General features: G+C 45.3%; 3 protein-coding genes across 10 annotated transcripts; 2 read left to right on the forward strand and 1 right to left on the reverse strand.

Annotated features, from left to right (window-relative positions):
- The first annotated feature begins 19,890 nt into the window (after nt 1-19,890).
- FAM210B (family with sequence similarity 210 member B) lies at nt 19,891-27,857 on the forward strand. 2 transcript variants are annotated; one of them, XM_080685294.1, is made up of 4 exons: nt 19,891-20,162; nt 25,175-25,350; nt 25,556-25,723; nt 27,295-27,857. In XM_080685294.1, the coding sequence occupies exons 1-4, from the start codon at nt 19,977-19,979 to the stop codon at nt 27,374-27,376; spliced, it is 612 nt and encodes a 203-aa protein (XP_080541420.1). In that variant the 5' UTR covers nt 19,891-19,976; the 3' UTR covers nt 27,377-27,857. The 2 variants fall into 2 exon arrangements, with proteins under 2 accessions (XP_080541420.1, XP_080541421.1); XM_080685295.1 differs by lacking the exon at nt 27,295-27,857 and having other exon boundaries at nt 19,895-20,162; nt 25,556-25,920.
- Nucleotides 27,858-29,863: 2,006 nt separating this feature from the next.
- AURKA (aurora kinase A) lies at nt 29,864-44,920 on the reverse strand. 4 transcript variants are annotated; one of them, XM_080685299.1, is made up of 9 exons: nt 43,881-44,072; nt 40,850-40,896; nt 39,758-40,037; nt 38,325-38,379; nt 36,881-37,072; nt 35,875-36,013; nt 33,332-33,480; nt 30,869-31,043; nt 29,864-30,723 (listed from the first exon to the last, which is right to left on the reverse strand). In XM_080685299.1, exons 1-9 carry the CDS (start codon nt 43,915-43,917, stop codon nt 30,538-30,540), a joined length of 1,260 nt encoding a protein of 419 aa, XP_080541425.1. In that variant the 5' UTR covers nt 43,918-44,072; the 3' UTR covers nt 29,864-30,537. The 4 variants fall into 4 exon arrangements, with proteins under 4 accessions (XP_080541425.1, XP_080541422.1, XP_080541423.1 ...); XM_080685296.1 differs by lacking the exon at nt 43,881-44,072 and adding an exon at nt 44,092-44,920 and having other exon boundaries at nt 29,870-30,723; XM_080685297.1 differs by lacking the exon at nt 43,881-44,072 and adding an exon at nt 44,092-44,920 and having other exon boundaries at nt 30,079-30,723; nt 33,332-33,435.
- On the forward strand, nt 44,090-56,970 carry CSTF1 (cleavage stimulation factor subunit 1). Of its 4 annotated transcripts, none has more exons than XM_080685301.1 (6): nt 44,090-44,264; nt 45,894-46,094; nt 47,448-47,725; nt 47,875-48,072; nt 48,584-48,974; nt 54,796-56,970. In XM_080685301.1, exons 2-6 carry the CDS (start codon nt 45,926-45,928, stop codon nt 55,053-55,055), a joined length of 1,296 nt encoding a protein of 431 aa, XP_080541427.1. In that variant the 5' UTR covers nt 44,090-44,264; nt 45,894-45,925; the 3' UTR covers nt 55,056-56,970. The 4 variants fall into 4 exon arrangements, 3 of the variants coding, with proteins under 3 accessions (XP_080541427.1, XP_080541426.1, XP_080541428.1); XR_013961482.1 differs by lacking the exons at nt 44,090-44,264; nt 54,796-56,970 and adding exons at nt 44,360-44,434; nt 51,466-51,479 and having other exon boundaries at nt 48,584-49,111; XM_080685300.1 differs by lacking the exon at nt 44,090-44,264 and adding an exon at nt 44,360-44,434.
- Nucleotides 56,971-60,948: the final 3,978 nt, after the last annotated feature.

A 60,948-nucleotide genomic window follows, 5' to 3' on the forward strand; every position in this document is an offset into this window, starting at 1 on the left:
ATAAAATAGACCCCGAATAGCCACAACAATCCTGAGAAAGAAGAACAAAGTAGGTGGGATCTCAATACCAGATTTCAAGCTGTATTACAAAGCCACTGTTCTCAAAACTACCTGGTACTGGCACAAGAACAGATATATAGATCAATGGAATAAAACAGAGAACCCAGAAATCGACCCAAATCACTATGCTCTATTAATATTTGACAAAGGAGGCATGAACAGAATGGAGTCAAGACAGTCTCTTCAATAAATGGTGTTGGGAAAATTGGACAGATACATGCAAAAAAATGAAACGACCACCAACTTACACCATACACAAAAATAAACTCAAAATGGATACAGGACTTAAACATAAGACGGGAAACCATAAAAATAATAGAGGAGCCGAAACCGGTTTGGCTCAGTGGATAGAGCGTCGGCCTGCGGACTAAAGGGTCCCGGGTTCGATTCCGGTCAAGGGCATGTACCTTGGTTGCGGGCACATCCCCAGTGGGGGGTGTGCAGGAGTCAGCTGATCGATGTTTCTCTCTCATCGATGTTTCTAGCTTTCTATCCCTCTCCTTTCCTCTCTGTAAAATACCAATAAAATATATTAAAAAAAAAAAAAAAATAATAGAGGAATCCACAGGCAGCAAAATCTCAGACATATGCTGAAAGAACTTCTTCACTGATACTGCCCCTAGGGCAATGGAAGCCAAGGAGAAAATAAACAAATGGGACTACATCAAAATAAAAAGCTTTTGCACAGCAAAAGAAACCATCAACAAAACAAGAAGAAACCCCACTGTATGGGAGAACATATTTGCAAATGTTATCACTGACAAAGGTTTAATCTCTAACATCTACAGGCAGCTTATACAACTTAATAAAAGGACGATAAATGATAGAGGCTGTGGATTCCTCTAGTATTTTTATGGTTTCTCGTATGTTTAAGTCCTTTATTATTTTTATTATTTTTATTAAGGTATTATATGTGTACATATCTTACCATTGCCCCCTCCACGCCACTCCCATACATGCCCTCACCCCCCAATGTTCTGCATCCGTTGGTTACTCTTATATGCATGCATATAAGTCCTTCAGTTGATCTCTTATTTCCCCCACCTCTCCCTAACCTTCCCGCTGTAATTTGACAGTCTGTTTGATGCTTTACTGCCTCTGTATCTATTTTTTTGTTCATCAGTTTATAATGTTTTTTATTATCCACAAATGAGTGAGATTATGTCGTATTTTTCTTTCATTGACTGGCTTATTGAAAAATCTCTGACATATGCCAAAGCAATTTCTTCACTGATACTGCTCCTAGGGCAATGGAAACTAAAGAGAAAATAAACAAAAGGGACTACATCAAAATAAAAAGCTTTTGCACAGCAAAGGAGACCATCAATAAAACAACAAGAAAGCCCACTGCATGGGAGAACATATTTGCCAATGATATCAACGATAAGGGTTTAATCTCCAACATTTACAGGGAACTCATGCAGCTTAACAAAAAGAAGATAAACAACCCAATCAAAAAATGGGCAACTGATCTAAATAGACACTTTTCGAAAGGAGACAGAAGGAAGGCCAAGAGACATATGAAAACCTGCTTAAAGTCACTAATCATCAGAGAGATGCAAATCAAAACAACAATGCGGTACCATCTCACACCTGTCAGAATGGCTATCATCAACAAATCAACAAATGACAAGTGCTGGCGAGGATGCAGAGAAAAAAGAACCCTCGTGCACTGCTGGTGGGAATGCAGACTGGTGCAGCCACTGTGGAGAACAGTATTGGAGTTTCCTCAAAAAAATAAAAATGGAACTCCCATTTGACCCAGTGATCCCACTTCTAGGAATATATCCCAAGAAACTGGAAACACGAATCAGAAAGGATATATGCACCCCTATGTTCATAGCAGCACAATTCACCATAGCTAAGATTTGGAAACAGCCTAGGTGCCCATCAGCAGATGAGTGGATTAAAAAACTGTGGTACATCTACACCATGGAATACTACGCTGCAGTAAAAAAGAAGGAGTTCTTACCATTTGCAACAACATGGATGGAGATGGAGAGCATTATGCTAAGTGAAATAAGCCAGGCAGAGAAAGATAAATATCACATGATCTCACTCATTTGTGGAATATAATGAACAACATAAACTGATGAACAAAAATAGATCCAGAGACAGAGAAACATCAATCAGAACGTCAAACCTCAGGGAAGGTATGGGAGGATGGGGGTAAGGGGGAGAGATCAACCAAAGGACTTATATGCATGCATATAAGTCTAATCAGTGGATACAGACAACAGGGGGGTGGGGTCATGAATGGGAGGTGAGAGGTAATGGGGGAATAAGGACACATATGTAATACCTTAATTAATAAAAAAAATTTTTTAAAAATGTGGAAGCAGGACAGAGTGGCACAGTGGATGACTTGCAATCAGCTGAGTCCACAGGAGAGCTGGTGTGGACTCAAGTCAGCGCGGCTCTGATGGGAACAATGAACGCACTGAGCGTGTTGGAGATAGAGTCAATGAGACTTGAAAATGGATAGCACATGAAGGATGAGAAGAAAGGGGAAAGCAAAAGAATCTTCTAAGCCTTTGACTTCAGAAACCAGGCAGTGGAAGGTGGTTTTTACAGAGATAGAGAAGAGTATAAGAATAGTTTAAGCGTCGGCCTGCAAACTGAAGGGTCCCGGGTTCGATTCCGATCAAGGGCATGTACCCTGGTTGCGGGCACATCCCAGTAGGGGGTGTGCAGGAGGCAGCTGGTTGATGTTTCTCTCTCATCGATGTTTCTGGCTCTCTATCCCTTTCCCTTCCTCTCTGTAAAAAATCAATAAAGTATTTTTTAAGAAAAGAATAGTTTAAAACTGGGATGTAAATCAGAAGATCTGCACTAAAAATCAAGGGTGAGAGAGGAGAGGTAGAGAACAGGGTGGGGGAGTTTTATGAGTGTGCTTGTTTTCTTATGTGCTGACTAGTGTTGCTTTTGCCCATATTGAATTCCTCCCCACCGCCTCCCGTGGCATGTAGAAATACCTTCACTTGTTATCAATAGATTAATTCTTACTATGGGCTCTTGGGCCAGATGTCCTGGGTCCAAACTCAAATCCCACCTTCTATGAACCCTGAGTGCAGTTCTTCCTTGGGAAGCGATGGATAATTATAGTCTCTACCTTAGACTTGCAATAAATATTCAATGAGTAAACATTTTGTACACCTAGGGAATGACCATTAATAGGTACATTTTACCACCCCAACATTTTGAGGGTGAAAATGTTCTGAAATTAGATAGTGGTGATGCTTGTCCAATTTTCTGAATATACTAAAACCACTGAGTTGTACACTTTGTTCAAAGGGTGAATTTTATGATATATGAATTGTATCTCAAAAAAAAAAAAACATTTCAAACAGCACTTAGAACCATGCTTGGCTAAGTGCTAAGGAAGTGTTGATTAAATAAACTAAAGTAAATTACAAAAACAATGTTATTTTATATTTAAAACCCTTTCCTCTGCAAATCCTTCAGCCACCTGCCATGGGAGATTCCTCAGATTCCGCTCCACTCCCTAGGAGCCTCCACCCCACTCCTGCCCACATTTCCTCCTGTGCCCGCCCTCCTGGTTGCCCTTCCAGCTCCAAACATCTCTCTTCCTGGTACATAAAGAAATACCACTCCCCTGAGGCCCTTCGCTCTGATTCAGCACCATACTCATTTTTGTGTATCCAAACCAAGAATCACAGGCCTTCCATTTAAGAAGATTCCATCCTAATTAAAAGGTAATTGTGGTTTGTATTTCCCTTTTCTTATACAAGTTATTGTGGTAGAGATTATATATGTTGTGTGTGTGTGTTTTAAGAATGAAGGAAAACTGGGTCCATAAGCCACAGATTGCGGAAGCACAGATGGGTCTAAACATCTACTAACTTCTTTCTTCTTGGCCACCTTTCTTCACCCTCAATGGCAAACTTCAGGCGCATTTTGGCCAAAGACCTTTGCATTTACCTCTCCCTCTATACAGAATCCTCCTCCCGCAGGTGGCCATGTGACTCACTCCAAGACTGCCTCAAGCCTCTGCTTGAATGTCACCACCTGTGACACTCCCCATGTGCCCTGCCTGCCAAGGTCAGGTGGCACTCTCGCCCCTCCCGCCTTTTTCCCTCGTAGCGTGTATTCTGCTCTGCCACCACACACAGGACAGTGTTTATTGGGGGAGGGTCTCTCATGAATGTCAGCTCCCTCGAGACAGCACTTGAATAAATGAATGAACACAGGAATGAATGACCCAGGACGCTACTTTTCAGCAGGTGTTCTATACAAGAGGTCATGTTTTGCACAGCTGGTAGGTATTGCTATACATCAAGTGGTATCCAGGTGGATCTGTATTCTTCCCCTGATACCATGGAGACCTCTAAGAAGGCAATGTTCTGGAATAAAATTACAGGAGAAAATTAGTCACTGAACTCACAAGTATTCATGCTCCTATATAATAATTCACTGTGAAAGAAAAGGCATGGGAAGACACTATTGTCAGCACCCTTTCTTCTTTTATGTTTTTTGAAAATCTGGTGTCCTCTGTGCTGTCTTGTTTTTTTCCCCAACAGGCTGAGGGCTCCGCATGGGAAGGACCAGGGTGGTGGGGGCTTCGGGACAGGCTGAGTATCTGGGCAGGGGTGTGTTTCCCTGTGTTCTGTGAGCTGTTCTGGCAAATTATCAAACCCAAGTGGGGTGGAAGGCTAGGGGAACTCCTATTTATAGGCATTTGGCCAGAAGCCAAGGTGACAACCTGGACTTGTGATTGGCATGTGAAGTGGGGCTGGTCTTGTGGGACTGAGCCCTCCACTTGTGGGATCTGATGCTGACCCAGGTAGATGGTGCCGGACCTGAGCTGAACTGCAGGACGCCCGGCTGGTGTTGGAGAGCTGGTCACGGAGGTCTGTGTGAGCAGTGTGGGAGACATGGGAGAGTTTCTCTTACTCCCCCCAGGACTGCTTCAGCAGAAACTTGGGGCACTGGCCCAACAGCCAGGTTCTAACAAGCCCAGCAGGTGGTTCTGTGCAAGTTCAGGTTTGAGACCACTGTCCGCTTCCCCAGGGAAGTCCCTGGAATGTCTAACCCTCTTTCTCCTAGTCTGGCCTCCACGTCCTCCCCTGCAGAATCATTCCAGTGGGGCCTGTAGCACCAATTTCCAACTAACAAACCCCAATGTTCACTTGCCCAGTTTTAAGTAATATGCTTATACAATTATTCCTGAAGTTAGCCATGCATCGCCTGCCCACCACAGGAATTAGCTCAGAACATCCCCTCTCTATCTCTGTTTTTGATACTCATAGCTCTACTCAGTGACTCTCAACCTTCTATTTCTTGTTCCATCAACTTCCCACAGGATTCTTGAGCCCCTGCCTTTGTAAGTTGCTCACTAGCTCCCACATCCTTCTCTCCAGTCCCCTCTCCTGTCCACTTCACAGCATCTGTCCTCCCTCCTTCTCTCCAGTCCCCACTCCTGTCCACCTCACAGCATCTGTCCTCCCTCCTTCTCTCCAGTCCCCGCACCCGTCCACTTCACAGCCTCTGTCCTCCTCCTTCTCTCCAGTCCCCCCTCCCGTCCACCTCACAGCATCTGTCCTCCTCCTTCTCTCCAGTCCCCCCTCCCGTCCACTTCACAGCATCTGTCCTCCCTCCTTCTCTCCATTCCCCCCTCCCGTCCACCTCACAGCATCTGTCCTCCCTCCTTCTCTCCAGTCCCCGCACCCGTCCACTTCACAGCCTCTGTCCTCCTCCTTCTCTCCAGTCCCCCCTCCCGTCCACCTCACAGCATCTGTCCTCCCTCCTTCTCTCCAGTCCCCGCACCCGTCCACTTCACAGCCTCTGTCCTCCTCCTTCTCTCCAGTCCCCCCTCCCGTCCACCTCATAGCATCTGTCCTCTTCCTTCTCTCCAGTCCCCCCTCCCGTCCACTTCACAGCATCTGTCGTCCCTCTTTCTCTCTAATCCTCCCTCCCATCCACTTCACAGCCTCTGTCCTTTCTCCTTCTCTCCAGTCCCCCCACCCGTCCACTTCACAGCATCTGTCCTCCCTCCTTCTCTCCAGTCCCCCCTCCCATCCACCTCACAGCATCTGTCCTCCTCCTTCTCTCCAGTCCCCACTCCTGTCCACTTCACAGCCTCTGTCCTCCCTCCTTTTTTCCAGTCCCCCCGCCCGTCCACTTCACAGCATCTGTCCTCCCTCCTTCTCTCTAATCCTCCCTCCTGTTCACTTCACAGTATCTGGCTTGTATGTTTCTAAACCATTTTTATTTACAATTCCTTCTGAACTCTGAACTCTGAACTTACAATGTATTCCTTTCATGCTTGGTTGAATTACTTCTAAATGTAAAAAAAAAAAAATCAATGAACAGCATTTATATGCATGAGATTCTGTGTGTAAGGAGCACCACACAGGTCTTAGTCAGACCTCCATCTATACTAGTTACTATTATTTTTGTGACATGGTGAATATTGTTCATGTGACAGCCAGCCTCCAAACTGGTCCCCAATGATCCTTATTTCCTGGAATTCACATTTTGGGGTCACTTTCTCCCACCTCGAATAGGCTTGACCTCTTTGACCAAAAAGCTATTGCAGAAGTGTGTGGTTTCCAAATCTAGGTCACAAAGAACATCACAGCTTCTCCTTTGTCTCCTGGGATCACTTGGCCTGGAAAGCCAGGCACTGTAATGTGAGGACCTCAAGCTGCACTGTGGAGGGGAAGTGCCCGCAGCCAACACCAGTGGGCCTGCCATGAGATGGACCGCCTTGGAATGGACTGCTCAGCCCCAATCAAACCTTCAGATTACTGCGGCCCACATGTTGACTGCAACCTCATGAAAAATCCTGAGGCAGAGCCACCCAGTTATTTCGAATTCCTGACCCACAGTAACTGTGAGTGATAATAAATGTTTCCTGATGTGAATGAAAGGGTCCACATGCTGACCTGACAAGCTCAAGGAAGGCCTGCATGGTGGTCTTGCAAACTCAGAAACCTAAAGTAACCACAAAGGATGGTCTGAAATTAAACTTTAACTAAAAGCAGTTATGGTGGGTAGTTACATCCTAGGCCGGTATCTTCACTGATAAGGTCAACCTTTACCTTAACTGAGCCCATCTGTCTTTTTGCATCTATGATAACATACCCTTTGACAAGTCTGGGTAACTTGTAACTTCCCTTTTTCTGGACCCTTTGGGGCACAACCTAATGTGCCTGTGCGCCAGCACAGATACCACAAATTCCTTCATTATCATGTTAATTGTTCCTGCACCCATCTAAGCATGTGTCTACCATTTTACTTTTTATCCAATCCCAGGGGTTTCCTTGCTTTGCTTTCTCCCGCCTCTCTAGTCTATCACCAATGGATTTCATGTAACCCACCTACGTCCCTTTCCTTTGATTGCAATGTATAAATACAGATGTAACCCGCCATTCTCCGGAGCATTATCTCAATCCATTGAAGTTCTGCTTCCCGGCATATGTCGACTGTTTGGCTCAAATAAACTCACAAAAATTCCTTACAGGTTTCAATGTTTTTTTAAGTTAACACTGTTGTTTTGAGCCACTGATTGTCGGGATGATCAGCAATGCAGCAATGGGCAACTACCGCAGTTCACACAGTGTCACCTTCCTGCCTAAGGGCCAGTTCCAAGTGAAAGTATTCTGAGTCAGACACAGAGATGGGTGTCCCTCAGCAGGAGCTGGGCCTTTGATCCTGTGCTAAGACATGGTCTTAAATATCTGGAAAACTCTCTCCTGATCCTACTGGCAGAACTCAAAGCCGATTGTCTGTACATTCTAGGCTTCAGGTCAGCATCTCACTGAGACCTTTCAGACGTTGGCACATAGGGGACATCTTTCCGGAGCTCACCCTTGCCCCACATGCCTGCTCCCTCGCACGTCTAACGCGCTGCACAAAATCACCTACGTAGCTTGTTAACATTATAAAACCCCATGCCCCACCCCAAGGACTCCGAACCAGTGGCTTTTGCCTGGACCCAGGAATCTACTTTTTAAAGAAACCATCCCCCAGGAGATAACAAGTGCTGGCAAGGATATGGAGAAAAGGAACCTTTCTGCAGGGTTGGTGGGAATGCAAATTGGCACACCTCTGTGGAAACCAGTATGGTGGCTCCTCAAATAATTACAAAGTGCACTACCATGTGACCCAGCAATCCCTGGCTGGGTATACTAGTCTATCTGAAGGGATGGAAACCAGTATCTCGCAGGCATCCTCAAACTACGGCCCGCGGGCCACATCCGGCCCGCCGAGGACAATTTATCCAGCCTGCCGGGTGCCGCTGCCTGTCCTGCTTAGCAGCCAACTCGTCCCAGGCCTACAGTGCGCATAGGAATTTGTTCATAGTTGTTTTTTTTTAAACTATAGTCCGGCCCTCCAATGGTCTGAGGGACAGTGAACTGGCCTCCTGTTTAATAAGTTTGAGGACCCCAGCTCTAGAGTCTAAGGGATAGCTGCACTACCATTGCAGCATTTTCCACAAAAGCCAAGATATAGAAACAACTGAAGTGTCTGTAAACAGATGAATGCTAAAGATGTGGCATACATGCACGAGGAATGTTTACTACTCAGCCAATCCTGCCATTGGCAACAACATGGATGCCTTGCAGGCATTATGCTAAGTATGGTAGTCAGAAAACAAAAGACAATTATTATATGGCATCACTTACACATGGAATCTAAAAAACACTGAGTTTGTACAAACAGAGTAGAATGGTGGTTACCAGGGCTTGGGGTGGGAATGGGGAGATGATGCCAAAGGGTACAGACTTACAGGCAATGGGTCAATGAGTTCTGAGATCTAATGCCCGGCATAGTGGCTACAGTCAACAGCACTGCTATACTCTTCACAGTTGCTATGAGACCATCCTAAGTGTTCTCAACTCAAAAAAAATGATAACTATGTGACATGATACAGGTATTAGCTAATGCTACTGCATAATCCTCTTGTAATATATAAATGAAGCAAACCAATGCCTGTACACTTCAAACTCACATGTTACATGTCAATTATATCTCAATTTTTACAAAAGGAGTTGCCTCCTGCCCCACCCATGTAATCTGATGTAGGGGAGTCCCCGTCCACACTCAGAGAAAAAACATTCTGAATATTGGGGGTCTCCTCCCCACCGATCCATTAGGTGGAGTGATCACAGCTTCTGAAATGGAAATAATGTTGGAAGCATCTGCAAGCACAGATGAGCCTCGAGTCCGAAGGCAGAGGACGGCACACTGGGCTCCATTGTATAAAACATGCACCACCATATCCTTCCTGTCTCATAAAAGATCCACCAGTGAATAACTCGGAGAAAAATTCCCCTGAGAGAACCCGGGGCCACTCCTACCTCCCTGAGGCTTTCTATTCTCTTTCCCAATTTTGCAAATCTGAGGGAATTACATCTGTTTCATTATGTCAGACATTCAGAACCAAGATTGCTTTTAATGGCTCTTTAAATTCTCACAGACGATGCCTGCAAAACAACTTGGGAACCTTGAAAATGTGAAGTGCAAAAGAAGAGTAGCTCCATCTTGCTACCGCTTAGCTGATTCAAAATACCCGTTTCCTCGCCCTAGTCAATACCCATTGATTTCTAACCACTGAAGTTATTAAAACAAGCTGATGGGCAGAAGCTAACTCTCTGCTGGTGCCCAGCATCAGGGCTCTGTTCATTTCTGAAGCTTAAAGATTCTGCTTTTAACAGGACCAGAGAGAATCTGGAACAAAGAAACCCATAGATACAAAAGTTGAAGCTCCATACCCCAAGAGGAGATCCCAGGCAGATGAGTGCCAGCTGAGGGTAGCCACAAACCCTTCTCTGCATTAGCATTCACTTAGCATTTGTAAATTCACTAAAGTCTGCACTGCCAAGATTGCTGCAAGCGGCACACCAAGGTTTGTTTCTGCTCCACAGGCTCTGTGGCACCGTCTGGGAACTGGTGATCCCTGTGGCCAGGGAACTCAGAAATATTTGGTTCAACCTGTAAAGGTTTTAGTTGGTGGGTTTGTTGTTTTTGTTTGGTTGTTTGTTTTAATTCATTTCCAACATTTAACAATCAGGAGATTTTACATCTTTAAATGCAGATGGCCAGCTTGGATCAGTTAGCATTTTCTGTGCAACAACCATTTGTTGTCTCGTGATGCTGGGGTCCAGCAGTTTGGGCTGGTCAGCCAGGTGGCTCAGCTGGGCTGGGCTAGCTTAGCTGATCTCAACAGGGCTTGGTCACAGGTTTATGATCAGCTGCTGGACTAGATGGGGCTGGCTGCTCAAGGCTGGCCTCAGCTGGGATGCTTTGCCCTGCTCCCCTTGGTCTCCTCCTCCAGCAGGCTAGTTCTAAGAGCAAGAGCTGAACGCACAGGGCCCCTTGAGGCCTGGGCTCAAACACCCCATCACTTCCACTGCATGCTATTGCCAAAGCAAGTCACAGGCCAGCCCAGACTCCAGGGATGGAAAACAAACCCCGCCTCTGGGTGGGAGGCAGGAACTCAGCCACAGTGGCCACTTTGCACGCAGCTTATTTTAAGAAATCAGTAGATGTGTCCACGTTGGGCACATGATGTGCTAGAGCTAAAGGCAGCTGTCCCTTAGATGGATATGGCACTGCCCTCCCGCACCAGCCTTGCCCTGTCTCATTTCCTGATCCCAGAATGATGTGCACCCCGTACATCCCAAAGACCCGCCCCAGCCAGGAACACACCGGCTGTGCAGGGCCTGGACTCATCCTTCGCTTCTCAGGAAATAGCGCCTTTCCATTCACTGTTTCCTTCCCCCCAATAAATATCCCCTTTTCTGCTCAGAGAATCAATAAGGGGGTGTGTGAAGAGGGGTAAGGAGGGTGATTACTCAGCAGCTGGAAGACAGAAAAGGGGCAGCCCTGGAACCAGACCCACACAGTTTCCCTCATGGCTCCACCACTCCATCCACTAATCTCTCTTCGCCTGTTTCTCATCTGTAAATGGGCACCTGCTGTGTTTGCATACTTCTCCTTAGACATACTATGTCAGTTGAGCCATGCGTTTTGCATAAATATGGACCCATTTTGATGTAATAAAAAATTTAGGCAAAAATAAAAGAAAAAGAAGCAATAGCAACCCAAAAAGCCCTAGACGGTTTAGCTCAGTGGATAGCATGTCCGTCTGCTGACTAAAGAGTCCCAGGTTCGATTCTGGTGAAGGGCACATGCCCGGGTTGTGGGCTCCATCCCCAATAGGGGGCGTGCAGGAGGCAGCCAATCAATGATTCTCTGTCATCATTGTTTCTATCTCTCTTTCCCTTTCCCTTCCTCTCTGAAATCAATAAAAATATGTGTGTTTTTTTTTAATTTAAAAAAAAAAAAGCACTCAGTGAGTGGTTAAGATTATTTCCCTGTTCGGGCTTCACAAAAGGCAATTCGTGACTCAAGTGCAGAAGCGATTTGCTGAAAAGTCCAGAAACTGCATTGCCCCGGGACTGTCTCAGGTGCTTGTATTTTCAGATTGTAAAACTCGCCCCAAACAAGAGGCAGGCTCTGCCTCGGCTCTCCGTGGTGGAAGCCTTCCGAGGCCTGCAGCGCCACCTGCTGGGCGAGGGCACCTAGGACAGGGTTATCAGTGCGCAGGGCTGGACTGGTTGTTGAAGGTAAATCAGGCTGTCCCCGCAGGCATCACCCAGCTGCAGCCAGTGGACCGGTCCCCTATCGGCTGCCTCCAAGGCCGAGCTTCCCAACCCTTGACACCTTTGGGACCCAGATCGCCTTCGCGCACCAGGCGAAGTCCTCAACCACAGAGAGTGCCTCAGATGCTGACCAAGCGGCCTCTGTCCTCCCACGGGCTGGGGGCCCAGGAGCCCAGACCACTCTCCTGTAACCTCTCTAATGCCATCATCCGCAAAATGGGAATGATGATAATGCCAGCCCTGTGGGCTTGTTCTTAGTTCCATGGGAGGCACTCAGGGCCTGGCAACAAACTCTGCAATAAGGAGCAGCTACTCAGGGGGCGGAATCTCCTCTGAATGACACAACAGAACAACAAGGATAATAAACGGGCAGCAGGTGGGTTGCTGTCTGCCAGGCTCTATTCTAAGAGCCTTACTGGATCAACCTCCAGCATTCCCACAGTCAATAACATACCCCCACTTTACAGATAAGGAAATACACTTAGTGAGATTAAGGACGGTGGCCAAGGTCAGCTAGCAGCAAGTAGCAGGACTAACATTCAAATGCCAGCAGCCTGCGTCTAGAAGTAACAAAAAATATTCTTCCCGGATAGATATTGGGAGGTCAGATCTCTCCCCAGCCCACCTCCCACCCTTTTTCTTGGTAATCTATTAAAAGGGAAAACAGCGAATCAAATGGCTTTGTTTCCCCTGTGTGTGCGCGCGTGCACACACCCAGAATGCTTTCACTGCCTGCACAGTTCCTCATCCGCATGGGACCTGTGTATTTGTCTCCATCTTACCCAGAGAAACGCAGAAGCTGTGTTAGGCTAGTGAGTTCACATCTTGTTGTTCTGCTTGCAGCCTCTTCCCACTGGAAACTCTGTGTCTGCTCCTTTGCCTCCTCCAGGCAGCCTTTCTGCTCACCCAGCAGCAGCCACGACTCATGGTGCTGTCCTCATGTGGCTTTCTGTCCACTGCCCATCAGCCCATCAGCCCACCTGACTCTAAACTCCATGAGAGCAGGGACTGTGCGGAGCTGCCCACCATCTCACCCAGTGCCTGGCAGATCACAGATGCTCGAGAATACTTGAGGGAGGAAGAGAAGGGATGAGAAGACAGACATAGCCCTTGTGAGAGAACAACCAGTAATTGGGAATCCTATCTAATAAAAGAGAAACTTGCAAATTGACCATACCTCTGCTACACCCACAAGCCACGCCCACCAGCCAATCAGGAGTGAGTATGCAAATTAACCCAACAAATATGGCAGTGGCCATGGAGCTGGAGCAGGGATGGGCAAACTTTTTGACTCAAGGGCCACAATGGGTTCTTAAACTGGACCGGAGGGCCAGAACAAAAGCATGGATGGAGTGTTTGTGTGAACTAATATAAATTCAAAGTAAAGGAGCGGAGGGGAGAGCAAGAGAACCCTCCGCTCTTTCGGCTCCGTGGGCCGGATAGAACAGTCGAACGGGCCATAGTTTGCCCACAGCTGAGCTGGAGAGATCAGGAGGCTTGGGTTGCCCCCGGCAATGGAGGAAGCCAAGCTTCATGCCTGGCCTGGCCAGCCCTGGCCTCCGCTCAAGGCTACAAAGTTTCAATTATAGAAGATAAGTAAATCCCAGATATCAGGGCCTCCACTTGGGTTGCAGGGGTGGGTGTGAGTCCACTGAGGAAAGTGGTAGCTGGTTGGAGGATGGAGATGCTGATGTGGCATTTTGAGAATCTCTTCTCAACTGCCTTTGAGATAGAAATAAAATAGAATTTTATTTTTTTTGCCATGAGCAAATATTACTTATAATTTTAAAAAAATCAATTGAGCTTTTAAAAACTCCACAATTTCCAAAATATCTTCCCTGTGGAGGTTTTGCCTACAAACCACCACAGGCCCCTCACTCAGGCCACCCCACGCCCCAAGGGAATCCCCACCCTGATCTGGGACACCCTTCAGGGCAAATCAGCTGGCCCCCACCCATGCACCAGGCCTCTATCCTATCTAATAAAAGAGTAATATGCAAATTGACCATCACTCCAACACACAAGATGGCTGCCCCCATGTGGTCAAAGATGGCTGCCCCCATGTGGACACAAGATGGCTGCCACAAGATGGCCAGCAGGGGAGGGCAGTTGGGAGGGACCAGGCCTGCAAGGGAGGGCAGTTGGGGGAGATCAAGCCTGCAGGGGAGGGAAGTTAGGGGTGACCAGGCCGGCAGAGGAGGGAAGTTGGGGGTGACCCGGCCTGCAGGGAGGGAAGGGCAGTTGAGGGGGACCCAGGACTGCAGGGGGGGGGGCAGTTGGGGGGAGACCAGGCCTGCAGGGGAGGGCACTTAGGGGTGACCAGGCCTGCAGGGGAGGGCAGTTAGGGGTAACCAGACCTTCAGGGGAGCAGTTAGGCATCAATCAGGCTGGCAGGGGAGTGGTTAAGGGGTGATCAGGTGGCAGGCAGAAGTTGTTAGGGGAAATCAGGAAGGCAGGCAGGTGAGCAGTTGGGAGCCAGCAGTCCTGGATTGTGAGAGAGGGATCCCAGATTGGAGAGGGTGCAGGCTGGGCTGAGGGATACCCCCGCCCGTGCACAAATTTCATGCACCAGGCCTCTAGTCTATATATATATATAAGGCTAATATGCAAAGTGTCCCCTCAGGAGTTCAGTCGCTCTCTATGATGTGAGCTGACAACCAGGGGGTGGCATGGAACAAAGGAAAGCCCCGGCCGGCAGGCAGAAGGCCCCCATTGGTCCTGATCTCTGGCCAGGCCTAGGGACCCTACCCATGTATGAATTTCATGCACCAGACCTTTAGTATCATAATAATGACAGCTGTAGACCAATAACCAATAAAGGCCAGTTCTGAGCCAGAGGCTGTTCCATGTGTTAATACATTTAATCCTCACAATAATCCCATCATGGCCCTGGTATTACTCTTCCCACCTTGCTTATGCGGACACTGAGGCATAACCTGTCTGGTGTCTTTCAGGAAGCAAGTAGCACAGCTCAAGCTTGAACCTGGGCTTCCGTCCAAAGCTCATGCTCTCAACCTCCACCGAGAAGCCCCTAAATGTCCACAATCAGGGAGGGGGAACACCTTCTGGCACAGCCACCAGGAGAAGACAAAGCTGCCATTTAAAGAAAGATAAGGCTGCTCTACCAACATGGGCAGATGTCCTTGATGGTACCGGTATGTATGCGATAAAAGCAAATGGAGAACATGTTATAATCCCATTTTTTAGTTAAAAAAAAAAAAAGGTCAAATAAAGCAACAGCCAGATGTGACTGGTCACACATAGAAACATGCCCAGAAGGACCCGCAGAGCGCTGACAAGGCCACTGCTGCAGGGCTTCCCTGGGTCTCTTGCCCCGGGCGCTAGGCACACGAGTTCTTCCTGGACACCAGTTACTCTCCAGTCCTTGACTTCGCTCCCACGTGGCACTTACCTCCGCCCCACCTCAGGGGGATACAGAACTTATTTGTTTAATGCTGTCTCTGTAATGGTAAAGACACTCTGGAAAAGTTTAATTTTCCTTGGAGCAAAAAGGGAAAAGACACCGCCCTCCCCTTTTCATGCTGCATTTCCTTTAGAAAATTTGTCACCCTTCTTCAAAGTGAAGTAATCCTGCTGGTTTTCACAACAAAGAACTGTGTTTAGTAAGAGACTGAGAACCACCTCTTTGAAATGTAAACATGAAGACAGATTATCCCCAATCCCTTGTCTAGGGGAGGCTTCCGGTGACCAGCTCCCTGTTACAATCACATGCTTGTAGGAGAGATGAGAAGTTTATTATTCCTGTGGATAAAGACACTTAGAAAACACCGATGGCCGCCCCAATGACCAGGAGATTCAGGATGAACTGTGTATGGCAAATGGCACCTCCAAGTCCTCTGACCTGAGAATGAGTCATTGTTTATCTTGAGAACGTGGATGTAATGGATTGCCACCTGCTCAGCTTTATAAAAGGGTGAGATTTCCTTCTGTCTTCACCATATGCATCGCATTTTGGCTTAATGTTTATTCAATAATAAAACTGCTTTATCTCCTTTTGTGGAAAGGTTTTATAAGTTGGCAGATTTTTTTTTATCCTATCTAATAAAGAGGGAATATGCTAATTGACCCTCATGCCGTCACAAAGTTGAGGGTCAACTTTGCTAATTGACTACCACACCCTCAAAGATGGCATCACCCACAGCCAATAAGGAGGGAATATGCTGATTACTGCCACACCCTCAAAGATGGCGGCACCCCCAGCCACAAGATGGGGGTGCCCAGTCCCCTCAGCCCGGCTGGGGCGGCAGGCATGGCATGGCCGGGCCTGCCCCCAGGTGGATCCAGCTGCTCCATGTGCCTGCCTCTGGAGTCCCCCAGTCCCCTCAGCCCCCCAGCCGCCCAGGGCCGGCCTGAGACACAGGCAAGCCTCGGATGGTGGCTGCCCAGCCAACGCCCAAGGTGCAGGCAAGCCTCAGATGATGGCTGCCCAGCCTCCCAGCGCTGCCCGAGGCTCAGGTAACCAGGGCCGGCTGAGGCTTGTGCTGCCAGCAGTGGCAGCAGCAGAGGTGTGATGGGAGCATAGTCTTCCCCTGATTGCCAGGTCGCCTCCCGCCCCTGACAGCTCCCAGACTGTGAGAGGGGGCAGGCCAGGCTGAGGGACCTCCCCCCACTCCAGTGCATGAATTTTCATGCACCAGGCCTCTAGTATAATTATATTTCCCCAAAATATCTTCCCTAGTAGTGCATAAGCTCCATGTAGACTTTTTGTTTTCCTAGTTCAGAGCTGTGTGCCTGGCACTGAGTAGGTGTTCCAAACGTGTTTATTGAATGAATAAATGGCCTTACTGGTTGTGTCATTTGAATTTTATTTTTTTGCAATGAGCAATTATTACTTATAATTTTAAAAAAATCAATTGAGCTTTTAAAAACTCCACAATTGCTAACAGTACAGGCAGGCACTGGTTTGCTTTACCGATATTGATTTTATTTCCTGTGAATCCTGTTTCTCAGACATGCATCAGCAGTCTTTACATCATTATCATACTACTTGAGACATTATCATTAGCTACCATTTCAGACATCATAAAAAAGAGAGGACTTCAGACATCATAGTCCCAGCTAATCCAGATCCTTCCTAAGTATTGAGAAGTTTCTATCTCAAAGGCAGTTGAGAAGAGATTCTCAAAATGCCACATCAGCATCTGCATCCTCCAACCAGCTACCACTTTCCTCAGTGGACGCAATAAAGCCCACATCACTTCTCAGAATGAATAATGAATTTGTGCTCACTACGACTAGATTTCTGGAGGGTACTGTATGTACCAAGCCCTATGACAACTAGGTTCATGATTCCTCTTAATCTTCACAGCAACCCCATGAGGTGGGTACTGTTATTATTCCCATTTTACAGATAATAAAACTGAGGTTCAGAGATGTTGAATGACTTGCCCAGTCACACAATTAATGCACAGTAAAGTGGGGACACAGCCCCAGGCAATCCATAAAATGCCATTAGTCCCTAAGCATTGGACCAATTTTCCACCTCATTTGTGGAAAGAAGAGAAAACCCAACAAGGCAGGAACCCAGGGCAGGAGGAATCAGAATTCCTCTAATAACTCTGAGCTCCTGCCATGTGCCAGGCACTAGGTTAAGCACCCTAAAGATGTTAACCAATTTAAGCCTCACAGCAAACAAAGGGGTTTACTATTACTGTCCCACATCAGCGGCAGTAACAGGGCTGTGTGTGAAGTGTAGGAAGGTGAAGTGACTTGCCAAGGGGCCACAATTAGTAAGTGGCTGAGTCAGAATCAAATCCAGGTTGTTCTGTCACCATGGCCCATGTTCTTTCTCAACGTGATGCAGAAAGAAGAGATAATGATCCAAAATCAGTCCCAGTTCAAACAGGGACAAAGATCCCATGGGGTGGGCCAGTAGGAAAAAGGGGTCACTCTGAAGTGAGTGGCAGAAGCTACCATAGGTGACATTCAGATGGCGAGGGTTCTTTTGTGTTCGTCATCTCCAAGACCAGGGCGGGACCCTGGCCTGTGTTTCTCCTGTCTCTCTTTGTGCCTAGCACAACACCAAGCATGACACTGATGCTGCACGAATAGTTGCCAAGCAAATTAGCTAATGCACGTGTCTCCTTTTACAAGAGACTATAGCTCCCTCCTTCACGGTTTCCAATTCAGCGGTGGTCTAAGAGGCTTGCATGATGCCCCACAAGCCATTTTTATGGAGATGGAGGAAAGGGGTGGGGGGAGTGAAGCCTCTGGGGCACTGACTCCGTGCCTGTGGTGCACTCACAGGATTGCTTTTCATTCTTTCAGGAAGCCAGAGAGGCGGGTGCTGTTATCCCCATATTATAGAAGAGAAAGCCGAGGCTCAGGGAGGTTACACAGCTAATTGTCGCAAGCTCCAGAACTCAACTCTGACCTGTTTGCCTCCAAAGACCCTGCATCACAGAGTGAGAAGCATCAGTAGGTGCTGCGTGATGGAAGCAAACCACATACATGTAGTCGGTACCCATAAGCACATGTTGAATGAGCCAGTAACTGAGTGGATGAGACAGTTTCAAGGAAAGGGTTACCAACACCATCTGTTGCTGCAAGATGCCACGAACGATGGGAACTGGAAAAGAAAAAAAAAGGCTGGTGGATTTGGCAATTAAGTTCAAGTTATAATAGTAAAAATGGGGGGGGGGGAAACACCTACATATCCATTATAGTCTATATTAGTCAGCTCAGACAGCCATAACAAAAGATCATAAATTTGTGTGGCTTAAACAACAGAAATGTATTTTTCTCACAGTTCTGAAGGCTGGAATTTGGGGTCAGGGTACCAGCATAACATCATCCCATACACCAGAAAGTGGTGGATCAATTGCCGGTCAGGGCACATGCCCAGGTTGCAGATTCAATACCAGTCCAGTGAGTGCAGAAAACAATGGAACAATATTTCTCTCTCACATCAATGTTTCTCTCTCCCTTCTTCTCTCTAAGAACAATAAAAATGAACGATAAATGAATAAATAATGTTCTATTAGTATGGTTTTAACAGGAAAGACATTAGTGATCTATGAAGTGAAAAATTCATTATAATGCATATGTACAGCATGACCCCATTTAAAAAAAATTTATTGATTTCAGAGGAAGGGAGAGGGAGAGAGAGATAGAAACATCAATGGTGAGACTCATTGATCAGCTGCTTCCTGCACGCCCCCTACTGGGTATCGAGCCCAAAACCTGACTGGGTATCATATTGTGACCTCCTGGTTCATAGATTGATGCTCAACCACTGAACCCCACCAGCCAGGCCCCATTTTTATCAATACCAGGCACATGAGGTACATTGGCAAGACCTCACTCCTAGACAAAAGTCTGAAATTGCCCAAACTCCTTTGCAGCTAGGTTTCTGGATATGAATTCGTGTCTGCCAATTGGATGCGCTTGCACAATATTTTGAAGGCCAAAGTGGGGCAGAGGCATCTTCCCGTGGTTTGGGCTGTTTGCTGCTGGTGATCATGTGTGCAGAGATGTGGAGGTTTTCTGCAGCAGAATCCATGACTGTGCACAGGCAGTTGTGGCAGAGGCAGTGCCCAGTGACCTGTTTTGTGGGAGCTGGAGGGCACTTGCGTGGGCAGCAGTTTCCCGATCCCCGGGTCACAGCTGTGCCAGAGTGTTCTAGAATTCAGTTGTGGCTGAGGGGGCCGCTAACCAGGGAGTCTTTCCTGGGGGCCCAGCCTACTACCCACTCCTCCAGCTTTACGATGATTTCCCAAGCACCAATTCCCTGTGCTAAATTCTTTCCTGCCTAAAATAGCAAAGATCTAAAAACATTTTGGATCCCCTACTTTCAATGAAAAAAATGCTGCACAGGGTCAGGTGTGAGAGGTGGGTGAGGTGTTGTGGAAAGCTCCCTTCTGACCAAAGATTATTATCTGTTCGTAGTTACTGAATACCATGGCAGCTGTGTTTCCCATCCCTCCTGTGGCCTTGCCACTTCCCGCCACGTCCTCTCTCTTGAAGCTGGGATGACCTGTGACGCGCTGGTAGCCAGTACACTGGTCTCTGGCAGAATTCCACGGCCAAGGCTAAAAGGGCGCGGGCCTGCAGCCCCGCCCACTCCGCCAGGGTTTTCAGCTCCGGCCACGCCCACCCCGCGCGACTTCAGGGATCCAACGGGGCGGGGGCGGGGGCGGGGCCAATGAGGGCGCGCGCGCGTTCCGGCCCCGCCCACGCCGCTCGGGACTCCGACGGAGCCCCGCCCTCCCGGCTCGCTTTCCCTCCGGTCGGCTGCGAGACCCCAGCGCCTCGCCGCGCACCATGGCCCGCCTGCTGGTGCTGCTGGGCCCGGCGGGCAGAATTAGCGCCCGGGTCGGGCCTCGCTCCTCCTGGCTCCTGGGCGCCGCGGCCCCCTGCGCCCCGCCGCCCCTATTTCTGCCGCTGCTCCGACTGGGGCCAGACGCCCGACTGCTGTGCGCGGCCCGCGGGGACTCCGGCGGCCACCAGGTAAGCCTCTCCACCCCACCCCCGACTCCGGCGCCCTGATCCCGGGTCCACTTCCGCCAAAGGAGAGCTTTTGCCCGCGAAGTTGCCCGAGACCAAGCACCTCCAGGGTCCCCGGACCCCAAATTTCTGCCAGCCAAGGAAGCGATCCTCCCAGTTGACACCTGAGAAACAGTCTGGCAAGCTTGGCGATCTGCCCAGGTCTGCATCTCCAGCGGGGTGGCCCAGGTTCCCAAAGTGTTGGCCGCCGAGAAAATTGGAGGTGAGGCCTTCATTTGGTATTAAGTTGGCCCTCAGAGTTGTTCCCTTTTGAAGTCACGTTAGAGCCTCCTCACTGGGCCTAGGAGAAGGCTGCAGTGGGTGCTGCTTGTCTCCAACATCTCCCCACACTTGCTGGGAGTTGTTAGAGACAAGCTAATCTTATCTAATCGAAAGAGCAGACTTCAGGCAAGACTCACCCAAGAACTAGTGTTATTTCATTGCTATTGCCTTCTCTGTATAGTAAGTGAAAACCAGTTCCATTCAGAATGGTAATAAAGGCATATATATATATATATATATATATATATATATATATATATATACAGTTGTTTTCCCTTTAAGTGTGTCTCCTTAAAGAAAAAGAGTCTAATGGAGAGAGGGGACTAACAAGTTGTGCTGGGACATGCAGAACCCGGCCTCCTGACCCACCAGGGTCTCAAGCTTGGCACCCGGCAGTCCCTTTGCCTGGTTACCATCAGGCCCAGCTCTCAACAGTGGTGTGACCTCACCCAAGGCTGAAGACCTCTGAGACTGTGGGCTGACCTTTCAGGGGGCTAAAAATAGCACACCCCCAATAAGAGTTTAAGGGACAAATCTATGAGCTGATGCAGGCCTGAGCATGGTGCTCACCTAGCTAGCACTTGCTGAGCAAATGTTCGGTGGGCATTTGACCCATGTCCTTACCATGCCTCCTGCACAGATGGAGAAACTTCCTTCCCTGCCTTCTGCTTCCCCATCAGACAGATCTTGTCTATAAGTCCTGAGCCCAGTTTGGGGATCCTCCGGGGTCTGGCACCCTCCACACACACCCAGCTGCTTCCTGTGATTCTTCATGGCTCAGCCCTTCCTCCAGGAAGCCTTCCCTGACCACTAGTGGTGCCTCCATTGGCCCCCTCAGACCCATGGGTGTGGATCTTTTCTGTATTCATCATCTAGAATGCTCTCCTGACTTGCTTGTCTGCCCCAGCAGCCACATCAACCTGTCCCCAGTCCAGGTCTTGGCACTGGCGTGTATGCGCATGTGTGTGTGAGAGAGAGATATGTGTGTACAGCAAGCATGTCAAACTCAAAGGCTAGCACGGGCCAAATAAACAAGGTTTAAGTTTATGTGGGTCGCAAAAAAAACAAAAGCTTCAATAGAAACGTAGGTTTATTTCGATAGAGTCATGCTGAATACAAAGGGCTGAAATAAATGAGTAATCGTTAACATAAAATAATAGAATATTTTAATAAAAATTAATATTTTTTCTTCAACATTAACTTACCAGACACTGAATAACTGCACAAATTAGTAAGCGTCACATAAATAAACCTATTTTTCTTGTTCTTCGAAAGCAAAATATTTCCTGTTGTGCACACCAAACAAGTCAGTCCAAGACTAATGACGTGGCCATTGGCTGCTAAAATATTCGCTGCTAGTATTAGTGGAGAGAAGTGGTGCGCCTGCGTGTAAGTCGCATAAGGGAAATGAATGCAACACGATTATAGTAATCAGTCATTAGCGAACGTTGTAGTTCGTTATTAATAATTACGTATACATAATAATTATGTATAATATTTTCGAAGTACTCAGAACCGATACAGACTAAACACAATATAGTGTTTATTAGTAATATTATTTACCAAATGAGTGAAAACAGGTGTCACCCCAAACAATGTGAACAACTTGTAAGATCTTTGGTTCATTCCTCAAACCTTCCTGCTCCTTCTAATACAGACTTTTGTACTTTTATGAATATTGGAGGGGCATCACACACACACTCACGCACACATATATGAAAGCACTATGTCTAAGTACAGGTACTGGGATATAACAGCGTATTCATCCCAGGCAGTGCCTACCGTGTAAGGTGATATTTCACTAAGAAATCAATGTCTGAAATGTCTCCATTCCTTACAAGTCTCCATTCCTTCATAACTTCCTTTATTTTAGCTTTAGTCTCCTCCAGGGTATGAAGAAAAATGCATGGCTCACAATGCTTAAAGATTTTTCCTCCTACCCAGATAGAAGGAAGAAAATTGTCCAGGTCAGATTCTAACTCAGGAAAGTTAAAAACCATCCCTTGTGTCTGGATATGGTCCCTCCCACTCCCTTGCAGCAGACGCTGGTTATTTTGTAGCTGGAAGCCAGACTGCCTTGTTATGTCTCTTTCTGGGCCAAAGCCTTTTGCCAAAATAGAGGTGATAAAGAAAAGGGCCTCCTCAGAGACAGCTGCGCTCGGTCCAGTGCGTGGACAGATGGGCATCGTTGGGCTTGGTCGGGGCTCCCAGCCATCACCAGCCTCAGTCAGAATGTCGGTTAGCACTTGGAACTGCGGTTCGTTGGTGATCTATCAGGGCCCAACACCTGGCAGCTCTCCCATCTGCAGTGTGATTATGAGGGGAGCAGCCATTCGGTGGGTGAGCAGCAGACAGTCAAAGGCTGCGAGGAAAGGGGGTCACATGTGCTGGCCAACCAAAAGGAGGAGACTGATCACAGCTTTCCTTTCCCCTCAGAGGCCTGGAGGTCCCAGGGGTGTCCTCCTTTAGTTCCACTCTTAGGACAGGATGGGGACTCTGCTGAGGAGCTTAGAGGCCGTGTGGCTGTGTGGTGACCAGCGCAGTAACCAGTCTAGGCACTGCCGGCCAGCTCATCGCTCCCGCCCCAACCTCTGTGTCCTGCCTGTCAAAGCGGGAGTGACAGGGTGGCCATGTGACAGGGTTTGGGGGATTGTTATGAAATGATGACTTTCAAGCACCAAGCCCAATGCTGTACTCAATAGGATACTGGTGGTTTTCAAACCTTTCCAAAAATGCTATGCTTACCACCTGTCAGAATTCAATCTCTCCGTCACCCCTACTGGATTTCACTGGCCCTCCCCCTTTGTAAAGTGTTCCTTTTGAGTCTGAAGAACACACACAAGTCAAAACAAAAAGTCAGTGAGAAATACTGTTCGTCCCCACTCCCACACCTGTGACCTCAACACAGTTCCCAGGGATGCAAATAGCATTTAATGAAGCAGATTTCATTCCAAGGCCAACACTTCTGGGTTTTGGAGGCTGTGTCTTTCAGCTCCAACTGCAGTTTGGGAACAAATAGGGTGCTCTTTCAATTGGGAGTAAAGACAAGACTCTTTTAACTTATAAATCTGAGTTTTGTACAGGGGGGAGGAGGGGCAAATGAGTAGCTGTTATGTATGATTAAAACTCAAGGAAGATTCTGGGCAAACAGACCAGCAGCATCTGGGCCACCTGGGACCCCCCGCAGAGGTCCAAGCTGCTCCTGAGCAGGCTGGGCAGGGCTGGGACATGCCCTGCTCTCTGACGGGCACACCTGGTTGAATGTGGGGGCCTCTGCTGTGTGCACTGCTGCCCTGTATTATTTCATCTTCATCCCAGAGGTCCTCCTCTACCTCTTGAGGACTCCGGGCTGTCACGCTCGTCCCTTTGAAGTGTGGCTCTAAAAATATAGGGAGGAAGGCGCCCTGGCCTCTGCCAGGCCGGACCGTTCCTAGAGCCGATCCAGATACTGCCTGCCGAGAAGAGCTCTGAGGTCTGTCCAGGGCTAAAGAGATCTTCTGATAAAAAAAGACAAGCTCCATATTGGGGCGTTTTCGTCTCTGTTGTCTAATTCAACGCTTTGGCTTTTTTGTTTCTTCCAAACATTGCAGACCCGTAGTTCTCAGTAGATGTTAGCAGACACCACGCACAGTGAACTGTGTCTGTGCAAATCCCAGCCAGTGTTTATGGCCCGGAATTGGCCCTTCCTTTATCTGTGGGGATCCCAGGATAAATCTGGATTCTGGAAGTAAACGTGCCGTAGCTTCTGCTCTGGTTTTTTGGGCACCATGCTTATTTTATAGCGATTAGCATGGTTGTCGAGTGCTCAGGCTGTGGACTCAGGCCACCTGAGTTCCAGTTGTGCGACTTCGGGCCGGTTCCTCAGCCTGAGCTGGTGTTGCTCCTCTGGAAGGTGGAAAGAGCAACAATAGCTACTTCCAGGTTTGGGGAAGATGAAAGCAGACAGCGGATGGACAGAATCATGCAAGCGCTACCTGGCCTAGAGCACGTGCTCAATACAGTGTCATCATTGCTCCCAAGTGTATGAGCCCTGAGGCGTTAGTGCCTCTTGCAGATAGAATCACAGACCTGGTGGCTTAAGACAACACACATTTATTACTTTACTGTTCCGGGGCTCAGCAGCCTAAACTGGGTCTCACAGAGTAAAGTCAAGGTGTTGGCTGGGCTGGTTGCTCCTGGAGGCTGCGGGGGAGAGCCCACTTCCTGTCTCTCCAGTTTCCAGAGGCACTGGCAGTCCACGGCTCTGTCCTGTTGTCAAGCCAGCAGGGAGCACCTTCCAGCCTCAGGCTCTGCTGCTGTCCTCACATCTGCTCCTCCGGCCCTCCTGCCTCCCTTGCAGGGACTCTTAGGATCACATGGGTCCCTCTCAGAGAGTCCAGGATGACCTGCCCATCTAAGATCCTGAACCTAATCACACGGGCACGATCCTTTTGTAAGGTGACAGTCTCAGCTCTGGGGATTAGGACTTGGACATCTGTGGGCCATCATTCTGCCCATCATACTAGTACCAGCCTTTCACTGTATTAGTGGCTAAGTGACATTAATTAGCCTCAGCTCTCCAAGTAAGACAGAGGGTAGCTGGGCTCCCAATGTGGAGGGAAGAGTAGAGCACTGCATGATGTGGAAGCTGGTGACCACCACTGACATCCCCGCTCCTGACCTAGACGCTCTCCCCTTCTTTGGTTTGTGCACAGAACCCCAGCAAAACCACCATGACAACAGTCAGCGGCATCAGCAATACAGAGGAGAAAAAGCAAAGCAAGTCACAGCAGCTGAAGAAGGTTTTTCAAGAATACGGAGCCGTCGGTGTGTCAGTGCACATTGGAATCTCACTGGTCTCCCTGGGCATGTTTTACATGGTTGTTTCAAGGTGAGATTGCTGACAGTAACAAATGTTTGTTTTCTACTGTCATGGGAGATTCTTTGGGAATACTTACTTTCTGTCCAAGACTTTTTATTCATCTAGCTACTGTCATCACATTTTTAAAAATAATGTATATCTCAGAGCCAAATCGTTGTCTCGATGTAACCCCTTGCTCTAGTAATGGTTTTGTTTTTGCCTCTTTCCCCTCCAGTGGTGTGGACTTGTCTGCCATCCTGCTTAAGCTCGGATTTAAGGAGTCATTGGTACAGTCAAAAATGGCTGCGGGCACAAGCACCTTCGTGGTGGCCTACGCCATCCACAAGCTGTTTGCGCCCATCAGAATCAGCATCACCTTGGTTTCCGTGCCCTTGCTTGTCAGGTATTTTCGGAAAGTGGGATTTTTTAAACCTCCCCCTGCAAACCCTTGATGAACTCTTCAGCTGTGGGCCTGGAGACCCCTTTCTGTTAAATTACACAATTTGGACTGACTTTAGGGTTGTAGGGGTTTTTTGTTTTGGGGGTCAGGAGCTACTTTGTATGTTCACATGGATAAGTTTTACTTTTGCCAGCAAAATTCAGGTGTTAAATTGTAATTTGTTTTGCTTTATAAGTTTTGTTAAGGCTATTCATCATAGGACTTATATGCATTATCTAAAATGTCAGCAAAACATCACAAATGAGTCATCATCATCAACTGTTAGCTTACCAGCTTGCTTTAGGAACTGTTCCTCTGAAAGATGGCCCTAGGAATCCATCTTTGTTCACATTCTTAAAGAGCAACAATTCATTAAGCTAATTTTAAAATTCCCTTCCCTCCAGTATTTGCGGTCAGGCTGCCTGCGGTTTAATGTGCAATATTCTGCAGAACAGCTGCCAGTGCTGCCATTAGTGAAGCAGAATTGAAGACTTAACAATATGTAATAATTAGCATCAATACCTTTACATTCGTTACACTTGTCTGGGGGAAAGAAAAACAAGTATTTCCAGTGTGTTTCCTTAGTCAAATGCAGACATGCAGGGGCCTATCTCAGGTTGTTTTTCTCAAATTTCATGAAAGTAGGTCAGGGTCATTTGTCTCTGTCCAGGTAAAATGTGGAAACTTGTCCAACAGTAATGGCATCCTGTGGCTCCTGCCGCCCAGGTCCTCAGAGGATGTGGATGTTGCACATATGGAAAGCTGAGACAATCCTGGCCTAACCCCGTATTTCTCAAACTCCAGACATTCCAGAACTGTCAGTGTTTACATTCTGTTGCTACTTATATTTTTCTACTATATTAAAATTATGTACAGTAACAGAAAGATTTTGAATCACGCTCTAAAAAGGAGAGTTAGTAGCACTTGCTATAAATGGAAGACAACTGTGAAATACAAGAGCCAGGGGAGGGAAGCAATGTCTCCATTGCCTGCCCTGGAGGAGCCTCCTGTGGGCCTCGGCATCATTCCACGCTGCTGCCCTTCAGGCTGCACTCACACTGAGCTCTGGCTCCACACTCTGGGAACCGCAGTCTAACCAGTTCTGTCCTGGTCAAGGGAGTTAATTGTGTTTTTCTTTCTGGCTCCCTTTTTTGCCCACCACTGCCCAGTTTGTTTAATTACATTTGGGACAATCAGAAAACTAAAGGTACTATATAATCTGACAGTCCTGATTTTATGATCGGACTGTTGACAGTCCCCTAGTAATCCATTTCAATCACTTCAGTTTTACAAATGTCATTATGGGACAAATTCCCCATTTATAAGATCCCTAGAGTGGATCATTTTGTTTTATTCCTTTCAAAGCAATTAGCTCAGTGCCAAAAGGTTTTACCAGTTTCAAATTGAAACTGACTTTCTGGGATTTAAGTTCAAGGATATTCACACAGCGGATCGAGATGTCCGATACTGGTTCAAGGTCACTCTTCATGTGGTCCAGACTAACATTTTTTTAAATATATTTTTATTGATTTTAGAGAAAAGGATAGAAACATGAGTGGCTGCCTCCTGTACACCCCCCACCAGGGATCGAACCCACAACCTGGGCATGTGTCCTGACAGGGAATCGAACCGGAGACCTTCTGGTTCATGGGTCGATGCTCAACAACTGAGCCACACTGGCCTGGGAGACCTGCATTTTCATCTCATCTGTCTTTAAACCATTGGCTTCGGGCTCCTAACCCCCCTTCTATACCAAACAGATCCCTCATAATGCCTATGCAAAAAAAAAACAACAAAAAAAAACACCTGACTTCTACAGATTTAAGGGCTTAAATTTTAAAACTTTGACTCTGTGTTTGGAGTGATGGGAGTGGACTGAAAGGGCAAGCAATAAAACTAATTATCACATCAAATAGCCATAGCGTCTCTTCTCAGCCCTGACTCCACTCCTCTCCCATGGCCAGTGGTCAGAACAGCAGAACCGAGAGGGTGAGGAAATTAAAGGATCATTATGTCAGTTCACCAGCAAGATCTACAAATGGCATGTATTTTCACTGTTTTTATGCAACTAGGAATAAAACGGATTATTTTTAACATGTAAAGCCATTGTTCACCTCTCATTTTTTTATCTAACAAAATGAGCAGCTTAAGTGCTGTGAAACAAACCTCTCTGTAGTTTATGAAACTTTGATTGCTCTTCTGGTGAGCAATAATTGGTGCTGATAATGAAGCACTGTGTGACTACAATGGGTTATATTCTTGATGTGTGGGATTCTGGTTGGAGAAACAGCAGAAGTTTAGCTACTATAACAGGTGAAGTTAGTCATGTCACATTAACTATTGCTGGGGTGGAGAGTACATGAAGTATTACTACTTTGGAAAGGTGAAAGTTGGTTCAGCTCAAAGCTACTTGGACTCTGCAGTTGTATTTTAAAGTTGCCATGACTACTTCATCAACATTGATATGGAAGTGGGTGTTGGCCACTTCCTTATATTTAGGACATTTTTTTTTTAAAATATATTTTATTGATACTTTACAGAGAGGAAGGGAGAGGGATAGAGAGCTAGAAACATCGATGAGAGAGAAACATCGATCAGCTGCCTCCTGCACACCTCCCACTGGGGATGTGCCCGCAACCAAGGTACATGCCCTTGACCGGAATCGAACCTGGGACCCTTCAGTCCGCAGGCCGACGCTCTATCCACTGAGCCAAACCGGTTTCAGCTATTTAGGACATTTTTGATATTTAGTCTCTTGCATTGCAAGTTGGCCATGAAAGCATATTTGTCTACTAATTCTCAGTAAGTTTAACACTTCCACCTTTTCCTTTGTCCTTGTCAAGTTCACCATCTTTGGTTGATGAGCAGATGACGATGGCAGCTAGAAACAGATATGTAACTCTGCATGTTAGGAGGCACATAGAACATGAGACCAAAAATGGGACAGACCTGCTTCTCATAGCACCTGCTCATTTCCAGGCCAACAGTGAACAGGTAAAGTCACCCCCGTACTCCAGACCCATGTTTGTGTATTTGTTTCAAGTTTACACATATGCTGTAACTCCAGTGTAATAGAAAAATAAGCCCCCCAGGTGTGCCATGGAGCCAGGTGATCGGGGGGAGCACAGAAAGAAGCCTCCTCCAGCTGCGTTGAAGGGGCTTCCACTTTTATAAGCCACAATGAACACTGGTCAAGCCCAGATCCCTATTTGGGGAAGAGTAATGGATTCTGGTTAAGGGAACATTCCTTCACCAGAGAACCAAAACAGAGACCACACTTGGAAAGTCAGCTTGCAAAGAACCAGCTCACCCCATGTATGGGGCTCTTTGCCATCCTGCTGAGACCAGGTCAGAGCCCCGAGGTGGGTAGGCGGGGATGTGGATGCCCATGACTCCTCCCCCTATCTCCTGACCACGTGCAGCACTGGCTCAGAGCCCTCCTCCGCTCAGCCCCTGTGCCAGCCCAGGAGCACCCACTTCTGTGGACTTCTGCTGAGTGACTGTCAGTTGAGTCCACAGGATGAGGACCACCGAGGAGTCCAGCTCTGTGAGCTGGGCTGTCACCGAGCACTGCACTGCATGTCTACTGCCTAGAAAAGGAACTAACACTTACTTCATGGGCACACGGCACAGTTGAAGGATGAAGGGCGGGCGCACCATCTGCCACACGGTCATAGCCATAGCTCCCCACTTCTGTGCCATGTTTCCCGCCATCCCCCTTCAGCAGCAGGGACTTCTCACCACACCAGCCTCCAACCTTTAAATCCTCCCTGTCCTTCAAGTCTCGGATGCCACTATGCCTGGGCACCTCTCCCAACTCCTAATTACCCCATCACAATCTTCCCTCCTTCCCTTCTCCACCCCGCCATGGTCAGTAGCCATCCTCCCAGCTGTGTCCCTCACCATTGCAAATGAGAGAATGGAGGTGTTCACAGGCCAGCCCAGCTCCAGAACCTCAGCCTTGACAGCACAGCCCCGCACAGACCTCTCTGCCTTACCCCCCAGTCCCAGGCCTAGCCCAGCACTGCTCAAAGGGTGCACTGTGAGCTCCTGGAAAACACAATTTCAAGGTTATACATGAGAACTTGAAAAAGAGTAACCATTCTATATATGTCTTAATGTATTTATAAAAACAACATATAAACCATGGAAAACATTTTTAAAAAGCACTTAATATTTAGAACTGGCTGAGACGCTTCTCCACTGTGTTCCAAACAAGTCCCACAATGGAGGAAGAGCCTGTGGTCCTGTTTCAGTCTCGGGCAGGATGAGTGGATGAGGGGGACTAAGTAACAGGCCCAACAGGGGAGACAGAGCATCCAGAAGGGACAGAGTCTATGCACATCTCTTTATTTTAACATTTAAAAGAATCACATATTCATTCTGACAACTTTACCAGGTGTGGCCACCCAGTAGGTTACACACCCACTCAGGTACCTGGGAGGTTATTGCACGGCTCCTGAACTGATAGGGTCGGGACAAAGGCGCCAACTGCCCACAACCAACTTGGAGGTCACCTTCCACAAGGACCCTTAGTCTATACGGGCTGCAGGGCGGCTGCACTTGCACCTTGCCTCCGGAGGATAAAACCAGTGAAGCGATCACGATTCTCATGGCTACTTGCGCTTCAGTGTCATGTTTATTGAAGTGGAACTTTCTATACTTTTCCCTAGCGCTGCGGATTGCGAGCAGGCAGTCGATAGTAGATTATGTTAGGAGTGTGTTTCTGACCAATGACACAGCAGCCCTGGCTCAAAGGCTCTCCCCCTGCAAGACTCTTAAGATTGCTTGCTGGTTGATTCTTTGGATTTTTGGCTACTTGATGGTTTTGAGGAATTTGCTGTGATCCAGGGGTGTTCCAGTACTTCTTTCAGGGTCAGCCTTTGGTTGGGGTTATGCATCAACAGTCTTGAAATCAGGTCCCTGGCCCCCTCTGATACAAAGTCAGGGAATGTGAATTCAACCTGGAGTACAATAAGTGACAGGCAGTCACAAAACGTGGTTTAGAGAGAACAGTACAAACAATTTAGACCGTAGCCTCAAGGGAAGGCCGAGAAGGACAGAAAGGGTTCTAACAGAGGTGCTGGATCCCTTCCAGTTGTGTCTTACCCGAGATATCCTTTTGTAGGTCTCTTGGTATGTGCTTGCCTCAAAAGGAGGCTTCCCAACTAAAAATTCATAGCAAAGAACTCCAAGGCTCCAGAGATCCACCTTCTCATCGTGCATTCGGCCTTCAATCATCTCCGGGGGCAGGTAGTCCAGGGTGCCACAGAGGGTGGTTCTCCTGGAAACGAGGGAGGTACAGGTTGACGCGCTTGTTTCCGTGATCACAGCAGCTGCTAAAATCATCAACTACACTACCATGGACTGAGTGCTCTTCCTAGGCCAGATCCTGTGCTCGGAGACAGGTGCTATTATAAATCCCCATTTTTTGACAGGAAACAGATTCAGAGAGCTGGATAAGATCACAAGGCTAACAAGCAACACCCCAAATATGTCCAACTCCAGAAACTCCTTAAATGATGTAAAAATAAGAAATTTTAAGTATCACTGCTATATAAAGGCAGCCATACAAAGTTCTCTGTAAATACAATGTAGCATTTCTTACATGACAGATATGCTAAGAAGCTTAAGAGACAGGTGACATTAATGACAAGAAACTAAATTGTCTCATTGTGACAGCACATGCTGCCTTCTGATTCAACACTGGTACAAGAGACACTAAAATTGGAGGGCGGTTTATGAAGTATTCTTGTTAAAAATATTCTTCAGGCCCTTTGGTCCAATTTCCAGCAAATACAGAGGATGAAGGACAAAGCTAAGTGTCACCACATGCAGAACAATCCATTTTAAATTGTGGGGCAACTGGTCTAAGTTTAGATGAAAGAGACACAATCAAATATAATGCATGGCCCTTGGTTAGATTCTGATTTAAAAGAACAGCTGTAAAATTTTGTGGACAACTGGAGAAATCTGAACATGGACTAAATATTAGCTATTACCACAGTTACTAATTTTCTTAAGAGTGATGATGGCTGGGACTAGACAGGACAACACATCCTTATTTTTAGAAGATGCACACTGAAGTGCTCGAAGGACAAAGCATCATGATGTATGCAACTTATTTTTGAAGGTTCACCAAAAAAAGTAGACAGAGCCCATATGGCAAAATGTTAACTGTTAAATGCAGGCTTTGGGTAGTCAGGTGAGCGATCAACTGCAATTCAGCATCTCGATATGTTTCAGTGAGTTTCCAAAGGCTGGAAATAAGCTGGTGGTGGCAGACAAACCTGGAGCAAAGACCGTGTTGATGTTTGTTGCTTTATATTATTCTATGCCATCGAAAAGCTTATGCTGGGTCATGCCTGGAGCCCAGTAAGCACATAAGTGTTCACTCAACTAAATGGTGACTGGAGATTAAGGAGCCAGCTCCCCAGTCAGTCAACCCCTCTCATCACCACTGAGATGAGGCAAACAGCACCCAATGACCTGGGAGCCCTTATGCTTATCAATGTTTGGGAGGTAGGGCGAAGTGACCATCAACATTTACACAAATGTTCTTTTCAGAAAAGGGTAAGTTATCTTTCCTCCCACGATTATATCACTGGATAGTTAAGGTATAGTTTTAGCCCTGTGTGCCACAAAGCCTACAATTCTTCATTATTTGCCTCAGCAGGTACCAACAGCATCCAGTGGTGATAGACAACCAGATTTTTTAAAAAGCAGATTCGATGCATTGCTAGAAACAATTTACAAGTGGGGGGTAATAAAAACAAAGCTCACCCCATCCCATGGCACCTATGTAGGCTATACAATTTCTTTTAAAAACTAGATTTTTTAAATTAAAAAAATATAAGTTCTTTGGATTTTTTAAGTAATCTGGCTATAATTTTTTAAGCCCTACCCCGAAGTGGACTAACTTCTATCAGTTAATGTATGCTTGTAAATGTTCTACTTCGCATGTGGTTTCAAAAGCTTATTTAAACTCAAATAAAAGAGTATAGAACTTTGCTCTGATTTTCAAAGTTCACTTAAGATTTAAATTGTTTCCTTGGTTGCTCTCTCTGCTTTAAGAGAAAACAAGAAAGGACTGTTCCGTTGATGACAGCAGACCAAAGAGCATCTTTAACCACCACCCTGAAAGTTCCCTTCACACCCATTTGGTGGTTGGAGTTCCCGCAGAACTGCCCTCAGATCCAGACCTTGGCAGGGGCTGCCCCAGAGAACTTGTCGTAGTATGTCAGGCGTACTCCCCTCTACACATCCTGTACCTCTTCTCTGTCATATACCTGTCCTATTTGTTTACTTACCTGTCCCATTCATTAGCTGTTAAGGACATAAACTGTCTTTAATTCCAGGCCTAGGACACAACAAATAGTCTAAGTGGTTGCAGAATTAAAATGTCCTGGAAAACACTATTTTACTATCGGGGCCTAAATTACTCCAAAGTATTATGTCAATTACCTGTCCCAATTAAGCACAACACCTATGCTTAGGTACTTTACTATCTAGCTCATGCTTGGCCACTGGGGCTTTTGCTAACCCCAACAAGTTCCTCCTAAAGTTACATACCTGGAGGATGGGGCATGTACGGACCACCCAAAATCTGCAATCTTAAGCTCTCCAGTTGATCCAAGGAGCAGATTCTCTGGTTTGATGTCTCTATGAATAACTCTCTTTGAATGGCAGTATGATAAGGCATTTGTCAATTCTGTGATATACTATCAAAAAAGTATTAAAATTGGTGTTTTAGATTTCATATAACAAGTTAATTTTAGAATCTTTTCTGAAAGAAAACCCAACATAGACTTTTAACATGTTTTGTAGATTTTAAAGCAAAAGCTAGAACCAATTGATGACTCAAAAAAAAAAAAAATCAATTGAACCAAATTGGTGTTCAGCATGAAGTACAAGTTATTCAGCGCAAGGTTATTTATTTGCTAACACAGCAGATGAGACATCGAAAGACAGGAAAAACAGTGATGGGCTATAACTACATCCCCACAAGACAAATTACGGCCCAGCAATTAAGAGAATACTGAACAACCAGTACAAATGAGGGAGTCAGACATAAGCAATTTTTTCAAAACACCAAAAAAAATCTCTCAAGTACAGTCAATTCCCATTTTTAAAACCAAGATCAATTTGCAACAAAAGAATTTGTTTGAAGCTAAACATTTACACTAAAAATATGGGGGGGGGGAGGGGAGTAAATAATCCTGAACAATAAACAGAAACTAGAAGCAGGTGTAGTATTGGCATGTTAAATTCAGGATAAACTAATTCATTAGTCAACTTAAGAGTCCACAAGCAGTCAATCCTTTTGTTAGTTACCACCTCAACTGAAAGATCTCGCAAGTCCAGAATGTGCTTTAACATATAGATAAGAACTGTTATTAGTATACTGAAAAAATATATTTGGCTCTGACTAAAGTTTGAGAAGGCTTTGTTTTCCAAAAGCTATTGCTAAACAGGACTGAACATTATTCCACACCAAAAAGGTTTATTAAACAAATGGGTAAAAACCAAATGTCATTATCAGAAAAGACATTTTTCATTGTTTCAGCCAAAAGCCCAAGACCAAAATTTAGACAATAATAAATTGAAAGTAAAGAGAGAAAGTTTTCTACACATTAGAATTGCAGAGGGCAATGGGCTTTCCTTTCAGTAAGTGAAGGGATACACTGAGGTATGTCCATACAATGAAATATTATTTACCAATAAAAAGAAATGAGCTATGTCAACCCCTGAAAAGATACAGATGAATCTTAAATGCACACACCAGTTGTTTCCCACAGGAGTAGCTGGCTAACCATTCTGATGCCACTATCCATGTACACAAGCATTGAATAATTAAATGAATGGAAGATGGTGGAATCCAGGTTTCCCAACACTGGAGTGGGAGGTTACAGAAAAGCAAGGGGGGTAGAATGATCCCCACGGTAATGGACACGTACTTTGCTTAATACAAATATAGATGGATAAATGTAGATATACTAATAGATACATGTATACACACACATTAGTTTACACATGCTTCCTTGCTCTCTGTCAGCTGAAGACACCCAGTAGCATGAGCACACTCAGAACCCAGATCTTGGTTTCTAGTAATACACTGCAATAAAAGGAACCGGGGCTCCTGGGAGAAATGGTAATTCTAGGACTGGGATAGGAAATACGCAAGATGAGGCTGGAGCATCTAGTAGTGTCAAAAAACTTAAAAAAATAAAAAATACTGCACACCCACAATGATGAGGAATGTCAAAAACACAGGAACCATGAGGAAGAGCTCCCAGTGGACAAAGTTGGAACAACTTGAGCAACAAAATAAAGTAGTATTGGATTGTAACTCAAAAGTATAAAATACTGATGAGTTCATATTAACAAATGACTCAGTAAATACATAAGGAGAATTCAAAATAATTTTTGTAGATGTCTTCCCCACAGGAGGTGGAACATAACCCCCATTGTTTAGTGTGGCTGTGCATAGAGCCTGCCTTTGAAGGAGCACAGTATGGAAAAGGGAGAAATGTGACAAACACAACCTTGGCCAGGTGATTAAGGCCAACACCCACTGGGATAAGTTGGTGTGAACCCTTGATATGGAATGAGAACACGTTTTACCTCCATGATCTTCTCAAACACCCACTGACCTAGTCTAACCGTAAGAAAAACTGAGGAAATCTGAATAAGTATGAACTTCAGTTAACAGTGATGTATCGATATTTCTTCAATTAAAAAAAATATTCATTAGTTAAGACGAATGTACCATACTAATATAAGATATTAATAGGAGAAAGTAAATACAGAAAATAGATCTGTACTATCTTCATAATTATTCTGTAATTCTAAAAGTTCATTTAAAAAAAAAAAAGCAACTATTTATATACATTTCCACAGAAAAACAGCTTTGAAAACAAACCAGCCTCAACATTCTACCTGGTACCTGTTTTTATCTGTATATATGGTACAATGATTGATTTTTCACTTCAAATATTCGATCCTATTAAGCTATCAGTGCATTAAAAAGATCCATTCTACTGTACTGGAAGACACGTGGCCATGTAGGACAGGCAGGGAACGTGGAACTGACTGGAAAGTAAACAAGCACTTACAGTAGCAGTTCTCTGCTCATCAAACCTGGACAGTTTCTGAAGTTCTCTATAGACAGTTCCAAGAGGTGCGTATTCCAAAATGAGGTACACTCTGGTGGCATCATGGAAATAACCATACAGCCTGAGAATGTTTGGATGCCTGCAACAAAGGGTGAACACTCAACACCTGGTTTTAAAGCAGATACAAGACATGTGCTCAACACCAAACAAACTCTGTGTAAAACCGGTAGTAAAAGCTGGTTCTGGTCACAAGACCCCCCTCCTCACACCCCAACTTGAGAATCTGGAACTACAGACTTCACTCTAAGAAAAATACACATATCCACATATCAGTTTACATGCTTTCAAGGTATTCATGGACCTCAGGTTTACCTAAGACTATTCTTTCCTTCCTTTAAGCTGTCTTTATTCTTAGGGTGGAAAACTCAGCTAAATATCAATTCCCTGCTAATTAAAAGAGACACGGCATTCCCATAGTAACTGGATACCGAATGCTACAAGAGATATAAAAGCGGTCTTCAAGAATGGCAAACGTGTGCTGCTGAGGACTCCGTGCAGCTGAGAGTACAGCCATCAGAGCCATCAGTCCTTCTCAACCCCAGCCAGGTGTTGCCAAGTAGGGATACAGGCATGATACAGATTTTTAAATCTGAATTTACCTAATTTAAGTATTAGCAACTGATTCAAGTTTGAAAAAGCACCGAAAGAAAAAAAAAAAAAAAAGACTCTGGCCAAAGTCAAGCATGCAAACTCTGCTCACAATTCAGAGTAAGAGGTATCATTCCCCATATTATCCACCCAAAAAAATCACTCCATTAACATAAACCTCCAAGATATTTTTCAGGCCTACAGCATGTAAGTCTAGAAAAATCTTTGGAAAATGACAAATTCCATCCCCCTCTGCAGGACGATGAGGCAGGCAGGCCTTCTAGGAAGCAGTTCAGTCATTTATCTTCATCACTTGGAGTTCTGTGCACCACTCTTTGGAAGATCCCTGAAAACTCACCTAAGGTGGGACTGTATTTCTACTTCTCTTCTTATCTGATGCTCCACGCCTGCTTTCTCCAGCTGGGCTTTGAATAAGACTTTCAGAGCCAGGATGAACTTGCTCTGTTTTTCCCTCGCCAGGTACACATTTCCAAACTTTCCTTTACCCAGAGGGCGACCAATTTCAAAATCTTCCAAAGTCCATTGCCTTCTAGGAAAAAATGTGATCATTTTAAAATATCAAGAAAACAAATCTCTTCTAACAATTAATGAGTAGTAGACACACCCTATATATAATTTTATAGTTATTGTTCAGAATGTACCATCTGCCAGAACCAAGACAATACCACAATTAATGAGGCACCACAGACATTAAGTCCCCCACACCCCCACCTGCCTGCCACTGGCTGTGAGTCACTGATCAGGAATAATGTAGACATTAGTGCTGAAACACTCAATGGCATTTCAGAAGGCATACAACCTATTAATAACACTAAGACCATAAGAAGGATTAGGTTACAGAAATGGCCAGGGGAGAATGCCTCCGAACCATCTTGGGCTACTTGTAAACTAACCACAGCCTCCTCTCCTCAACCCCTGGGAGATGCTAACACTCTCAGGGGTGGAGAACCACTCCGGTAAAGCAAGCGGGATGGATCCCACAGGGCATTTAGTGGGGGAACCATTAGATTCTCAGAAAGTCTCCACTAGGCAGCTAAAGCAACCTACCCACGTTCTAGAACAGCCGTGGGCAAACTACGGCCCGCAGGCCGGATCCGGCTGTTCTATCCGGTTCTCTTGCTCTCCCCTCCGCTCCTTTACTTTGAATTTATATTAGTTCACACAAACACTCCATCCATGCTTTTGTTCCGGCCCTCCGGTCCAGTTTAAGAACCCATTGTGGCCCTCGAGTCAAAAAGTTTGCCCACCCCTGTCTAGAATCTAGACAATTCAGAGATTGACAGCAGGCTTTTAGAAACTATCTGGGGAAGATATAGCCATACTTTGTTATAAAGAACACAGTAATTCTATGAACACTGTCAAAATACTCATACAATCATATATATACAGTTCTACAACATGACCTGGTTTTTTAAATAAACTTGCATACATATATATATATATATACACACACATACACACACACACACACACACACAAACATATAGAAGAATACACAAACCATATGCAGTGGTTACTTCTGAGGGTAGAAACTTTATTTTACACATTTCTGTAACAAATTCACATAAGCTTTTTCTAAAGTTGAAAAACTTGAGTCCCTAAGTTAACATCCATCATTAAAATCCCTCCTCTTTCTTTTATAATTAGAAACATTTATATTTTCAAAGTTACAATATAAAGACCTCTTTGTTTTTTAAAGAGTTCCCAAAATTAAATGTGCAGTTAAATTGTGTTTTCCAATAGAACGATAGCACAAAACTTCATAAATAAGTAAAGCTTACTTTTTTGATTCTTCGTTTTTCTGTTTTGAAGCCACTTCCTTTTCAGAATTCTTTCCTACACAGAATAATTTAAAAACCTGTTTTTAGGATAACTATACAGAATAAGTTAAAAACCTGAGAACAGAAATAAATCAAATAATGGTCATCAAAATATTCATGACCTGGCCATTTTTAGTTTTCTTTATAAAAAGACTACCACAGCATAAGCCGACTGCCACCCTGTGAAGTTCACAGATTTCTAGAATAAAGATGAGCAGACACGTATAGTTAGGCCTTACAATAACGTGAAGGCTCGAGACTGAAGATTCTCCCCAAAGCCTGTTTCCAAATGAAGAGCTTCTAAGGTAGAACAGTCTTCCCATCCATGACAAGCTCCCCCTGGTCACCTTTCTCCCATGAGGTGGGACAGCCAACTGTCCATATGCTGCATACAAATAAGATCAACAATGTGCACCCAAACCTAAACCATTACCTGCTTTTCACTCTCCTCCTTGTCAGGGGAAACACAGAACTAGAAGCCACCAATTCAGCAAGATGTATGACAAACCAATGGCACAATAGGGTTCTAACGTTGCTGTTTCACCAGCCAGAGACTGTGTGGGACATTGCCTCTTTCTCTGGCATTTTGAACTCTACCAGCAGCACAGCATGGTCTGCTCAGATATTCGAATGCAGGGCCCAGCTGGTTTTTCCTTCCATGGTTCACCATCTCAGCTCACGCCATCAATATAACCAGCCTCTCCATGTTGTTTACTTAATGCTTCTGCGTCCCAGCTTCCTCCTCTGTAAAACTGGGTTAATGACTCTGACTACCTTCCTTGAGTGGTTTCGAGGACTTGAAAGACAAGGTGGATGAAGAAAGCACTCATCTGAGCCTACTGTGTGGGCATTCAAGAGATGGTAAATAGGAACCATTACTATCCACCCTGCCCCTCTTCCCGCCCCCTCCCCGAGTTCAGGCCTCCCTACCATCCTGCACCCCTGAGTGCAGCATTGCTACTCCAATGTATTCCACACTCCAGATAAGCTCTCTACAAGGCACGTCAGTCCCTCCTCTGCTCACAAACCTTTCAGCAACTTCCCAATGCACAGAGGATGAAGCCCCACCACTGAGCACCACCAATAGTGCCCACAGTGACCTCAGCCCGGCCTGCCCCAGCCCATCCACTTTCCCCCAATTTCCTCCATGCTATGAACCTTGGAACTTGGTCCCTCAAATGTACCATGAGGGTAGGAACCAGGTCTTCCCACAGGCCTGGCCCACAGGAGAACTGTGACTTCAACCTGACATCAAATTTCCTCCCCAATCTCAATAGAAATGATATAAAGGCTAGGACTCCAAACAATATAAAGTACAAGTCTATACACTTGCCTTTTTTTTTAAGCTAACTAGAAAGCATGACTACACAATGAGTCTCAAAAAGCTGATTTACCAGGGGCTGGTGGCTGGGGCTGCTCGCTCTTTTGCGTATTATTCAGTGGTCTGGACACAGGGCAAGGACCACTGGTTGCCAGCAATTGCTTCTGTTTCAGATTCAGAACAGGTTTATGGCTGGAGACAAGCTTTTGTGCTTTTGAAGGAACTTGCTGGGAGGAATTCGAAGGACACAAGACCCGCTGAGCCTGGCCACTATTTGCAGGTAACGGATACTGAGAAGAAAATTGCTGAGTCACCAGAACACGTTTTGGACCATCACCAGATGGAATTGTAGTCTAGGTTAGGAGGGAAAAATAAAAGAAGCTTCAAGGTCTTCATAAACAAAAGCTGAATATCCTGAGAATTTGTTTCTGGTATAACAAAATAATGAGTGTCAGGGTAAGAGATGGAAGAAAAAAGCTATTTTAATCAGCACTTCTAAAGGACAAGGTTAGTATATGGCTGAAAGGAATACCTGAATGGCACTTCCTAACCCCTCCCTGATCCCACCCTAAAACCATGCTCCCATAAACCAATGTTCATTAACTAAACTTCCATTTAAAGAGGAAGACAAACACTTCCTAAGAATTCAGTGACTTGGGAATTATGATTTAGCAAAAAGCTGCAATACAGAAACTTTACTAGTATACCAAAATCCCATTTGCTCTGAAATTTCTTTGACGATACATGTTTAGGAAAAAATGGGGGGAAAAATATATCTGACCCAGAACCCGGCTTAAAGTGGAGTCCTAGGAAACATGCACTAACATCTGTTTTGACATTCCTCTGAACTTATACTCCCTGAATTGAGATCAAACAAAAGTATGGCAAAGAAATTAATTTCTGGCCAGCAAGTACAGGCAAGCATTAGGCTTCTATTGTGTACATTATGCTGCATACAATGGAAAATACAGACTTGAATAGGTAAGTATAAGACAAAATAGAACAAAACAGATACAGTGAGAGAATCAACAAAATGTTCCTGAATGCTGAGAAAAGTGGTCTAAAGTTACAAATCCAAAGTGAAGGTGAGAAGCATTCCAGATAGAAGACCATCCTCCATTTGGGTTTTATAAACGTGACTGAGATTACAGATTACTCAGTTTACCTTAACCAGCCCTGAAATGCCGTTTTCTTTAGATTTGTCCATGATGCCTGAAAAGAAAAAAGAACCTTTAATTTATACCTGTTATGCTAGATCGGGGTCCTAGCCTCAACAACACAGAATTTTACACTTTTTCTTTGTCCAAATGAAGCTGGCAAGAGGGCACTGTTTTCTCATGTGACATAATGTTCAGGTGTGGGCCTTTCCCACAGACCAACCTCTCCCCTGGTACTCTGCACTGTGTCCCATCCCATCCCAGCCAGTCTCCTCCCATCACCTCCCCATCCTCCCCTCCCTTACTTGGTACTCAAAACTTCAGTCCTGAACTGGCTCGTCCCTCTGCTCCATCATCTCCTCTCAAATGGATCACTTCCATCAGTGTTCAAGCCTACTTCTACACCTGCTACCTTCATTAGAAAAATTCTCTTTACACTCTAACTGAACTCAAGCTATGACCACATCTCTCACCTCCCCTTTCAACAGCAAATCTCTCTGGAACAGTTGTCTACACTGATCATCTCTACTACCTACTAATTCTCTCATCCTCCTTGAGCCCACTCCCCTTAGTCCACTTCATAACTAGCCCCTACTGTCCAAATCCACAGGTCAGTTCTCCGCCTCCATCTTACCTGAGTTCTAGGCAGCATGACAAGCTCACTCATTCATTTTCCACTCCTTTCTTTACTTAGCTTAGACGTAGGCCTACGAAGTCCCAGAATGTGGACCCTGACCACCTCTCTAACTATATCTCCTCTTGTCTATTGCACACCAGCCATATAGGGCTCCTTCCTTTCCTCAAGTCCCCTGCCACAGGGCCTTTGTACTTTCTGTTTCCTCCACCTATAAAGCTCTTCCCCCAAGTAGAAGTGTGGCTTGCTCCTTCGTTTCATTCAGTCTCTGGCCAGATGTTCCCTTTCAGACCATCTTTCCTTTATTTTCCTTCATAGCCCTTACTTAGCATCTTACATAACATTACTTGTACCTGTTTACTGACTGTCTCCCCAGACTCAGATATCCAGCTACCTACTCAATATTGCCCCACCCCCCAAAAAAAAGTAAGCTCCATGAGAGCAAGGGCTTAGTTCCATTTTGTTCAAGGTCTCCCCCAGAACATGCCCAGCACACAGTATGTACACCAATGTTTGGGGAATTAACCCAATAACAAAGCAAATCAATCATAAAAATAGTTTATAATGTGTACTAAACCCATCGAGTCAGGCACTGACCTATCAAGTAAGTAGAACATAAACAAGAAAGCAGAAACCCTTTCTGTATTTTTCTTACCCAGTGCTCTCTGAATTCCAGAATCCAATTAGAAAGCACTCCCCACCCCAAGCTCTCACAGCCATTTCATCAATATGCAAATCACTCCACCTTGGAGATGGGGCTACTAAGAGTCAGAGTCTTCATATCAAGCAGTGAGTTAGTAGAAACCATAGACAAGTGATGAAAATATATGCTTGTTTATGCAAATGCTAATTTCTCATAGGCTCTGCTTTCTTCACTTTCCCTAACAATTACAAGCAGCACACTGAGATCACATGGGCCAAAGGACATAGAGTCAACAGTCTTCAACAAAAACTACAGACATTTGCTCCAATTTAACAAACTTTTCCTTCCCAGAAGATTAATAACAAGCAGAACAGAATAAGATTCTGATCCAGAAATTCTGGAGAAAGCTCCAGGAAGACTGCTGCTCAAGAGGTTCTGGTCCACAGCCGGGGTCAGGAGTCACATGACCAGATGACCTTCACCCGACTCCTGCAGTTAAAACCAGGAATTCTGCTTTCTAAACAGGAAAACTGTTAGACCTAACAACACTGTGGGTCCCAGCCGTGGGCAAACTACGGCCCGCGGGCCGGATCCGGCTGTTCTATCCGGTTCTCTTGCTCTCCCCTCCGCTCCTTTACTTTGAATTTATATTAGTTCACACAAACACTCCATCCATGCTTTTGTTCCGGCCCTCCGGTCCAGTTTAAGAACCCATTGTGGCCCTCGAGTCAAAAAGTTTGCCCACCCCTGATTCTTTCATGGAACCTACTAATATCATCCACGATAAAGAAGAGTGGAGAGGAAATGAGTGTTGCTGAAGAGAGTTTAATTCAACCAAGGAAAGTAAAGCAGGAGACATGAAAAGTCTAGCGCAGTAGCTACATCCACACATCGTGAGGAGGGTTAGAAATAGAGATAGAAATAGAGACTTCCAGGCCCAACCCCATACCGAACAAGTCAGATGCTGCATTTTAACCACATCCCCAGATGACTAGTATGCGCTGGTCCACATCACTAGTTCTAAATGAAACATCAGGATCACCTGGATAGCTTGATAAAAGTAAACACCTGAGTCCCGCCAAGCGATTCTGATTCATCAGGTGGGTCTACGCGTTAACAAAGACGCCCCGGAATCTTGATATGGGCAGGCTACGGTTTGCAAAGCATCAGCCCACCAAGGATGGCCTCTTCGAGAAGGTTAATCATTTATTCACACACTCCTCCATCTAGCCCAGGACAAGGGCCTTCCTTGGCTATTCTATCCCCCAGTAAACCACACACATTTCTTTCACTATTGGAAGTTACCTTACTAGTTCGTCGTCTGCCTCCTCACCCCCACTAGAACATAAGCTCCAAGACAGCAAAGACCTCCTCCGGTCTGCTTTCTCACCCAGGTGCTCACTGACTACGAGCATCCCATCAGAAAGCACCCGCACCTCCACCTGACCTCCACCCCACGCCCATCTATTCCGGGTGTTTAAGACACATCATGCGGAAGGACGCCTTAGTACCCAGGAGCGGACGGGAGGGAGCTGGGAAAGCGGGGGTGGGGGAAGACGGAGGTCAGGGAGGGGGGGATGGGAGGACGACGGAGGACACGGAACCGAGGGACGCCTTCTCACCCCGACTCTTCCCTCGCCGGTCCCGCGGCCCCACCCCACCGCCCGCTGCCCTCCCACCCGTCCGGCTGCCCGCTCGAAGGCCACCCAGGCCTGCCGCCCTCACCCTCCCGCCTCACGGAGCTGTCTCCCGGCCTGGACACCTGCTGGCTCCGGCCTCCGACCCGAGACCGCCGTCATCCAGAGAGCCGAGCCGTTAGGACTCAAAGAGTCATTTTAAATAGGAGTTAAACTCTCTAGTCCGAAAGCCGATTGGCCTGGGCTAGAGAGGCGCTGCCTTCTCATTGGTTCACAGCCAGCGCGACGGCCCGATCAGGTCCAAGGAAGGCGGACGCGGCGCGCAGGCGCACTTACTCCGTAAGGCCCCGGAAGTGGCGGAGCCAACGACCCGCTGGACCCGTGCTGTTCTAGTGCGAGCGCTGCTCTCTGGGTGGTGACATTTGTCTGTGAAACAGAAGCCTCTTGGCGTCTGTGTTGTCGCGTAGGAGATAAAGTCGGAGGAGGTGAACGAACCTCTCAAGGTGCCGGTAAGTAAGATGGCGAGACGGGCGGGGCCGAGTGGGCCGATCGACAGCGCAGCGCTCGGCGTGGCGTCCTTTTCGCGTGCGCAGTGAGTATGCGCTCGGAGCGATCGATCGGGCAGAATTCGTTCCTCCATTTTTGTAGAAGAGCGGGAGACCGAGAGCTGCACTCGCGGGTACTGGGGTCCCGGGATGTGCACAGAGCGGCTGGAGCGGTCGGGCTGGGACCTCTAGGGGACCACGGGAAGGACTGGGGTGAGGGGAAGGGGTGACTGAGCGGGGATGAGTACGCGCTGACTTGCCAGGCTGGGCCTGCTTCCTCCTCTTCAAAGGCCTCGTTCCCTCCCTCACACCAACCCTAGTTCACCTCTGTGCCGGGGTGGTAGCGGAGCGCACAGCGAGGGGCCGTCTCTTCTCTCTCGGTCCTTCTTCCAGCCCCGGGCATAACCAGTCCTGGTTGGGTTCTTCTATCCTCGGGCCTCGGCACCCTCACCTGCAAATCGGTGGTGGTAATTAGGCGATTTCTAGCCCCGCGAGCCCGCGTTCCATGCGTTGAGAACGGAGCTCGGCCTCTCTTTTCTTTTTAATCTCTCTGTACATCCCATAATGCTTCTGGCATGAGTGAGGAGACGGGATGGAATAGCAATTAAGTTCTGGGCTCTGGTGTGGACAGTCCTGGCGGCCACTTTCATCTTGGACGAGTTACTCAGCCACGTGTTACTTTCAGTGGATTTCTTAACCTGTTTGATTTAGTTTCGTCATCTCTGTTGTGTCCTGGTGTTGTCTACACAAGCATAGAATTATATGCATTTGCTTCCACGTGTACTTAAGTCCATTGAATGGATTTATGCAATGAGCAAATGCTGCCTTATAAAGTGTTCAGCATGGTGTCTGGCAAGTGCTTAATAAATGTCAGCTGTTGTTATTAACACCCATCAATACAGCGCTTTAAGAACTAGGGCTCTGGGGTCAAGTAGCCTGGCTTAGAATCCAGGCTTTGCCATTTACAAGCTGTGTGATTCTGGGTGAGTTAGACCTCTCTGGGCTTCAGGTTGCCCGTCTCCTAAACAGGATTAGATGAGGATTTAATGAGGTCATGCGTATCAGTTGCCTACCCGATGTGTGTAGGTATATAGCAAGGTCTCACAACTAGTGACTGGAGCACTTAGACATCTGTAAATCCATCTAAGTGCCCAATCCTTCAGGTTTTGCCTCCCTCCTTTTTTATTGTTGTTTTGGCCATGTTATTTGCCAATATTTTATTAAGCAATTCACCTTTGACTCTTTTCCAAAGTATTCGACTTGATTAACTTTTAATAGCACAATAGGTGTTTTGCCCTCATTCCTTGATTTATTATCTAAATATATAATTTAACAACCTCAGTTGCTTCAAAACATGTATTAAGACTGACATAACTGATATTAGTAAACATACATTCAGCTAGTGGGAACAGTAGTGTCTAGACATATAACAGCTGAGGAACCTGATCTCAGACAAACGAATCATTGACCAAAGATAACGCAGGTAGAAGAGCTGAGATTTGAGCCTTGCTAGTCAGATCCAATTTCTGTGTTGCTTCTGTGATTTATTGGTGCCTCTCTTCTTAACCATCCACCTTTTTTCTCTTTTTGCAGCTAGCAGAGAAATTGTTTTCCTCTTCTCCAAGATGTACAGAACCAAAGTGGGCTTGAAGGACCGCCAGCAGCTTTACAAGTTGATCATTAGCCAGCTGCTCTATGATGGCTTCATCAGCATTGCTAATGGCCTCATCAATGAAATCAAGCCTCAGTCTGTTTGTGCACCCTCAGAGCAGCTCCTGCATCTCATCAAACTAGGTAGCTGTGAATGCAATTCATTGATCCTTTGACAAGGTTTCAGATGTTCTCACCCATCAGAATTTTTCAAGATTATTTCCACTTCTTTAGTGTAGTACACGGCAAGTACAGTGCTCGATACTGAAGGAGATAGCATAGTCCAGATTATGAAGACTTCTAGCTGTTTCTAGCCTCAGGATCTTTATGCAAATTATCTGGACCCTTCAGTCATTGGATTATTGACTCTTTAAGTCTCAGCTCACATTGTCATTCCAGAGTCCTTCTTACCTTTTCTAAAACAACCTCACTACTATCCCCATGCCTCCCCCCCACACACACACTCTTAATCTAACACACAATCCCATTTCCTTCCTAGCACAGGTACTGTCTGAAATTTTCTTTAGTGTTTTGGGTTGTTTCCCACACGATCTATACCCTCCACCCCCCCAAAAAATGGCAAGCTCCTCAAAGATCAGGACCTTTTCTTGTTCAATAGTATATCCTGGTGCTTGCCTGGGTCATAGAAAACACTCAGTGAAATACAGAATTTTCAAACCTGTTTATACCCTCTGACCTGGCAGTGCCAGTTGTGAGAATTTTTGTTTTAAGAAGTGAAACAACTTTATGCATGGAGAAAGGTCCAGAAGAATTTATACGACCATGTTAACAGTAATTATCTCTGGGTGATACAGGGTCATTTTTTATTTTTTCATCTGCATTTTTAAATTTTTCCTATGCTAATAAACATTGTTTATATGATGTGTGGAGCTTTTTAAATTTAAAACATTCTTGATAAACTTCAGTTTATTTAACATTCTTTCAAATATGTTTCACTAGTGTTAATGTATCTGACTTAATGAGCTTCAGAGTTCATATTAACAGATCTCAGCACTAACGATATAATATGGAGTAGGAAAAATGAACAATTTACAGAACTGCTTTTTTGTTTCTGTAGCTGTAGTTACATAGAACATTTTTGGAGGCAAAAATCAGCAGAGGTGACTACTTACTGAAGCCTGGCCTTCTATAACCTATGTTCCCTTACAGTGTGGTCACTGCATGCACCCTGGTCAGTGTGCCTAGTTTCGTAAAGTATAAGTGTCATGCACCTTCAAGAAGTAGTAAGTTGATATGGCAAACATCTTTCCCAATTTAGATCCTAAACTTTATCTTGGCCTTATTTTTTAAGGAGAAAGAACCATTGATTAGTTGTTTCACTTATTTATGCATTCATTGGTTGATGCTTGTATGTGCCCTGATAGGGGATTGAACCCACAACCTTGGCATATTGGGCAACACTAACTGAGCTACTCAGCCAGGGCCTGTCTTGGCCTTTTAAAATAATATTTTTCATGCCCTTAATTTTCCTTTCAGGAATGGAAAACGATGATACTGCAGTTCAGTATGCAATTGGTCGTTCAGATACAGTTGCCCCAGGCACGGGCATTGACCTGGAGTTCGATGCAGATGTCCAGACCATGTCCCCAGAGGCTTCAGAGTATGAAACCTGCTATGTCACATCCCATAAAGGACCATGCCGAGTAGCTACCTATAGTAGAGATGGGCAGCTAATAGCTACTGGGTCTGCTGACGCCTCCATAAAGATACTCGACACAGAAAGGATGTTGGCCAAAAGTGCCATGCCAATAGAGGTAAAAACCCCTGTAACGCTTACTATCTGCCTTTGTTCCTTCCTGAGAAAAGGAGAGAGTAATTTAAACCAGCTTTACTAAGCATAGTAGCAGAGTGCTCTGTGAGTTTGATCTTACACTTTGCGTATCTCCTTATCTTACTGGTCTAGGTTATGATGAATGAGACTGCACAACAGAATATGGAAAACCACCCAGTGATCCGGACTCTTTATGACCACGTGGACGAAGTCACATGTCTTGCTTTCCACCCAACGGAACAGATCCTTGCCTCTGGTTCAAGGGATTACACTCTTAAGTTATTTGATTATTCTAAACCATCTGCAAAAAGAGCCTTCAAGTACATTCAGGTTAGGAATGTTTGGGAAAAGCTTTACATTTTTTCTTAAATACAGTGAGCTGTTGTATGGCTATTCTCTTTTTAGAAGTAGTCTCAGTGATCATACATAAAAGGAGAGTACAGCAACAAGGATGTATGCCACAGGTGGCACGTGGCTCAGATTTCATTGGCACGTGGTTCACGTGTTGTCATGTGCCCACATCCTCTGGCTGGTTGGCACTGCTACAGGTCCAGTTCATACAATAAGGATTCAGAGTCCAATTTTGCTCTAAAGGTTGCAGATCCATTTGAAAACAAAACAGTCACTTCATTGAATCACTTACGGTAATAAACAGTTACTCAGTTAAAACTGTCAGGTATTTGCTGAAAGTCAGATTTGGTACCTTAAAGTAATTTGTTCTTTCTCATACCTGACCCATTGTTTAATGGATTCTTTGCATCATCCAAATATTTTCCACATTTCCTCTGGAAATAATTGTCCCATAGTTGGTCATTTAATGTTAATGTCTCTGTCCTAACAGGAAGCTGAAATGTTACGCTCCATCTCTTTTCACCCTTCCGGAGACTTTATACTTGTGGGGACTCAGCATCCTACTCTTCGGCTTTATGATATCAACACATTTCAATGTTTTGTCTCTTGCAATCCTCAAGATCAACATACCGATGCCATATGTTCTGTTAATTACAACCCTAGTGCCAACATGTATGTGACTGGTAGCAAGGATGGCTGCATCAAGTTGTGGGATGGTGTCTCGAATCGGTGCATCACAACTTTTGAGAAAGCACACGACGGTGCTGAAGTTTGTTCTGCCATCTTTTCCAAAAATTCTAAATACATTCTTTCAAGTGGAAAAGACTCTGTAGCTAAACTTTGGGAAATATCAACAGGACGAACGCTGGTCAGATATACGGGTATGTGAGAAATGGATATTACTGAACACTTATGCATCATTTTACAGTTTCAGATACGGGAAACCAAGGCTTAAACTAGGTAGGGCCAAAACGTTTAGCCAACCCTACAGTTAGTAAGAGGCAGACCTGGAAATAGAGTCCTAGTTTCTTTTTTTTTTTTTTTTAAATAAATCTTTATTCAGATTATTATAATTGTTTCTCCTTTTTCCCCCCCCATAGCTCCCCTCCACCCGGTTCCCACCCCATCTTCTGCCCTTACCTCCCCCCCACTGTCCTCATCCATAGGTGTATGATTTTTTTCCAGTCTCCTGAACCCCCCCATACGCCTTTCCCCCTGAGAATTATCAGTCCACTCCCTTTCTATGCCTGATTCTATTATATTCACCAGATTATTCTGTTCCTCAGGTTTTTAATTCACTTGATTTTTAGGTTCACTTGTTGATAGATATGTATTTGTTGTTCATAATTTTTCTCTTTACTTTTTTCTTCTTCCTCTTCTTTAAGAATACCTTTCAGCATTTCATATAATACTGGTTTGGTGGTGATGAACTCCTTTAGCTTTTTCTTATCTGTGAAGCTCTTTATCTGCCCTTCAATTCTGAATGATAGCTTTGCTGGGTAGAGTAATCTTGGTTGTAGGTTCTTGCTATTCATCACTTTGAAAATTTCTTGCCACTCCCGTCTGGCCTGCATAGTTTCTGTTGAGAAATCAGCTGACAATTGTATGGGTACTCCCTTGTAGGTAATTAACTGTTTTTCTCTTGCTGCTTTTAAGATTCTCTCTTTGTCTTTTGCTCTTGGCATTTTAATTATGATGTGTCTTGGTGTGGTCCTCTTTGGATTCCTTTTGTTTGGGGTTCTGTGCGCTTCCTGGACTTGTAAGTCTATTTCTTTCACCAGGTGGGGGAAGTTTTCAGTCATTATTTCTTCAAATAGGTTTTCAGTATCTTGCTCTCTCTCTTCTTCTGGCACCCCCACAATTCTGATGTTGGTATGCTTGAAGTTATCCCAGAGGCTTCTTACACTATCTTCAACTTTTTGGATTTTTTTTTTCTTTTTGCTTTTTCAGTTGAGTGTTTTTTGCTTCTTTGTATTTCAATTCTTTTGACTTGATTCTTGTGTTCCTCTAGTCTGTTGTTGGGTCTCTGTATAATATTTTTTATTTCAGTCAGTGTATGTTTAATTTCTAGTTGGTCCTTTTTCATATCTTCGAGGGTCTCGTTATATATATTGGCCTTTTCTAGGATATTCTTGAAAAGCCTTATAACCGTGGTTTTGAATTCTATATCCAGTCGTTTGTTTTCCTCCATTTCTTTTGTTTGTGATCTGTTTCTTTGACGCCGCATTTTCACTGCTTCCCTGAGTTGGTAGGGTAGATTTGTGTGCTAGGTTTCCAATATGGCCCAGTGGGTCGGCCTCCCCAGTTAACCTGAGGTGGACACTCTTGGTGCACCCCTTTGTGGACTGTGTGTACAGCCTTGTTGTAGTTAAGTCTTGATTGTTGTTGGTATCACTGGGAGGAACTGACCTCCAGGCCAGTTGGCTGTAAGGATCAGCTGTGTCTACGCTGGGAGAAGTTCGGTGCTGGAGACAGCCTTATAGGATTAGACTTGCCAAATTGCAATAGCCTCTGTGCTCAGCTTGGATGGGGTGGAGTCTCAGGGCGGAGCAGACAGTCTTGGCTTCCTGTCAGCCTTGCCCTTGCGCGTGCGCACGCCTTCAGACCTCTTCCTTCCCTGGCTCCCGAGTCTCCGCCCGAGAGTCCAGATTCCCCCCACAAGAGCGTGGGTCCCCAGGGGCTCGCCTGGAACTGGGGCTCAGTGTAGTCAGGAGCTTCTGACTCCCTTCCACTAGGGAAAGCCTGTGGCAACCTCCGCAGCCTTTGTGTGCACTGGCACGCGCACACCTTCAGACCTCTGCCTTCCCCGGCTCCCGAGTCTCCGCCCAAGAGTCCAGATTCCCCCCAGTAAGAGCGTGGGTCCCCAGGAGCTCGCCTGGAACTGGGGTTCAGTGCAGTCAGGTGCTTCCGACTCCCTTTTGCTAGGGAAGGCCTGTGGCAACCTCCGCAGCCTTTGTGCACACTGGCGCGCGCGTCTCCAGACCTCAGCCCACCGGGGCTCCCCCGGGTCTCCGAGTCTCCGGGTGCCTTTCTCTCTACCTGACAGTCCAGACTCCCCTGTATGAGCCTGGGTCCACGGGGTTTCGCCCGGGACTGGGGTTCAGTGCAGTCGGGGGCTTCCTTCCCCCTTCCGCCAGAGAAAGTCAGCCAGGCTCTCAGCCGCCCTTCCCTCTGCGCGCACAAAGACCCTTTGCCGTACCTCCAATTCTCTGTGAGCTTTTCTCTTTCCTTCTAGTTGTAGAATTTTCACTCAGCCAGCTTTCCTGTGGTTCTGGATGGTGTCTGTTCTGTCTTTTAGTTGTAGTTTTGAAATTGTTGTTGGAGGCAGCAGTTTAGGTGCTTACATATGCCGCCATCTTGGTTTCTCTCTAGAGCCCTAGTTTCTTACCTTTGCTTTTCTCAATACATTATAGCTTAACTAGATCTGATTCCATGCAGGTAGCATTTGAGAACTGATGGTCTATTTGCAGGTTGACCGCCTGCCCTCTTCTCTGCAGTCCAGAGAAAAGCCTCCCTAAGTGTACACATTACGGACAAAGAGGGCTCAGAGGGAAGATCTTGGCCCATTCCTAAGTGAGCAGAGGTAGCCCCCAAGGGAGACCACAAGTGTTCTGAATTGAACCTAGATACAAAATGGGTGCTTCAGACAGAAAAAATTGTTCTTCTGCTTCTCATTAATTCATGTAGGCCTCTAATTGGTAACAGTTGTGTCTGTAAGCTCTGTGATGAGATTTAAATTTATCCTTTCACAGTAGTCTGTTCAAGTCTAGCTATTTATAGTGAGTATTGTTAAAATATTGTGTTTCATTTTTCTGTTCCTGTAGAAGCAAAGGCTGTTGTGTGGTAGAAAACCTCCAGTAAACTTCAGCTAGTTTCCTCCTCTGTGAGATTCTTGTGTCATGTGCTGAAATTGCATGACTCTAACCTAAAAGCTCCCAAAACTGTTGAAAGGGGTTCTGCTACGGTGTTAGCATTGCAGAGAAAATTGAAGAGTTGGTGAGATCTTAACCACTAGTGGGCAGCATAGCCTACTGCAGACTTAGCTCCTTGAAACCTGCATTTGCTTCCTGCTGTCTTTCTGGCTTCTGGTACAACTAGCAAGTGTTGGGAAAAGTCGTTTTTATTGTAGTTCTTGATGACTTCATTGAGCACTTCCTGTTGTATAAAGCTTGTTTGAAAGATATTTGATTATTGCTATGAAAAGACTGTGTGTGTGTGCTGCAAAAGGGAGGTATAAAAGTGATCAAGTAAAAATGGGAAAACTGCCCGGCCGGCGTGGCTCAGTGGTTGAACGTTGACCTATGAACCAGGAGGTCACTGTTCAATTCCTGGTCAGGGCACATGCCCAGATTGTGGGCTCAATCCTTAGTAGGGGCCATGCAGGAGGCAGCCGATCCATGATTCTCTCATTATTGATGTTTCTGTCTGTCTCTCCCTCTCCCTTCCTCTCTGAAATCAATTTTAAAGATCTTAAAAAAAAAAAAAAAAAATGGGAAAACCTCCCTCTTGAGAAGGTACCCAGTCTGCTGACAAAAATTTATTATATTTGGGGTTTTTTTAATGAATGTTCGAAATGTTTTATGGTTGGTTTTGGTGGGCAGTTGGGAGTTGATTTTAAATAAGGTTATACTGAATTTATATGCAAATTTCAGTTTTCCTAATTCACAGGTTAAGACCCTTTGTGTCAGCAAATTTAGATCTGTTTCTAGTTTTAGTGTTTAGTTAGAATTATCTATAATAATAGAAGAGTAATATGCTAATTAGACTGGATGTCCGTCCAGACGAAGCTGAGGCTGCAAGGGAAGCCCAGGTCCCCGGTGCCAGAGGGAAGCCGGTGCAAGCAGCTGGGGGAAGGAAGGCCTACTCTTGCACGAATTTCAATGTGCATTGGGCCTCTAGTCTTAAAATAATGAAGGAAAAGAGAAAACTACCAATTAAACATTAGAATTTTTGATGTTAAAAGTTAATTGAAAACACTGTAAACAAAATAAAAATGCTGGATTAGAGGGGAAATAGTCATAGCATATATAATAGACACATGTTAGACATTGGTCAGTGAACACAAAAGATAAATGACCAACCTCACTGAAAACCTAAGAAATGAAAAGGGAGGTATCATTTTGTGCTCATCAGATTTCAGGAATTTAAAAGGTTGGTGTTATTTAGTATTGATAAATATTTCAGTAAATACATTGTTAAGAGTATCAATTAGTAAAATATTTCTGAAGGGCAGTTTGGTATCATATCAAAATTTTAAATAGATATACAGGGTGAGGCAAAAGTAGGTTTACAATGGTTCATATGAAAAATAATATAGTAATAAATAATAATTATTGTACTTGTACTTACAACTGTAAACCCACTTTTGCCCCACCCTGCATCTTTTGACCCTCAATACTCTTAGAAATTCAACCTAAAAGATTCAGCATGCACAGGCACACATAAAGATGTCCACCCAGCATTGTCTGGAGTGGTGGAAAGTTAGAGGCAACATGAATGTCCACCAGAAGCCTCGAGTAAATTGTGTAGGAACAGTTGTTGAACAGGTTCTCCCTCATTTGATCCGCACAGCAGTGTTGGGGGTGCTGCTGTAATAATCCCCATGAAACAGAAGAGAATTAAGATGGAGTGAGGTAATTTGTTCAAGGTCACATCATTAACAAGTGGTGACCAGCTCAGACACCAAAGTTTGTATGGTTATTCATTACGCTGTGTTCCCTTTTTATATGGTCTCCACTACTGACTGTGGAATAAAAACAGCATATGATGTATGCTCTGATTTATATAATTTCAAATGAGTACAACACAGAGATATGTGGGAAGGATAATCATCAAAACATTGACTATGGGTGTAAAATTATCAGGCAGTTTTTATTTTTTATACTTTATATAGTAGTTTAAACAAAATATATCTTTTTCATGGTCATAAAAAAGCATAAAGCTTTCTTTTGGAGAGTAGATATTCCTACATCCCAGTAATTCTAGTCCTAGGAATTTAATTCTAAGGAAGTAATATGTTCTGAACAAAGAACGTTTATCACCACGTTGTTTACCATTGGATACAAACTAAATGCCTAGCAGGAAAAGAACTAAGTAATGATGTTTCTAAACGATGGGATACTTTGCAGACAGTAAAAATGATGGAAAATGTACCTAACAGAAAGTTGGTTTAAACTGATAGAAAAGACATATGATGTGGCACCAGTTTGTATTGTTTTTTAAAAGGTTTTTATACCTCAAAGTGCATCACAGTTAATAGTTGCCTAAGGGATTGGGCCCAGAAGTGATTCTCTTTTTCATACTTTAGAGTTCCCAAAATTGCACAATAGATGTGTAATACTTTAGCAATTTTAAAATGCTCTTTTTACATCTATGGGATTAATAGCCAAAGTAGAGCAGGCAGAGTGAAGGTCTAAGGCAGCCGTGGGCAAACTACGGCCCACGGGCTGGATTCGGCCCGTTCGGCTGTTCTATCCGGCCCGCGGAGCCGAAAGAGCAGAGGGTTCTCTTGCTCTCCCCTCCGCTCCTTTACTTTGAATTTATATTAGTTCACACAAACACTCCATCCATGCTTTTGTTCCGGCCCTCCGGTCCAGTTTAAGAACCCATTGTGGCCCTCGAGTCAAAAAGTTTGCCCACCCCTGGTCTAAGGTGTGAACTTGTAAACCTACCCTGGCCCTTACCCTCTCGGTCTGTGCGCAGGTGCTGGCTTGAGCGGGCGGCAGGTGCACCGGACACAGGCTGTCTTCAACCATACAGAGGACTACGTGCTGCTGCCAGACGAGAGGACCATCAGCCTGTGCTGCTGGGACTCGCGCACAGCTGAGCGCCGAAACCTGCTGTCCTTGGGCCACAATAACATCGTGCGCTGCATCGTGCACTCGCCTACCAACCCTGGCTTCATGACCTGCAGCGATGACTTCAGGGCCAGGTTCTGGTACCGGAGGTCAACCACAGACTAGAGCCCCCTGCCTTAAATAGGGTTCTTTTCTAGAGGACCCTGTTCCTCCCTCCCCTGTGTCTCATCAACCAGCCTCAGTAGAAAGTCATGGTACCATCTTTGGCAGTTGGACTGCCAACTCTACATCCTCCTTGGATTTGTACAAAAGGGTCTTTTTTTACCTTGATGTGGAATCATGGTGGAAAAAGTGGGAAACGCAGACCCCTGCTCTGCACTCACTGATGATTACAGTGTGATTTTCATCGGTTTTGTAAATACAGGACTTGCCATTTCTCTGAAGTTGATCTTTTGAAGAAAGGTCGAGTATTAAAGTGCTTTCCAGATCTCGGGTGGATCTGTCCTGAGGAATTCTCATTGGGCTTTTTTGTCATCTTCTGTGCCTGTTCCACATCTTCTCTGTGTTTTCCTTTCAAAATGCCTTTGACAGATAAGTAGGCATACCCTGAGAATCGAGTTTCGTGCCCTGTTAAACCACTTTAGAGAATCAATTCTCTGAAATGACATCCTAATAATAAAGCTCAGACCTGCAACTTTACTGTTACACATACTCACTTCAATAACATAACGGCCAGTTTTCCTGAGATTTACAGGAGCATCTTTCATCAGACCTCCCACATTATCTTCTATACCTTCAGTGCTCGTCTTCAGTAAATGCATTTCCCATCAAATGACACCATTTGAGGGGAAGCATAGATTTGGAGATTGTATCCAATCTAATCGGAATTAGGTGGTCTAACCACTGCCCTCAGGTGTTGCTTGTCTTCATGAATGGTTAATATTGATAGGCTTTGTACTTATGTAAATTTAAATCTTATTTTTCAGCCTGAACCTTAACTACTCATCGTGGATGCACAAGGCAACTGTGTTCTCAGAAGATTTTTGCAATTAACCCACTGATACAAGTTTTCTTTGAAATTTTTTTAGAAGGTGACAATATTTCTCTGGGTTGAGCTCTAGCTGGGTCAAAGAACCCAAATTCCCCTCACTAAGATATCTTTGTTTTATATTTATCCCCAAATACAAATACCTCATGATCTGGGTGGGAGCACCTAAAAATATAACCTGGGAATATTAGGTAAAAAGTATGAAACAGAGTAATTGTTTTATGTTACAGGAATTTTAAAATCTGATGTTTATTGCATAAAAATTCTGCTTTAGTCATCCTTAAGGATCATTTTAATTCTTTATAAAATTATTTTAAGCATTCTTAACGAGTTGAATCACAGTTTTTTGTTCAGATTTACAAAGACCTATATTTTGTGCTGCATAGTGAGTAAACTTATTTTTATTTTATGTCCTGATTCCCTGGTATTTGAACTAGGACATCAAACGGTGCTGCTTTTGTAAGATTAAAAGAGACCAGTTGACTAGGAACAAAGATAACCAGTTCTACCAAAAAAATTACCAAACATGGCTTCCCACTTATTTTTCTGGCTTTTCTTTTGCTTCCAACCTGTGAAACTAGAGGGGATGTTGGCGTTTCTGCATTGTTCTGCTCTGGCACACACCCTGGAATGCCCAGTCTGCACTCCACATGTAAGTCCCGCCGGATCCTTTTAACTGTTCGTGAATTAAAATACTAACACACACTTTTTCCAGTTTTTGAAATAGTCTCAGCAATGGACCTGTAGTTTCAGGACTTCTGTTTACAAGATCAAGATACTTTTGTGTGTTTCCAAAATGAACTTTCTAACCTGGGTTTTTTTCTTTTAAAAATTACCTTAATGTTTTGAACTGGTATAAATGCCATGAGTATTTCATGAATTTGGTATCTGCACATAATTAATTGTACCACACCACCGTGGCATTCAAATGGTGAATAATACCCAGTCAGGATAAGAATTTAAAACTATGTTATTTTTTAAAGATATGTGATTTCTAAAATAAACTTTTTGTATATAATGGTAATTTAAAGCTAATTCATTTTTTTGGAGCTTGCTTGCTTAAATGTTTTTGTAATTATGGCTTTGAACTTACTTTTCACACTTTCTTTAGTGCTTTGTTCTGGAAGTCAGGTTTTTGTAGTTTAATCACCTTTAGCTGTGTATCTTTGCTCTTCTACGAATTTAAAAACTTGGGTATAATTCCACTTATTTAGGTCATTCAGAAAAACCTGCCTTTTGCCTTAAGCATTGGTTTCCCTTGTTGTGGGAGGGTGACGTGCTAGGTAGGAGGGTAGCCTGGGGAGGGAGGGGAGATAGATAGGAAGGCAGCCTTTCCTCTTTGAGGCCTCAGCTTCCTTTTCTGTGATGAAAGAGCTTCATCAGAACCATCCCCAACATGCACTTGAGTCAGGGAAGCTTCTTTTATAAACACATCTTCAATTAGCCTATCTATTAAAGACAGAATATGCAAATTGACCGTCACTTCACAACGAAGATGGCGGCACCCACAGCCAATGAGGGAATATGCAAATTGACGTGACAAAGATGGCAGCAGCATGGCAACGACACAGGCATTCGGCCCTGCCCCAGCTACTCGGAGCCTCTGGGCAGCGTGCAAAGGTGGAAGGCGGTGGCCAGCGCAAAGGCCTGGGTCCCAGGTGCCAGCAGCCAGGGGAAGGAGGGCCTATTCTTGCACGAATCTTCATGCGTTGGGCCTCTAATTCTATATAATAAAGGGGTAATACGCAAATTGACCGAACAGTGGAACGACCAGTTGCTGTGACACACACTGACCACCAGAGGTAGATGCTCAATGCAGGAGCTGCCCTCTGGTCAGTGCACTCCCACGGGGAGCACTGCTCAGTCAGAAGCTGGGCGAGCGCAGCAGTGGTGGCAGGAGCCTCTCCTGCCTCTGAGGCAGCACTAAGGAGCAGCGAGCAGGCGGGTGGTAAGGAGTGAGGGCTCCTGGACTGCGAGAAGGATGTCTGACTGCTGGCTTAGGCAGTCAGACATCCCTCTCACAGGAAGTGGGCCTAAGCCAGCAGGCGGACATCCCCCAGGGGAGGGGGTCCTGGACTGTGAGGGTGTAGGCTGGGCTGAGGGGGGGAACCCCCCCGCCCAGTGCACGAAATTTTGTGCACCAGGCCTCTAGTTATATATATAAAAGGCTATTATGTAAAATGTTCCCTCGGGAATTCAACCAGGAGACTGGGAGTTCAATTGCTTGCTATGACATGCACTGACCACCAGGGGGCAGTGCGGAACATGGTGGGAGACCAGCGGTGATGGTGGGGCACTGAGGAAGCAAGGGAAGGAGGAGGCGGGAGGAACTGTGCAGTGGCAGTGGTGGCACGGGTGGTGAGGGAAGGAGGAGGCAGGGAACCTGATTGTCCTTGATCACTGGCCAGGCCTAGGGACCCTACCCGTGCATGAATCTCATGCACCAGGCCTCTAGTCATGACATAAACAGATTTGAAGGGGAGACTTCTGTCCCTGAAAATATGGCAGACCAGGCGATCTAAGAACTTTTTTGGAACAAACCTGGACAGAGTTTATTTTTAAGCTATAAATAGATAGCTGAGCTAGCAAGAAAATAAGGGATTCCTGGGGCAAAAATAACCAGAATGCACAAATCCAGGAGGTTAACAGGACAGCTCCCTGTCAGTTACACCAAGGACCTTAGTTAATCCCTCCTAGCTTAATTTCTGAGCTCCGAGTCTTCACAGGGTGGGAACTTTGATCAAGAAAGAAAGCCCAGAACTTAAAAGGTGCCCCCCTCAGTGAAAGGGAGAACTTGACAAAAACCCTGCCTGGGAGAAGGAGGGTCCCTCTGAGACTCTGCACGTGCCTAGGTAAGACTGATTATCAGATGAACAAGATAGTATGTTTGAAGAACCACAAGGAAATCAAAATGGGACTGAGGATCAAGAAACTTAAGAAGTGACCAAGTAGATTGGAACAACCGCAACAGCTGTTAGGAAACTGTGATTTCTGTAGCTTTGGTACTTCATGCTTTCGCCCTGTTTCTGCAGCTCTTATCCTTTGCCTCTTGCTCCTTGGCCAGTGCCTGTCTCCACAGCCCCTTTCCCTGCGCCCTTCCCCCTCCCTTAGCCCGCAGGACTGCTTGCCCCTGGCAACACTTTCTGTCCTGGTTTTCCTTGTTCTCCCGCTGACGTTCAGCCTTTCCTCCAGTTCCATGACCACTGCACACCCAACAGCAATCCCTTTGCTTTTTGTTCCAAGTCTTGCTCTGATTTCTTTTCCCTCTCAACCTTGGGATCAAAATCCAGGCTAGTAAAGTGAGTTACCACTAGTAATTATGGTAGCTATGGGGTCTTAGCTATCCCTATTTCATCCCTACACTAAGGGATATAGGTGAATTTGTTGGCAGCTTATTGCAATTCTACTTTGACCAAAAGAACCATTTTTTATTTACCTTCACAAGGTTCAAATCTGCCAGCTAATCAGATGGTTTCAAAGCCATGCAGTCTGGCGTTTCCTTCCACACCTTTAAAGCTGGTGTCCGCTGTATTTTAATAAGCAGTATCGAGCCCAGCTGGTGTTGCTCAGTGGTTGACCTATGAAGCAGGAGGTCATGGTTTGATTCTGGTCAGAGCACATGCCCGGGTTGTGGGCTTGCTCCCCAGTAGGAGGCATGTAGGTGGCAGCCGATCAATGATTCTCATCATTGATGTTTCTATCTCTCCCTCCCTTCCTCTCTGACATCAGTAAAAATTTAAAGTAATAAGCAGATATCAAGTGCCCAGTGTCCCACATGGGCTTGAGAGTTGCAGGTCCAGGGGCTTGAGAGTTGCAGGTCCACATGAGAGCAGTGAGAAGCATTCAAAAGCAAGTTCCATAAAGAAAAGCAATCTTCCTGCACATTCACTGAGGGCTATCAAAGTGATCAGACTCACTAGGTTCAGAAAAGAGAAATGAATCACAAATCACAAATCCTCTTCTCAGTGGCAAATTTGTCAAGAGGGGAAATAATTACCTCACTGGAGGCTCACCTTGGTTCTCTTGAACTCAAGCTGTTTCAGAGAGCCGGCCAATTTCCTAGAATGATTAGCTCTCAACAATATTTATACACACGACAGACTCACTTGCCTTAAAAAGCAAATACGAGTGGATTACAGCAAAATGTGTAAGGCCTTTCATTCTGGAAAATCATAGCGGGACCAAATACCAGGTTGAGAAGTCAAGCCCCTCTCGTTCACAAACTACTGCATAGTTTCTGTGCAGGAGTCAGTTTAATTTCAGGGCCAAATCCTATTTTGTGTCTTGTTTTTTGTTTTTTTGGTCATGGTGGTTTTTCCTAAGAAAAGGCATGCAAATTAGAACATTCTGATCTGTATGGTGAACTTGGGTGAGCCCTTCAGTTTTGGGAAGAGCCAGTATCAGGAATTTGCTAAGGTAATGGGGCCCATGAGAACTTGCGTGGTTGAAGTGGGCCTTTTTTCTTTTCCGGGAGACTTAGGTTCAGATTTTATCTCTGTCACTTTACCGTGTGGTCTCGAGCACACTTGTCTGTCCTTTTATACTTTTTCCAAATATATACAAAAGTCAATAATATAATAGAAACAGTGGTTGCCAGGGGTTCGGGGAGAGGAGAATGAGGAGTGACTGCTAAGGGATATAGTGTTTCTTTTGGGGGCAATGTTCTGAAATTGGATAGTGGTGGTGGTTTGCACAACTCTGAATATACAAAAAAAAAAAATACTGAATTGTACTCTCTTAAAGGGTGAATTTTGTGGTATGTGAATTATCTATAATAACAAAAGGGTAATATGCTAATTTGGGTGTATTCCAGAAGTCCTTCCTGACAAAGCCAGGGCCGGAGGGAAGCCCAGGTCTTGGGTCCCCGAGGGAAGCCTGTGCCAGCACCTGGGGGAAGAAAGGCCTACCTTTGCACAAATTTTCGTGCATCAGGCCTCTAGTATCTTAATAAAGCTGTTATTTTTTTTAATATATTTTATTGATTTTTTACAGAGAGGAAGGGAGAGGGAT

Source organism: Plecotus auritus (assembly GCF_963455305.1).
Source record: "Plecotus auritus genome assembly, chromosome: 8".
NCBI classification, from domain to species: Eukaryota; Metazoa; Chordata; class Mammalia; order Chiroptera; family Vespertilionidae; genus Plecotus; species Plecotus auritus.

Coding starts and splice junctions, on each gene's coding strand:
- FAM210B (XM_080685294.1), top strand. CDS start 19,977: ATGGCCCGCCTGCTGGTGCTGCTGGGCCCGGCGGGCAGAATTAGCGCC. Junction 20,163..25,174: donor GGGACTCCGGCGGCCACCAG/GTAAGCCTCTCC, acceptor GTTTGTGCACAG/AACCCCAGCAAAACCACCAT. Junction 25,351..25,555: donor TTTTACATGGTTGTTTCAAG/GTGAGATTGCTG, acceptor TTTCCCCTCCAG/TGGTGTGGACTTGTCTGCCA.
- AURKA (XM_080685296.1), bottom strand. CDS start 44,395: ATGGAGGAACGAATTCTGCCCGATCGATCGCTCCGAGCGCATACTCAC. Junction 38,380..39,757: donor GCCCCAGCCACCAGCCCCTG/GTAAATCAGCTT, acceptor TATTCTGTGTAG/GAAAGAATTCTGAAAAGGAA. Junction 37,073..38,324: donor AAAAACGAAGAATCAAAAAA/GTAAGCTTTACT, acceptor ATTTTTTCCTAG/AAGGCAATGGACTTTGGAAG.
- CSTF1 (XM_080685301.1), top strand. CDS start 45,926: ATGTACAGAACCAAAGTGGGCTTGAAGGACCGCCAGCAGCTTTACAAG. Junction 46,095..47,447: donor CCTGCATCTCATCAAACTAG/GTAGCTGTGAAT, acceptor TTTTCCTTTCAG/GAATGGAAAACGATGATACT. Junction 47,726..47,874: donor AAAGTGCCATGCCAATAGAG/GTAAAAACCCCT, acceptor TTACTGGTCTAG/GTTATGATGAATGAGACTGC.